A 71,167-nucleotide genomic window follows, 5' to 3' on the forward strand; every position below is an offset into this window, starting at 1 on the left:
TATTAACATAATGTATAGCATGTATAAAGCCATAATTTTATTGCAGACATATAGCAACCCATTTATCACTAATCAACTCCATCATTTTTTTTTTCAATTTGACAACGCTCAAATACTTAAGGTATTTGAATCAATTAATTTGCATGACAAATTGCTACTCAGACTCTCAGCATTAGGTACGCCCAAATGTATATTAGTTTTATTTTTCATCTGTATATAATTCCAACATATTTACTCTTTTTATTGTAGACATAATTGATATCATTGTATATGCAAGTTCCATCAGATTAGCTGAAAATGGCTTCACATACTTACAAAAATTTGGTAGAATTATATATAGATGATGATTTTTAGTCTTTAATTTTATCTAATATAAAAGATCGAGCATGCTTATTGTATTAAAAGTGTGTGAATTGCAACCGACAAATGGATAAATCTAGCACACGGATTTACAAGACAAATGAAAATTTTATCGAGACCGACAAGAGGAGCTTAATAGTTTTTTTTTCGTCGATTATATTTTTTATTACCTTTGTAGAGGATATTAAAAAAAAGGAAGAAGAATAAGAATACTAATGATGTTATTGATAGTAAGAGAAAAAAATGTGGGGAAAGTTGTGTGTGATGAAGATGATATTGTTGGGTAGTTTTAGTGAAGTACATGCAGCATATAATTTCTTTACATTCTTAATTTTCTACATTGTAAATTTAAAATCTTATTTGGTTGAATATATATTTTAATTGTGTATATGTGACATTTTTGTTGGGTGACAAAAAGTTATACGACCTATTAACTCAATCCGAATCCGACACGAAATTATCGGGTTGTTTAATTTAGTTTTTTTTTTGGTAAAATATTAATCTGAATCCGACACTTTTCACGTATGCCAATGCAAAACTTTGAGGACATATATCTTTAGTTTTGTATTTGTAAAAATTATAAAAAGTAGATATAAATAAAATACATGTTATGATGAATCTAACAAGATCCCACATGACTATATTTTTATCCGCGTATAAATCACAAATGATGGTCAAAGTGAAATTTGTGAATAGTGTAAAATGTCAAAGTGTGTAAATTAAAATGAAACGGAGGGAGTAGTAAATAAGAAGTGGGTTAAAAAAAATTCTTGAGATTGATTTGTTTGGCTTATGCATATGTTCAAGCTTGATAAACGGGTTAATAAATGAATCGGATAAATAAAATCAACTAATAATAAACAAAACAATTTACGTGTCTTGCACGGGTTCAAGTCATATCTACATAAAGCCTCCCGTGCATTTTTGCACGGGTTAAAAGCTAGTATATATATAAAACTAGAAAAATTTGCCTATGTGTCAAGCTATTACTCATTTTGCCACATGTCATCATTATACTTATTCTCATTTTTTTAGTGCCACGTGTAAAATGGATCAATTACAATCTTATAAATTTGGTAAGTTTCACTCACCAAATGGAAGTACTTTACAATCATATTAGTTTGTGTATAATTCCGGCATAGTTGCTAACTAATAATAAACAATGTTAGTATTGATATAATTTACCATTTTACATTATCATTTATGTAACTTACCCGTAGTCGTAGATTTTGATTTATAATGTAGACAATTTATTTTGGAGTTGCGGGATTGATAATTTTCACAACTTTTTATATTGCTTAATTATTACTCCAGTAGAGTACATTATTATTAGATATTATTGTAGTATACAATAATTATCTTTACGTGTCATTTATCTATATTAATAATAAGTTCGAGTTGGATTAATTTCAAGTTCACCTGATTTCTATTTCGGGTCACTTACCCCTAATCCAAACTTGACTTGATTCTGATTTCAGGTCAAAAATTAGAATTTGAACCCGATCTTTTCGATTTCAGGTTGACCCGAAACCAACCCAAAATGACCTGATTTTAAATTTAATCATTGCAATAATTCAACCTATTGAGTGAGTCTTGAATTCAAATACCAACTTAATCAAATTTAGAATATTCAAGAAACGAGTTTGGTCTAATACAAGTTAGATAAACATAGGTTGGCTGCCTTGAATTTGACCCCACTTCAAAGTCAGATTATTCGGATTTTTTTTGAGGTTCAAAAATTCAACCTGAACCTAACCCATTATTTTTTCTGGTCGGATTGGGCTGACCCATCTTTTTTTTTTCAGGTTGAAAATTTTAACCCAAATCCGAAATTTTCAGTTAGATTCGAGACGGGTTATCATATTGGATCACTTTAATTTTGACAACCCTAATGAAAACATTATATCATGAAATATAAATTTACAATTTATAATCTTTCAATTTTAAATGTAGTCATTCCAATAATTTTGGAATTAAAAAAAACTATTTGAGAACTAAAAAAAATCCATGTGCATTATGCACGGGTCCAGATAATCTTAATATAAATTATTTCTCAAATAGTCAAGATGTAAATTATTTTGCAAGTCAATAGTAACAAATTTTAAAAGCCATATAATCTTTTATTTCTCATTTATATCTTTCTTAAATTATTTCAATATTTAGTTGTGCATGATCACTTCATGATTCTAATGTAAATATCACAAAATATTCAATTTCTAAATTGAAATATTTTGGGTTTTCATATTTTTTCTTAGATATATGTTATTAATATTAATTATCAGCACATATTTTGCTGACCCGCAAATGAAAATCATGCTATCTAGGGGGAATAGATATTTTTTTAATATGTAACAATATTGATATAAACAATTAGATTCATTGTAAGAAAATTTATGTGAGCTTAAAGCGAGTTTGAACAAGTTTGACCACTAAATGTTACTCAAAGTTAATTAAATTAACCTAAGCAATGTATGTGCTATTAACTTAGTACCATTTAATCATTTATATGGATTATAATAATAATACTGATTATTATAGATAATTTATATTTCAGTATAGTGCATCGCACGGGTTGTAAGCCAATTTTAGACTATTCTTAATACAATATTATATCATTTTAGATAACAACCCATTTAGTTATTTTGTTTAAGGTTAAACCCATTTTAATTTATACGATTCTCATTACAAGATCATAATATCGTGTAGATATTTCTATATTCATTTCTTAGGTATATATTAGAAGAAAAATTTATACATTACAATATATATTTCATTTATATATTATAACATGAAATTTTTTATATAATAATTATGATTAAATGGGTTAAACAGGTAATTCGTTTATCAAATAGGTCGGGTCACGGTTGAGTATTTCAACCTGTTTATTAAATTTTAGTAAACCCGAACGCAAATCCAACCAAACCTGAACTGATTGCCAGCCCAACTTGGTTGCCTACTCTACTTTTATGTTTATACTATTTCATTACATATTTATATAAATATATATACCATGATTTCAAGGGACGTATTATATAATTTTAAATATATATTGTCATATCAAGAGTTATTAGCAAAAAGGGTTTGATGAACATTAATAACTGATATTTCTATATTCATTTCTTAGTATATATTAGAAGAAAAATTTATACATTACAATATATATAATTTATTATTACATATACATGAAATTTATTGTCTATTTGATAAGATGAGTTACATGTTATTTTTTTAATAAACTAAATTGAAAAATGTATTTTTCTTTAATTTTTTTGTTAATTTACATTTACTATACAGTGTAATTATAATGTCACTACTTTATGTAGGGTTTGCAAAAGCTAACTCAATACGAAATACGACTGAACCTAACCCAAAATAAGCAGGTTAGGGTTGGAACTTTGACCGATTTTCTAACCCATTGATTAAACAGGTAGGTTGAGGTTGACATTTTCGACTCGAAATTGACATGCTTTGACTTTTTAACTTACATATATGTAGAAAATTCTCGAAAAATATATTGATAAATCTAAAATTTGGTTAAAAAAGTAAATATTGCTAAAATTGGTCACAATTATTATAAGAAATATTAAACATGCATACTTTCAACAGTGAACTCTTCTATACTTTTAAGAAAATAATTAATTTTTGTATAATACTAATTAAGATTAAATGGGTTCAACGGGTAATTCGCTTATCAAATAGGTCGGGTCAGGGTTGAGTATTTCAACCTGTTTATTAATGTGTAGTAAACCCGAAAGCAAATCCAATCAAACTTGAACTGATTGCCAGCCCAACTTGCATTGCTGGTTGCCTGCTCTACTTTTATGTTTATACTATTTCATTACATATTTATATAAATATAAATACACCATGATTTCAAGGGACGTATTATATAATTTTAAATATATATTGTCATATCAAGATTATTAGCAAAAAGGGTTTGAAAAACATTAATAGCTGATAAAGAACGTTAAAACTCAAATGTTACCACAAATGTATAGTACAAAGACGTGGTTCAAAATGTTTTTAAAATACTCTTATTATTATTGTCATTTAATAATTCATTTGTGATGTTCATTCACTTCGTTGAGATAAAAGGGTTTTTTCGTGTTTCCTCTTCAATAAATGCTACATGTAAACTTGCAGTGTTTTACCATGTATAACATAATATTTACACATTCTTATTTGATATAAAAATTAAATCAAAAAAATAAACTTTCCGTGCATTTTTGCACGGGTGGAAAACTAGTTTATAAATGAAGTTACTTTTATGAGCGAATGTGAGGAAGATGGATCACCAGTAGAGAAAGGACGATTTGTGTCGGACTTGAGACCCCTATTTGTGTCGGACATAGGTCCAATGGCACAAATCTCGACGCAAATGACTAATAATTGATCTGCGTCAGACAGGGGAACGACGCAGATCTTTCGGCTATTTGCATCGCATCCTTACAAAAATGCGACGCAAATGAGTAACCCCACTTTATTATTTGTTCACAAAAGTAACCCCATTTTATTATATGAGTAACCCCATTTTTATCATATGAGTAACCCAATTAATTCATATTATTAATGTCATTTAATCTATGAGTAACCTCATTTTATCTTATGAGTAATCCAATTAATTCATATTTGTAACCTCGTTTATTTATACAATTAACTTCAATAAATCATACGAGTAACCTCATTTAATCGTACGAGTAACTCCAAAGGTTCACAAAAGTAACCGTATTTGCTTATAAGAGTAACCACATTTCTTTTATAGGAGTGACACCCTTTTATTGTTAAAAGTAACCACATACTCATACAAGTAACTCCATTTGGTCATAAAAGTAACTCCATTGGTTCATAAGAGTAACTCCATAAGTGTTTGTGTATAAGGGTCAACTTCAAACGGTCATATCTCACAGCACACTTAATATTTTGGGAAGATTCAAGTTGGAGATAAAAATTCGACTCGATAGCTTTTTAACACCTAGTCAAAAACTCGATTCCGATGAGAAAGAAGTGAGATATGACCATTTGCAAATGAGCTGACGAACTGATCACATACCGCACGTGGCCACACCTGTAATTTCGCGTGTGGCCGGCCACACAACACGACGCGCTGAAACTTATTATAACTTATTAAGTAGAATATTAATTCTCTTATTGTCTTTTTTGTCTTGGGTTTAAAACTTTTTCAATGTTAAAATAATTAGATTAAGGTGAATAAAAAATTACCTAAATTCCTACGAGCTTAGATCCTATTTTTTTCGACTGAATTAATGGAAGTTTAGTTTAGTTTCATTATAATTCAGGTTCATCCGATTTAATTCAGTTCGGTCCAAAAGGAGAGAGCGTAGATGGACACACTCACACAGATGATGTGATACAATAGGAGACGGTATGGAGGAGTAATAGGCGGACAAATAATTGATTAACAGAATTAGAAAGCAAGAGAAGATCTCCATTGAAGTTGAAATGCGAGGAGAACGAGTGATTTTGAGAGGTATTATTAACAACAGAGCTTTCACTTCATCATCTTCATCTTCATCTTCATCTTCATCTTCAATCCACTCATCACATTCACTTCAAATTGGGAGACCCAAATATCTGGGTTTTGACCTTCCGGATGTCCGGCCTTCTGGCGCCCCCTCTCAACCCCCAAAACCTCACTGTAATTTCTCTCTCTCTTCTCAATTGGTTGATTATTAGAGTAGGTTTTCAATTTTGTCTAAAAAGCTACAAAGAATTTAAATTTGGATATTAATGTGTAAATTGTGTACTGGGTAGTTTTTGTTGCTGAAAATTACTCTTTAGTAGTTACAAATTATGGGTTTTACGAAGAATGTTTTGATTGATTTCATATTGTTGATTGGAAACTTCTACGTGGAATTCTGTTAAATTGGAAAGACAGCTATTTGCATTATTTCATTTGCAACAGTGTTTTATTACCTTGTTTTTTGTCCTTGTTTGTTTGCTTAAATCTCTAGTTCTTTCTAATTTAAGATATATCAGCCACATGTTACTAATATCTGGAAACAATTTAATCTTTTGGCAAGCTTTTGATTATTCTATGTATGAGCCTGCTTGAGTGCCTATTGAAATATGAAGTTCGAATTTCGGTTTTCTTTTTCTTGTCTGGAGACCACAATATGTTCATAGTAGAGTGTAATTTGTAGATTGGTGGAACTTGAATTTGTGAGAAGCACAAGTATATATCCCCTTGCTTAGCAATTAGGTAGTGTATTGTTCAACTTGAATTGGCTTACTTCAAAGAGTTTACATAAGCTATAAAAACAAGCTCCAAATTCCAATGTGTTCCACTAACTTTAGATGAGTCAAAATTAGTAGAATAGAAGTATATAACACAACCTTATTACCTTAGTGTCAAAGAATCAACAAAATCATACCTTAACTGTTGATATAGGGAAATTACACTTACTAAACCCCCCTGCTTGCTTGCATGCATATTTCACTATTATGTGGGCACTTAATTTCATAGAAAGCTTGGAGTTCTATGGCAGAGAGTCAGTCAAGTAAGAGTACTTTTTTATTTTTCACAGAACTTGATACCGCATACCTGAACAAATAGGGCATTGGATAAGTCAATTGCATAGTGCTGTTTGTTTGCTTGTTCTTCAAAAAGTATGACCTGTGTGAATTATGCCTTTGGATCAGTTGATGGGCCGAGTGCCGAAATCATTGATGGGAAGTCTATTGCTGCTATAATAAAGTCACAAGTAGCTAATGAAATTTCGAGGATGAAGGACGCTGTGGGGAAGCGTCCTGGTTTGGCTGTTGTCTTGGTAGGTGAAAGAAATGATTCACACTCATTTGTCCGTACCAAGATGAAAGCTTGTGATGAAGTTGGAATCTTTTCGTCTGTGGTAGAGCTCTGTGCTGATTGTACTAAGGATGAAGCCCTTTGTGTGGTTTCTAATTTAAATGAGGATCCATCTGTTCATGGTGTTATTGTGCAACTCCCTCTTCCTCAAGTAACTCCCAAAACCAACTCAATTTTGTTGATCCTCTTCGTATATTTTGTATTCAATGAGATTATGTATGTGATATCTATGTTACACAATTCTAGAAGCATGCTAAGTCAAAGGACTTAACCTGTTTATATATTTATTAATATTGTACAAACATAGAAGTCAAGCTCACAATGTCAAGTAATAGTGTCCTACTTTTTTGTTTGGGTGCCTACTGCCTAGTCTGGGTGGGAAATGGAAGCTCATTTCTTGGACTTAATATTTATGTTTATATCACATCAGGAGTTTATATAAAATATAATAAAATTGTTCCACCACTTTCATTTTTACACTCTGATTGCTGACCTGAGATTGAAAAGATATACATGCTGGTCAGGCAGTTATATTTGCGCAGATTGTTTGAATGAGCAAGTGTCCTCTTTCTCTTTTACATGGGAAATATTAGGTTCTAAGATATCAATTGCTCATTAGTTTTTGGTGCCTCTTCTCAAGATATCAATAATCAAATGCTCCTTAGTCCTTGGTGCCTCAATTGGTCAATAGTCCTTGGTGCAACTTAATTTTTTGGGTAATTTTTTCATTTCATTCTTTCCGTATAACTAGTGAAATGTTCTGCTCAGCATTTGGAGGAGGAGATGATTCTGAATGTTGTTGATCCTGGGAAGGATGTTGATGGTTTTCACCCCTTGAATATGGGCTGTCTTGCGATGAAGGGAAGAGAGCCCTTTTTTGTTCCTTGTGCAGCCAAAGGCTGTATTGATTTGCTGTTGAGATCTGGTGTTGAAATTGTGGGAAAGAATGCGGTCGTGATAGGGCGAAGCAAGCTAGTTGGATTGCCTGTTTCATTGTTGCTGCAGGTACTTATCCCATGTGACTGCACATCTTAAGTATCTCTTGTGTTGACAGAAAATTTTCCTCTGAGTAATGCTAAATTTGTTTGTTTGAAAGAGGCACCACGCTACTGTGAGTGTTGTGCATTCATTCACCAAGAACCCACAAGATCTAACTCGTGAGGCAGATATAATCATCACAGATGCAGGTGTACCAAACATGGTTCGAGGCAATTGGTTGAAACCTGGTGCTGTTGTAATTGATGCAGGAACCAATGCAGTGAAGGTAAAAAAAAATTCACTTTAGCCTACAAGCAATTGAATACAAGTGCACCCTTTTGTTTCTTGAAAAAAAAAATGGCAGCCTTGTAACTTATTAGCTACATTTCTGGTATAAAATCATATCTGTGCCTTTTGTAACTTCCCTTTCCTGATTCCTGAGGTGAAAGTTGAATTTGATTTTCTTCTGCCAAAGTCATGTTCCACCAGAGGACAGTAGTCAGGTCTACAAGTCAGGTCGTATTTGATTACATCGTTTGATACACCGAATATTCTGCACTTTGCAGGACCCAAATAGGAAAAACGGGTTCCACTTAACTGGTGATGTATGCTTTGATGAAGCCGTTATGGTGGCATCTGCAATTACTCCTGTTCCGGGAGGATTGGGACCTGTAACAATCTCCATGCTGCTCTCTAATACTCTCGATTCTGCTAAACGCGCTTATGGATTTGTCTAAGGTCTTAGGTATGTTCGCCATACAACAACAGTTGCTTGCTCCCCCTGTAAAGCCTGCTAACTATGTTGTTTATAGTAGAATGTACAACACTGAACATGCTTCTTGTTTTTGTGACACTTGGATATGGAAGAGTAAGCTATCTGAGTCAATCAACTAATTCTTAGCTTAAGCTCCGAATGTATGTGTATGCGTCAACATCATCTACCTAAAAGCATGTCTTAGATCAGAAATAGCAGTTTACTTTTTTTACCACTTCTCTGTGTTCTAGGGTTAGGACCCACCTTGATTTTATATTACTTCATCCGTTTCGTTTTAAATGCAACGAATGAATATTTTACATCTCATAAATAATACCCCTTTGTTGCATTTAAAACGAAATGGAGGAAGTAGAAAAAAATATATTTCCCTAATCATTATCTATGAAACAAAGATATATTGACATTCTTACTCTTGTTAGCGCCCTCTTTATTCTCCATCCCCAATACGAATATCAAACATTTTAGCTGGGACTTGGGAGTCCAGGACTGAGAAAGTGGTATTCGTATGGTTCTCTTAACTGGCAATAGAGAATGGACGTGATCAGCTTCTCTGTTTGGCTAGCGAAGGCATTTATATAGTGATGCTTGTAAGTTGTAATGGTCTTTAAGCCGCTCTTGTGGTAATTCATGGTGTTTATGTACTTGTGCAGCCTGTAAAGGTAGTTTCCATCACAGCCAAAGGCCATATCAGTGTTTAATTGCAAATACATGCAGAGCTGGAATTGAAGTGGATGCTAAGAGAATCCAATATAAAGACTTAAGACCTTCAGAAGAACTTAGCTATATAGTCATCCGATACTAAGCCTGACAAAATATCCTTATGCAAAGATATAGCAGATGCATTTCAACGCAACGAAATACGCAAGGTAAAAGATTTGGTTGTTAACAGCACCTTCATTCAGCTAGGAGGAATCACACCATACTAGCTGCCCTTTTTTCCCGTTCTTGTAGACGTTCTTTCATTTCCAAGAAGTCGACAATTGTGAACTGAAATGCCCGGTTCATTGCTAACACCTACTATGATGTTTGGGTGCAGTTAACAAAGTACAACTTTTGATGTTTCATATGCTCCTATGTGTTCATCCTATTTTTGTTGTTGTTCGTTCATACAATCAGATTCTTTCATCAATGGATTCCATAAATTAGTAGCTTCTTGGTACCCACAATAACGAAGGAAACTCACCAGATTCGTTTGCCTATTTGGATAAAGCATGAGAGAAGAGAAATAAATGGAATTGGAAGGATTCGTTTGCCTTTCTCTTTTGATAAATATAATTCTTCCATTGCTAGAAAACTTTGTAAAGAAAAATACATGCCCACTCTACTCTGCCATTCCTTTCGATTCCCTCCCTTGTCAAACTCTCCATGCTTCCAAATTTGCAATCAGTAGATTAGCTCGTGACTGTTCAATATTACATTGAAATTGAGACTGTTTTTGTCCTGGCAATTATAATTGAAATTAAGACGGACATTGATTGAGTGACTCTAAGGGTTGTCAACCCTCTTATTATTGAGTTTTCATTGGTTAGGAATACATTAAACATTATTTTTATATATCTTCTCTCCTCATTTATTACATACATATCAATATTTTATTCTAATGTGTCTAAGAGGGTTGGTAACCCTAAGGGTTATTCAAACATTTACCAATTAAGACTGTATTTGTCGTAGCAATCATAATTGGGATTGTCGTCAATTTTTCCAATTAATAAAGGTTATGTAAAGTCAAAAGCATTTTTTTAAGTGGTCCATTGAAATATCAAAATAGCTGTAATTATGTTAGACCTATTGGAGATTTTTGTGTTTGGGACCCTAAAAAGTAGGGGGGGGGGACAACTTGGAATTTTGGGCCGACGTTCCATGAACCCAATATCAATCAGGAAATGTAAGGCTCCGTTTGGTAGAGCGTAAAACATTTTCAGTGTAAAATGATTTTCATGGAAAACAATTTACAATGAAAAACACAATTTCAAAATTAGTTTTCCGTTGTTTGGTTCGATGTAAGAAAAATGATGAAATGAAAGGAAAATGAAAAGGAAAGTAAGGAGGTAGTGAGAAGAGTGTACAAGAGAGATAAGGAAAATAGTTTTCCCTTCGTTTTGAAAGGAAAATGGTTTTCCATCATTGGGAGAGTAATTTTACCCCAAGGGAAAATGGTTTTACACTCTTTTGCCAACAAAACAATGTAAAACTGAAAATAGAGAAAAACAGTTTTCCAGAAAAACGTTTTACACTCTAACGGAGCCTAAATTTGAGTTTACATCTCCTGTGTTTCGGACATTACAACGCCTATCCATCGGATGGACAATTTATTATTTATAGAGCATTAAAATAATATTTATTATGTTGAATTGGATTCTATTGTTACAAATTTTAACAAGTCTTTGTTAATAGTGGGTACTGGATAGTCGATTCGATGATAGGTGGATAGACAAAGTTTTTTCTCTAGGTTCTCTCTCCATGTTGTTTTGGCATTTAGTAATTATTGTATTTACCAATTCTGTTGCGTCTTGTTTCTTAAGAATCTAGGGCTGATAGTGGCGTTCGCATATTACTATTAGCATATCACTTTACAGCAAAGGCCTTGGTTCTTTTTGGGTCTATTTATTCCACATTATGTCCTATTGTCCTTCCATCCACTTTTCCTCCATTATCTTTATCTATGCATGTTCGTTGCCTCCTAACTTAATTAATAATTTAAGGAAAAGTCAATTTTTTTAATCCTAAGATTTCAACATTATGCATCTCTTTTGAAAATTCTCAATAACAAAATATACTTATTCATACCCCTAATGTATATATAATATATATGCACTTATTCACAAAATTGAGCTTTTTTTCAAATATCAACAAAGTTTAAACAAGTTACAAGTGAATAGAAACGAGCTTTAGGCATACATAATCTCTAACTACTGAACCAATATTGAAAATTTATACATATTCGAAGGTATATGATCTTAAAATATCGATTAGCATAATGATGCATCAATGTATGATTACTGATTAGCTAAGGTAAGAAGAAGTAATATAATAAAGTAACTGAAAAATATTGTATAACAAAAGAAAATTAACCACCTATACCATTAGAATCATTTTAGAAAGTCGTACTCTTAGGGTGCGTTCTATTCAACTTATTGGACCTGAACTTATTGGAACTTATCTGAACTGAACTTATTGAACCTGAACTGAACTTATTGGAACTTATTGGACCTGATTGGACCTGATTCAACTTATTGGACCTGATTGAACCTGATTGGAATTTATTGGACCTGATTTACCTTATTAGACCTTATTGGAACTTATTGACCTTGATTGAAACTTATTAGACCTTATTGGACCTGATTGAAACTTATTAGACCTTATTGGACCTGATTGAAATTTATTTGACCTTATTAGACAAAAACATTGACCATGAATAACATAAATATTACCACTAACGTAAATACTACCCCTCAAAATTTTTTATGGAATAATATTATTATAATTCGTCCTTTAAAAAATAATGATTATTAATTATCTCTTATGATAATTAATTTAACAAAAAAATTACTATTTATATATTTGCCTATACATAACTTTCATCACTAATATATCTAATAGTGTTGTTTTAATTTTATAAAACACTAGTAGAAAATCAAAAAATTAATTTTATAAAATACTAGTAGTTACTAATTTAAGCTGAGCAAAAGGCAGTGAACTTTCATTGTAAAGGCTTGATTATGGGCCTGATTCTCCTTTTCCTAATCAATGAAAATAAGCTGAACATTTATTGCTAACAACAACTCCTTCATTCATTTCTTCAGCTTTCTTCACCTTTCATTTATTTGAATGTTACTAGAAGAAAGAGAAAAAAGTCACAGTAGCTTCAACTCGGGCGAAAATTGCAGATGAAATATGGTTGGCTGTTGATGAAGAAAACGTATTGATTAAAGAGGATGATGTAGAAGATGAAGAAATATACTCCGATAAAGAAAGATACTCCAGTGATGATAATGAAGCAATCAGTTGATAACATTTATATCTTTCATAGTTATTTAAAGACGAATTGCGAAATATTGTAATTATTATTATTATTATTATTATTATTATTGTTAACCTTAATTATTTGACCATGATTATAATATTATTCAATAGCAATATGAATAATCAAATAATAGACAATAATACAAGTATAATACTATACATTGTGGTACTTTAATAAAAAATTCTAATAATAACATAATCAGCTAATAGTAATATGAATAATAAAATAATAGACATAATACAAATAAATAATAAATAATAGACATAATACAAATAAATAATAAAATAATAGACACTAATACAAGTATAATACTATATAATCATTGTGGTACTTTAATTAAAATTCTAATAATAACATAATCCGCTAATAGTGATATAAAATTATGAATAATAAAATAGTGGACAATAATACAAATGTTTATTAAACATTGACTATTTGAACCTTATTGGACCTTATTAGACCTGATTGGAACTTATTGGACCTTATTAGACCTGATTGGAACTTATTGCACCTGATTGGAACTTATTGCACCTGATTGGAACTTATTGGACCTTATTAGACCTTATTGGAACTTATTGCACTTATTAGACCTTATTGCAACTTATCTGAACTTATCTGAACTTATCTGAACTTATTGGACCTGAAACTTAATTTTTTAAGTTGAACAGAACGCACCCTTATAGTTGAGATTATTCTTAAATGAAACATAATTAAAATAATTCCAAGTAAACCACCTATAATAAAGATAATTCTCGTGTATCTTTAATATAATTTTTATTAAATACCTATAAATCACCTAATCTAACAAAATGTTCCTTGAGATTTATCACACAATCCATCCTATAAAACTCCATATTTTGGACAAATTTTCAATTCAATTACTCTTTTACATGTAGCTCCTTTCAATTTAACTAATTTCAGCTCATTTCAGTTTCTCGAAAGAACGACGCCTTAGGCTATGTTTACTTCACTTGAAATTTTCTGATCTGAACTTATCTGATCTAATCTTATTTTTTCTGATCTGATCTGATTTACAAGATCTTATTTTTAGATTTTTCTCAATATATAAGAAAAAATATAGTCATGTGGGATCTTGTTTGATTCGTCTTAATGAGTACTTTATTAATATTCAATTATTATAATTTTTACTAATATATAATGAAAGATCTTTAATAGTAATAATAATTTTTAAATATAAGCATGATCTAATTTGAATTGATTTGATCTGAACTTATTTTTTCTAATCTGATCTAATTAGATCTGAAATAAGCAAAAATAAGGTGAACTGAAGTCTGAATGTAGCCTTAGTATATTACCACATGCTCCAAAAGACCAAACTAGATGCTTCAATCCACAACCAAGATGAGAACATTATCCCCACTCCCACTTCTAATCTCTCACAGTCTCAACCCCCCCTAATTTAGTATCAAACTTTATCACGTGTACTCTCTCAACTCGCTAACGTGTCTTCAAATCATCTTCCTTATATACCCTTCCTCCATTATTAAACCTCTTTCTCAAACTTTTTCCACTTTCCCCAAACATGACGAATCAAACCCTCCTTTTCCACCTCCTCACTTTCTCTCTCCTCCTCTCCACCACCACCACCGCCACCACCGCCACCTTCATCGGCGCCAACTACGGCAGAGTCGCCGACAATCTCCCACCACCTTCCTCCGTCGCAAAATTCCTAACTTCCCAAACTACCCTCACCTCTGTAAAACTCTTCGACTGTGACCCACAAATCCTCCAAGCTTTCGCTAACACAGGTATATCTCTCACCGTCAACATCCCAAACTCTGACGTCATCCCCCTATCCGACCCCACCAACGCCCAATCATGGGTTGCCACGCATATCCTCCCTTACCACCCTCAAACTATTATCCGTTACATCGCCGTTGGTAACGAGATTCATTTCTCAGGCGACAAACAACTTATCTCTAACGCCGTTAACTCCATGAAATCACTTCATCAAGCTCTTAAATCCGCTAATTTAACCGACATTAAGGTTACTACTCCTCACTCACTTGCTATCTTACCACCATTAATGTCTCCTAGTTCCGGACACTTTCACAAAGATTACAACCGCGTGTTTTTCAAACCATTGTTGGAATTCCACCGACAAACTAAATCATCTTTTATGGTTAACCCTTATCCTTACTTTGGGTTTAATTCTTCTATGATTGAATTTGCTATCTTTAAGAAAAACGACGGCGTTTTAGATAAAGGTACTGGGAAAATGTATTATAATATGTTTGATTATTTGATGGATGGAGTTTATTCAGCTATGAAAAGATTGGGTTATGATGATGTTGATATTTCTGTTGGTGAAACTGGTTGGCCTTCAGCTGGTGATGTTAGTGAACCATATGCTAAATTGGATAATGCGGTGTCGTATAATTATAATTTGGTTAAACATTTGAAATCTGGGAAAGGTACACCATTGATGCCTAATCGGAGCTTTGATACGTATATTTTTGCTTTGTTTAATGAGAATCTTAAGCCGAGTACTAGTGAGAAGAATTATGGTTTGTTTAGACCGGATTTTACTGCGGTTTATGACGTTGGTCTTTTGAAGGAACCTACTCAGGTATGTTCATTTCTGTCCTTTTTCTTCTTTGGAGTCTGGAGATGCTTGCTTTTATTACTCAACTACTTCCTTCGTTTGAATTTAGTTGTTATATTTTGACCATAGACACTATTCACGTCATAATTGTTACTATCTTTTACTTTATATACATAAGAAAACATAATCATGTTGGATCTTGTTTGATTAGTCCTAATTTGTATTTTTCAAATATATAATTTTTGTAATTTTCTCATATATGTAACTCAAAATATTGGTGTTTGAAGTTGCATCTCATAAACTATCAAAAAGCAAATGTAGTAATTAAATTGGGACAGAAAGAATATAATAAAACAATCGAGCGCCTATCTATCGAACGTTTAAAAGAGGGATTTTTCCTTACCATATCCTAATCTCAAAGTATTTACTCGCTAATCTAGTTCGAGTTAACGTGCGAGTGTTGGTATAACATAATCCTTCATTTTATGATGGATTTCTGGTGGAGGCTAAAAAAAGTGTTTGTTCCTATAAAAAATGTTACTTATATTAAGTTGTGATCACGATGTAATATTTTGACTCCAACGACTTTAGTATTAGTAACGTTTTTGTTGGTGTTTGAGTAAGATCTTGTTTGATAGGAATGCAACTTGATAGATGAATGGGAATTTCTTAAAATAAAATTGTTAAAAAACCAATCCAATCAAAAATTTAAGCTGATGGTTGAATTGAATCCGTAACCTTTTGTCACGGTGGTTCTTGATATCATGTCAAAGAACTAACTCAATCAAAAATTTAGGTTGATGATTAAGATCTCAGAAATAGATCTATGCTTTAATTTTAATAATGATAAATTCGGCTTAAAAGATTTTAACTTTTGATTATATCAAAATGTTTAGAGTTATATGTGATTGTTCAATGAAACCTTTTCTATTCTTTGAATGATTGCTTGAAGTATGTGGCTTTGCTTCAAAGTTTGAAATAGGGGTAATATTGTCATTTCACTTCGTGCATTGGAAATGTTTTCCCTGGTTTCTGTACCTCTGGGACCCACAACGGTAATCTCAACGGTAATTTCAGTAATTTAATGATTTTCTAGGCTGAGGGGCCCGCAACAGTGCCAGTATCCCCATCACCGTCGGATTCAAAACAAAAGTGGTGCGTGGCAAAACCAGATGCTAGTGATGAGACATTACAAGGTAATCTAGATTATGTTTGCAGCTTAGGAATAGATTGTAAAGCTATACAAGATGGTGGACCCTGTTTTGATCCCAACACCGTTAGATCTCACGCATCATACGCGATGAACGCTTATTATCACATCAACGGTCAGCTAGATTCTGCTTGCTACTTTGATGGCACCGGAGTTGTTGTCTCCAGTAACCCTAGTATGATTTCTTTCCCTCTTCTCGATTTCTTATTCTATACTTCATCAGTTATGAAATAAGCATGGCATTTTAAGAGAAGTGTTTTTCTTATTTCAAAAGAGACGAAAGTATTTATGTTTTGTTGCGAAATCTGATTTTGATTTTTTTTAATGAAGGTTATCAAGCATGTGAGTACGTGGCGTAACAGCATTGGTCGGAGTTTCGTGTAATAATGTTATAACTATGTGTAGGAGTAATGTATCATTATTATTGTGATAGTGTAGGATTATTTATCATAAGATGTCAGAGAATCCAGCTTTAGATATGGTTGGCTCTGTTGTTGTTGTTGTTGTTGTTGGTAAAGAGTATCACTGCAATATTCTTGCAGATGGTTAAGTTTTAATGTACAAAAACAAATTTAACATGCTCAAGATCTGTTCTTTTGTTTGTTCAGAACTACTACTAGTCTACTACTATACTTTGTCTTGCCAATGTTGTACTTGTTGATTTTGTGGGTTTTGGATTGATTCACAATAAGATATTTACAAAAGACTATCTGTCAAGTCTCATGGCAAAATCCTTTAACATCGATTATAAGAGTTCAGCACTGAGCCCTATTTACAGCCCGAGTTCAAATCATTTGTGCGATTAGCATTGAACCTATTACATTTTGAAATTAAGATGTTCATAGCAAATAACATCGAATATGACTTCTTGGAAGGAATATCGGATATATAGCTGCCTACCAATCTATCATCATAACCCTCTTGCTCAACGGCAAGATCTCCACCCAATGCTAGGGCTCTTCTAACATCGAGAATCTAAGTGAATCACAATAAGAAGACTATTGTTTCGTTTCCTCATTAAAAAAGGCTATAATTAAGATGTTCACTTAAGTACACTTTTCGTACACAATAAAACCTTGTTCTTTTAGGCACAGTTTCAGTTCAGATCAATTCAATCTAAAAAAATAGCGTTTAACTGTCTAAGTATGTAATATGTGCTCACATTGTTTCAGCGCCACCATAATCGTAAGTAACTTCCTTATTAAAATCATCCAAACAAATAGCAAAATCTAAGCAATTTCGAGCCATTTCACATATCTTTTGTTCGTCTATCGTTGGTCTTATCACAACCGTTCACAAATCATGCTCAGGCCTAACTCGAACCACCACTCAAAGTTGGAATGTTGGGAGAGATTAAATTGTTTTCTATCCATTGAACGAAGATGGATTTGTAATTGTATAGCGTTATCTAAAAACATACCTTGCGGACTTAGAAATAGCTTGATTGTTTATATTGTTATGGATTAACATTAGATGATATCTACACCAATAGTCAAGTGGTGCCAATGATGTGGCAAACATACCAAATTTAGCAATTACAAACATAAACTCCATGCATCATTGAATGATATGTTATTTTCTACTGAAACGTATACTTTCTCCGTAACAAAATAAATGTTACACTTTTTAAATATGGTTATAACAAACTAGATGTTATAGTTCCTTTTTAGGCAACGATCTCTCTCTATCTCTCTACTATCACATGAGTCTCCTTTTTTCTTCTCTTTCTATCTCTCTCCTCTTCAAAAATTACCTAGAAAAGTGTGTTTTGAAAAATGTAACATCTATTTTGTTACGGAGGAAGTATGTATTATAAACTTCGTAAACAATTATATTGCATCACTCCGTTTAGAATATAGTTCTCCCTTATGCGGGATTCCATGTTAAGTAGGATTTCATGAGGATGGATTTGTTTGGATATTCTTAGACCTGATCAAATCAGCCCGATCCGACCCGATTTTTGGGCGGGTTTTGGGTAGATTTTTTTTTGGCCAACGGTCGGGCCCAATCGGACTTGATTTTTTTTTTGTTTTGGGCACAAAAGTTTGGTCCGAAATTCGGTCCTGCCTGATCAATGAGTAATTTTTTTTAGGCGTGGCCCGACCCATGATCAATGAATGTATAGTTTTAGATGGACTACAAGTCTACAAGCCTAAACAATCAAATCCTACGTCCTATTAGAAGTCTAAATTAAAACAATCAAAATCCAAAGGATATGTATTAAAACATACACGCTAAAGACTCATCTAGGCATCCAAATTGCAATTGAATTGGTGAAGAGATATCATAAAAAGATCGATCGAGCAAAATAGAATGCAAATCGATCTCTCAAACACGACCAAGGACAATGTATTTAAGAGATTAAAGTACACAACCTAAACATGTCATTCCCCAATTTAAAAATTAAATACGAAAGTAGAAAGAACTTACATATATAAAAGAACATAAACAATTTAATAATTGGAGAATTTAATTTAACATAAACGAATAGAAATAATTAAGTACAGTAAATTTATCATAAAATCTCAAAGAAAGCTCGAAACTTTGAACAAAAGTACTAAAGAAATAAAAAGAAGAGTATATATTACATCAATTATAACTCCAAACACGATAATCCTTCAATTAGTTTCTCAATGTAATTCTGTTAACTAGTTCAAATCGACCTAAGATAAGTAATTAACATGCATATTACACTATATTTGATGCTAGGAAGGTGCGGCAAAGAGGGCAACTTATGTGTTCCCTTAGCCATTTATCAATACAAAGGATATGAAACTTATGCCCACATCGCTCAGAAACCCTAACATTATCAGCAGAATTGTTATTGTTATTCTCATCATCATCTTCGTCATCCGATTTTTCGACGTCGAAACTCTCCAAACATATGACACAATCAGTGCAATTCCGAGTAACTTGCTGGATTTTATCCATGTCTAACACTACTACGTCATGCTGAATTGGCACGGCAATCGAGGAAGATGTTTCAGTAGAACTACGGTGGAAAGGTTGTTCATGGTGGTCATAGGAACATAAACATACAACAGAAAGTACTAATAAAAATAAGAATATGGTGGACACAAAATAAAAACTAAGAAAAATTTGACTCAATTCCATACTATGTATGATTAATTTAATTTTGTCTACTATGTATAAAAACATGATATGATTTATGAGGATAAATGAACGAGGGATATCTGAAGTATATTTATAATTTTTTTGGAAGGTTTTTAGAGTTCGAGTAGGATTAGGCATTGTTTGATTCAATATTTCTTTATTTCTTGATAAGAGAAGACTTGAGCCACAAGAATTATAATTAGCAAATAGTTGCTCTCTTTTTATTGATTAGCATTAATCAATGTTCGAAATTATGTAGAATTAGAATCAAGATCTTCTTCTTGATGGCAAACAAGTGTAACAGAGATTGATTGAGTGACCTTAAGGATTGTCAACCCTCTTATTATTGAATTTTCATTGGTTAAGAATACGTTAAAACATTATTTTTATATCTCTTTTCTTCTCATTTATTACATACATATCAATAATTTATTCTAATGTGTTTAAGAGGCCAAAGAGGGTTGACAATCCTAAGGGTTACTCAAACATTTTCCCAAGTGTAACACTTTCTTTTACGCGGTTGACAATGATTATTGATATCTCTAATTTAGTTATAAATAGAAGTTGCATAAATTTTTAATTTGATGTTTTCAAAATACACTTTGGAACCAAGATACAAATTTCCGAATAATGATGAATTTAACGTTCTACTTTTGGCTAGTCTTTAAAGTGCACAACCTAAACTTTCATGCCTCAATTCAAAAATTAAGTATGAAAGTAGATAAAACTTATACCGATAAAAAAAATAATAAGAATTGGAGAATTTGATTCAAGATAAACTAATCAAAAGTATTGTTAAGTAAGGTAAATTTATTATGAAATTGCAAAAAAAAAAAGCTCAACCTTGAACAAAAATACTAAAGAAATAAAAGGGATAAGAGTATATATTAGGTCAATTATAATTCCAAACACGCTAATTTAAGTAATTCTTTCTTGACATCGAACCTCAATCATAAGAGATATAGAAAAAGGGTGAAAGGAAAAAAAGAAGGAATAATAATATAACAACAAAAAGTAAATAATTACAATAATGATTTGACAGTATACTCCTATAATTCTTAACAAAGCTCTATTAACTAGTCAAAATTTAACCTAAGATAGGTAATCAACATGCATATACACTTAATTTGATTGCCTTCATCGTAAAATCGTGCGACAAAGAGGGCACCTTCTATGTCTCATCAGCCATCCATCAATACAAAAACTGTGAAACTTATGCCCACATAGCTCCAAAACCCTAACATCATCACTACTATTATTGTTATTCTCATTATCATCACTACTATTATTGTTATTCTCATTATCATCACCTTCGACGTTCGATTTTCCGGTGTCGAAACTCTCCAAACATATGACACAATCAATGCAATTCCGAGTAACTTGCTCAATTTTCTCCATGTCTAACACGAGTACGTTCGTATCATGTTCGAGGTTTGTCGACCCACGTTGGGACTCCCCTGGACCATTATTGACATGCCGTGGAATAGAAATTGGAATTGAGGGTGATGATTCTCTATAATCAGGGAGACAGAAAATTAGCAAACAATAACCTAATGCAAAGAAAAGGAGCATGAGGTTATAAATCAGATAAAAATCCATACTATGATTAATTTTGTCCGCTTAACATATGATTTATGAAAATAAGTCAACAAGGGATATATGACGCATATATATATATATAAGCAATCACAAATCTTTTTTTGAAGGTTTTTGGAGTGGTAAGATAAGGACTTGCTCAGTTTGTTATTTATCCTTTAGAGTCCTAATAAAACTATACAAGGTAGAGTTGTATCTAGAATTTTTTTCGCTTTACCAATTTTCTAAAAACAAAAAATTGTTTTTTATATTTGCTTTTACTCCAAATGTGCACACAAGTGACAAGTCATGTCAATTAACAAAAGTAAAATTAATTAGCTTGCAACAAGATTTGAACCCATGACCTTATGCAATTATATATGACACAATTACCATCTCAACCAACTTTTGATCATGTTTTAATTCAAATTATTATATTTATACATTTTAAATATTGAGTTTTCCTTAATACTCCCTCTGTTTTTTTATCATTCTCACTTTTCTGTGCGCGTCTTTCAATGCACATTTTAAAACTTAAATATCTTTCATTATATATTAGTAAAAATTATAACGATTGAATATTAATAAAGTACTAATTGAGACGAATCAAACAAGATCCCACATGACTATGTTTTTTCTTATAAATTGAGAACATTTGAGAAGATTCTCTCTATGCATGAATAGTGTCAAGATTCTAAGTGAGAAAGATAAAAAAAAAACAGAGGGATTATATATTAATGGGAATGAAAAAAAATGTATATCAAATTTGTAAAAACAGTACCAAACCCGGAGCAATGCTCAGGCCCAAATACCAGTTATTTTTTAAAATATGTACAACTAGGATTCAAGAGCTCCTACTTCATGGGCGATCTATGGAAGGCCAATTATTTTGTCGAACTTTTGTAAATATTCGTTGATCATATGCAGTACTAATCGTTAGAAATATGTATAGATATAATTGTAAGTAATTGGATAAACGAACTTTCAAGCAAGTACCTCTATTTTTTTTTTTTTATCATTCTCACTTTTCTAGTACGCATCTCACAATATAAATTTTTACACTTAAATATCTTTTATTATATATATTAATAAAAAAAAATATTAATTGAGATGAACCAAACAAGACTCGTGACTATATTTTTTTCTTATAAATTGAGAAGATTATCTCCAAATATGAATAGTGTCAGAATTCCGAGTGAAAAAAATAAAATAAAAATAGAAAAAGTATTAGATAAGTTTTCCTATAAGTTATTTATCGACTCACTAACTAAAAACTAAAAACTAAAAACTGCAAGGCCTCCGTAATAACTAAGGACAACATACAATTGATTTAAAAAGCTCCTACTGTCAACTGTGTTTCATGAACTACAAATTGGTAATCAAGGCTACAAAAATTGGGAGTATCTTAATGAGTTATAGATTCAGTAGATCTGAAAAATGGAGTTGAATAATAGCAAAAAAAAAATGTTGTTCCCTTAACGTCCAAATCAATGTAATATTCATTGCATTGGTTTTAAGGAGAACATTGGATCTAGCTTCCCAAAAGCATTCGCACGAAATTACATAAATTCGTGCGATAAGGATGTGAAGCCACACAATTTCTGGTAATACTCCATCCGTCCCAAAATATAGTTTTTGTCTCTATTTTGGGAGTTAAATGTTAAAAATTTTGACCAAATATTCTTACTAATATATACAAAAAAACATATTCATGAGGAATCTTGTTAGATTCGTCTCAATGTGTAAATTCGTAATATTAACTTTTTATATTTTTTTCTAATAAGAAATAGAAGATATATTAGGTCAAAAGTAAGTCTTGGAGACTATGCAAAATAAAACAAAAACTATATTTTAGAACGGAGGGAGTATAAAATTGTCAGAGGCACAAAATTTCACTGAAATTCATACCCATTGATCAAATGCAAAGAATAATTTGATCTTAAATCGGATTTGATGATTGGCACAAGTTTGGCACCACATAACAATTTCTTGCTTTGTTCCCAGCCCTACTAGCTTTAGTATAGGGCTCATTGTCCAAGCATGGCCTGTGCCATTCACTTGCCATCTACCACTATAAAGAAGGTGGTATAAAGAATAAAAGAATTGATATCATATACATTAACATAAGATTCTAATTTTAAATAAGTGGATATAAATTTATTACTATTATTAAGCTTCTTTATTTCTTTTCACCAAGTAGTACTTGATCACGAGATAGGAAGCTAGAGTAGTTGGCTAGCGCTCGACTTCCCGCTGGTAAGGTAGGGGTCAAACCTCATTAAACTCTTTTAGTATGGAGTACTTCAGAAGAGTGGAAACTCAAATTTGTACAAGACCACTAATCATAGTAAAAAAAAAAAAACATAGTATAGATTCCCCTCATACCGTAAATCTTTTACCAGCCATTATTAATGAGGACTGCAAGTCTGCAATTCAGGAAATAAAGTTTGAACATACTAGCTGTGTAAGTAAAGATACATAGTAGTATACTTCCTCCGTTCCATAATAAGTGAAACACTTCTCTAAAAAAGCTCTCACATAAAAGAGAGAAGTGTTTAACTTATTATGGAACGGAAAAAGTATTCTAGACGAAAATAACAATTGTGACTAATTAGATAGGAACCAACCTGTATACTTCTATTATCAACTTATCAATTAATTTTATGAGTACAAAAAATTTTACGAATCACAGATTCCTGTCAAGTCTTAAATTGTTCAACAAGCTTAACCAAGCTATAGGTCTCAGCATCCGGCCTAGCCCCTCCAAGAATCATTCTCCTTAGAAGATTGGGATTATACACCTTCGCCCGAACATAAGCTTTAATTAAAGAATTGTACACAAATGTATACCTAGTATAGTTTGCTTTCTTAAGCTCTTCAAACAGATTCTCAGCATTCCCTATATCTCCATTCTCTGCAAAAATCTCAAGAATTGACAGTGTAGTCTCCAACCACGGGGTTGATTTTTTCACCTTGCTACTTGTAATTTGCTTCGACCCCATTTCAATTGTCTTCAATGCTTCCTTAGTCAATCCGGCTTTTAAGCAGCCTAAAGTGAGATGTCTATATGTTATCCCATTAGGTTTACATCCACTAATCTTCATCTCTCTAAATAGACCTGAGACCTTATCAATAAGTCCGTTCTTACAATAAACAGATATAATGGAGTTATACTGCTCGGTAGATTTCAAACCAATTTTGGACTTCATTTCTTCCCATAGTTCCTCAGCGCGATTCAGCTGTCCAATTCTACCAAATGCCTCAATTACCAGCATAAAACTCTTTGACCTAACATGAGGGAAACCTTGTACAATGCTCCAGATCCGATCTACCTCCTTTGACTTTCCCAAGTATCCATACATAATGATAAGAACATCATAAGTTGACCAATTACTGCCTGTTTTAGCCTTTTCAACAGCCTCCACATATGTCTCACACCCACAATACAACCTTGCAACTGCATGTGCAGTTGCTAGAATGCAATACGTAACTTCATTAGGTTCAACATTTGCCCGGTTCATATCCCCGACAACTTTCATTAGTCCTTCTATGCTATGATCATTAGCTTCTATCTTCAAGAGAATGTTGAAAGTTGAGACATGAGGGGAAACCTTATCAGCCCTCATTTGCGCAAGAATTTTGGGAATCATTTTTCTACGGCTAGGTGAAGAATGAAGAACGATGAGGCGGTTGAAGACCAAGTAAGAGATTGGATGTCCTAATTCTCTCATTTTCTTCATATACTCTAACGAAACCCTTATTACTCCTTTATCCAAGCACGCAATTACAAGATTATTGTAGAGCAAATCATTTTGAAACTCGACAGGAACATTAGTAAACAGTCTCTCACCATTTGATATACCATGAAGTTTAATGGTGAACTCCAGCAGATACGAATAATCCAACTCCTTTGGCTTATATGGCTTCTCTCTAATCACCCACTCCATGACCTATTAAACCCATAAGAAAACTCACATCAACCATAGTAATCACTGCTACAATACGTTTCTAATTAGCAGCAATAATCAAACACACAAAAATCGGCAACTCAGTACAAACGAGACTTATGCTCCTAAGCCAGACCTCTGCAGATATAAGTTCAACAACTGCTCTTTTTCCCTATAAACAACTCAGCTTCAGAAAAGAAGCAAACAGACAACATAACCAACAAGAAAACATCCTTCTCTCCTACAATCCTGAAATCATGGTATATAAAACCTAAGAATGAGTGACTTGACATCTATGTAGCCCGGAAACAGCTGTAATTCTGCAAATGGAAACCTATGTTTTACCATTTCCGGGCTTCACTAGCACGTACACACTTCATTTTATTATGGAACAATCACAAACACTTCTTTGATTACATATCTACTAGCAGAAATTCAATGCGTAATCTCAGCATTCACAAAATCACAATGTGTATTCCTGATTCCTGAATAATCTCAATTTTCAATCATTCAACTATTTCATTTTACCAAGTTCAATGTTAGCCAGATTAGTCAACATTTATATGTTTCGATGCATAATTCATTCAACCACTTTAACAATTGTAAATCACATAGCATAATACATACAACAACAAAACCAAACATTAAATCAAAATAACCCAATTAAAGATTCCAAGAAAAAGAATAGAAAATACCTCAAGAGCACGTTTATTCAGCATAAGCTTCCTTAAACGATTAATAGCATGAAAAATATCACCCCTATGAACAGCAAATCCTTCACCCATCCATCTCTGAAACACATACCCAATTGGTTCTCCTCTTGGTAGCTTCTCTATCCTTAAAGATAACACCTTTGGTGCTTCTCCGCCATTAAAGCTCGAGTTTTCCAAACCCATTTCAATTTGATCACTGATTTTGTGAGTACAGAATGTAAATGTTGTTGCTTTGTAGCTCGTTTTTAGAGGCACGCCAAGTGTTCGACGAAATGCCGCAAAGAGAGGGCGCCCTAAGGCAAGGGCTATTTCTCTCATAGTTTTTTGATGTGAGTTTAACCCAGTTCATTGGAGAAGAAGATTAATGGAATTTCTACAGAAATTTGATCCAACAACAGCTGTATTCTTCTCCTTCTTTCTTTGTTTCGCGCACTCTGTAACGCCAGAAAACATGAAATGAAAATGAATCAGTGAACTAAATTCTTGAGATAAAGGTAGAGTTTTTTATGTGGAGTACCTAGGTAAAGTTCCCATTTCTTGTGATTCTGTAAAAAAAAAAAAGGCATGGATCTAAGGATGAGAAGCCTAGCATGTAGCAAGGTCAAATTTCTTAGGTCCAGGACCAGGCCCAGGCCCAAAGGCTATCATATCCATATGAGTAGGTAACCTAGGTTTTTTTTTTACCGATAAGAAACTAGGTTGGTTTTGTAAGAGACTGTCTATTAAAATTTAAAAGTAGGCGCGACCCAAGTCTAATATTAAGAAGAGAATGGAGCATCTTTATTAATAGAGTGACTACTTTAATATATTTAAGACCATTTTAATCTATTTAGTGACCAGTTTAATCTATTCATCAATAACATTCTTACTCAATAAGTGATTGATTTAATCCATTTAGTAACTAGTTCAATCCTCCGTAAGACGGTCAAACTATTTTTATATATTGTTTGTTTTGATTCGAGATTCAAAGGAAAACAAAAGGAAAGAGAAGAGAATGGACGACTAGGATAATACAAGATACCTAGAAATAGTATTAGGTTAGGGAGAAATGGAATCGACTTATTAGGACTTAGGAGAATATAGGCTTGGATTGTCTAATTTAATATTAAAATTAGACGTCTATTACAATAATTTGTGATGATTTAATTGAATCGATTGATAACTATCTAGTATTGATGCTAAGGTTATAATAGAGGTTATAAGATTAAGACTTGGAATTACCATACAACTTCTTTTTAAAGATGTATAAGGGTAAGTTTGATTTTATGTCATTTTCTAAGGTGATAATGCGTAGTGTTTACCATAAACTCTAATAATAGTAAGTTGCACGGACACGGGACACTGACACGGACATGGGGACACGTAGACACGGGGAAACACAAATTCTAAAAGTGAAAAAACGCGGGGGAAACGTTAGAGAACACGATATTTTGCAGTTTTGATAGTAGTTTAGGCTATATTTTGAGAGATTTAGGGATATTGAAAGGAAAAAGTAAGGTTGAGAGGGAAAACATTTCTTCTAGTAACAAAAAACTACGTCGGTGTCGTTTCAATTCACTATTTATCTTCAAAAGAAAATTCAGAGTGTCTGAAAGTGTCAGAAACGTTTAAAGTGTCAGATTTGCGACACGTTAACCTGTAGAGAGTGTCCGTGCATCAGAATTACTATCCTCTATCTATAATGAGAAAGGAAAGGGAGATTACATCATTTTTTTTCCATATATTTCTATGTCAAACTCTCTGGATTAAAGTTTATAAACCTTTTTGGATGGATAACTGACCAATAAGGTGTATGAGTGTATCCTGATTCCTGAGCATTTGAAATTATCCTCTTGTGATATTTTGTTGGCAATTTCCATCAACTTATTTATAAAAGAATAATTTGAATACATGTAAAGTAAGTAACGATTACATATTTCTATACTAAAATGAATCTGTGTGACCGAATTGCCAAAATTCGGTTTTTGAAAGAAAAGTATGACCATAAAACAAATAGCGTTATTTAACAAATTAATACTATGAAAGATCCAATTTTATATAACAATAAATTTCGCTTGATATAACTTTTAATTGATGGTTGTAATTTATAAGGTTCCGAACCATATATGTGACTCTTATTCCTTGTGACTTGAGAGTAGTTGAGGTTAGGATTTCCTAATTTCCTTTCTTGTACTATCTTAAAAAAAAGATTGTAACTCATTTTTATCATTGAGATGTCAGAAAAAAATTATAAGGCTTCCACACAATCCAATTGTATTGTTAAGCTGTAAATTTAGTCCCTCGTTAAGAGTTCAATCAACAAAAAGATGATTCTTTTATATTTTTGCTAATAATAGTAGTAGTCAAGTTAAAGGGGAAAAGCAACATGTTTTTGTTGATCACTCAAACAATAGAAGTTTCATAGAGCCAGGCCAATAATTGAGAACCAGATACAGGATTTGATCTCTTCACCGAGATAAAGATAGAATAATCAGAAACAATAAAGTATTTAACCAAACTTTTTTGACCTTTCTATTGTATTATTACAAAAAGGATTTTCGAAGAAAAGAGATATTTTTACCTAGAACAAGCAGAATAACACAACTTTTAGCCAAATCTTTCTTTCAATTAAACAAACTGTAGTAGTATTACAGAGTCACAATACACAATCACTCAGGCCATGAAACATCTACAAATTTAGATGAACTAAATTTCAAAATGCCATGACCCTTTTATTCAGCTGAGAACACAGTCATATTAGACAGTAATTAAAGCAAGCCACACATAGTATTCATTCATGATACAGGACTGCAAGTGCGAGTTTAATCACAAGTGCATGGATCACAGCTGCAGTCGTCTCCACAGCCGCACTCGGTCCTCGAGTACATCCTGCAAAACAAATATGCATTATGTTCATCATATTATTCTTGCAAACACCGTATTTTTCTTGGGCAAAATCTATTCTTTTGAGAAGAGCATCACTATCTGATAAAATATAGATCTATTCTTGGGGACTCAACCATCAGCTTAAGCTTTTAGTTGAGAGTGCGTGATAGAATATAGATCTAGATCTATTCCTGGAGCCTCAACCATCCGCTTAAGCTTTTGGTTGAGTTGGTCTTTTGACACTATCTGAAATACACAACTTATCATAATCATGTGGGTAATCAAATTATACAAAGCAGCAAAACCTATGTAATTTTGTTAGTCTGTTTTATGCAGTCTTAATATATGTCTACTTATAAAGCAATCAAGTTAGAGCCTTAGAGAGTTAGAGGACCTTATGTTTCCAATTAAATTTTAATCAGCAAAAATCAGTCTCAATCAAAACATATAAGGTGAAAATGAACAGTCTTAAACTGATATATACTGATTAAAAACTTCATTTAGCTGATTATTCAAGCATATTGTTGCCAATTAAAACAGATCTGTAGTGATTCAAACTGCTATATGGTGATTCTCCCGTGTTTATTAGTGAATTTTATTGATCAAACCTCATTTATATTGATCAAAACTGATGTTTTCTGAATATGATTCTTTCAAGTTGAATTGAAGAGGCACATAAGTAGTAACTAATATTATCATCACTATAAACTTGTGGCATAATGAACTTGTAAAATTTCAATCATCACAAGTAAATAATATTACCTGTTGCAGTTGCAGTCGTCGCCGCAGCTGCAGTTGTCGCCACAGGAACAGGTTCTTGGGGCCATCTTCTTTGTCAAAAGGTGCAGATAATTAAGTTTTGGAAGAGAGGTTTGTAAGAGAATGATTTAAGAGTACTGGAGTTTGTAGGTAGATGATCCAGAATGATGAATAGTCATACCTATTTATAGAATGTATGAGGCATCATAGGAAGTTTTCAATCATACACGTTTAAGAATCTTGGCTACTTTTCTTACCATGTCAATTGAATCACAACATTTCACACATCACTTTCTGCACCAACAAAAAAAGGGCGGCAGAGCTGAAAAATTCTTACAAGATTAGACTTTCTTGTCGTACACGTTGCTCGCCATATATGTTTCTTAGCATATGGTAGTACTACTTTCTAGGTTCGTATATATGTGCAACACTGTGTAATGATAAACATCTAACTGGTAGATACATTTAACAAAATTTGTATAAATAATAAAACCTAATTTTGTATATAAAAAATACGGTTTTTTTCACCAGGTACCCCTGAGGTTTCACGAAATGCATCAGGTACTCCTGAGGTCTTTGTAAAGTAGTAAGGTAAGGAGAAAACAACTAAAACAATATTTGTTATATACACAAATATTATTTGTTGCACAAAAAATTGTGTTAAATATTTTACCGGTTAGATGTTTATTATTGCTCATGCAACACTTGCTTTTACACTGTCACTAATGCACGCTTTTGACTATTAATATCTCTGTAGTGTAACGACAGCTACTTGTTCCTCAATCTTGCACCCTTAAAATTGAAGGCAAACACCGGGATTGTCCTTAACTTCTCTCTCTAAACAAAACCCTCTGCCTTCTCTCTACACCACAAACAACTTATAACCCTAGAACTCGCCGGAGATCCGGCGCCGCGCTGGGCTCCGGCGGATCTCCGGCGAGTTTGATTTTTTTGCTCGTTTTTGGTTTTGTTTGTTTTCGACGCGTTTTACATCTTCCTTCAATCGGGTTTTCAGGGTTTTCGGCCCTTTATTTCACCGCCTTTTCCATCTTATTTTCCTGGTTGTTCGCGGTGTCGGCTTTCTTCGCCGGCCTTTTTCGTTCGTCGGTGCGTCTCCGTCGCTGTTTCGCACCACCACTTTTCGTTTAGTCGGTCGCCCCAGTCCTTAGTCGTTCCCCCCCCCGTCTGTGCGTTTTCCCCCTCTCCCCTGTTTTCGTTCGTTGGTCGTCCCAGTCCTTAGGCGTTCCTCGAATCTGTGCGGTTCCTCCCCCTCCCCCTGTCCGGTGAATTTCCACTTCCCGGTTCCCCCTGTTTGTGGTCTGTTGCTTCTGCCCAGCCACGGTTTTGGCTCGGCTCAGTGGTTTTTAAATCCAACTTCCTTGGTCGAGGTCTTTAGGTTTTCCGCTCCCCGAACCCCCTTTTACGAAGGTTTAGTCTAAGTTCCCCTTCCCCGTCCCCCTGGTTAGGTTTAGGTGTGGTCGAGTATCCCTTCCCCGTCCCCCGCTAGTGTTAGTTGGAGTCAGTGTCTTTAGTATGCCAAGGAAGTCGTTGGTGCAAGTTCTTAACGGTGTGGTTTGCCGGAGCTCTATGTGTCGGTTGGCAGTTTATGTTTTCTTTATTTTTCTGTTGGTATGTTTCAGCTCTGTTGTTTGTCGATCTTCTGGTTTCGGGATTGTCACTTTGGATCTTAGGATCCATCACTGGGGCGTAGTTCATCAAAAGAACTCGCCCCAATTTCTCGTGATGACCTCATGTGTCATCACACCTAAAAAACGCATCTTGTGGGAGGCCCCCCAACTTGTTTTGGGGCACGTCAAGACCTCCACCTCGTTTTTCGGGTTTCAGTCTGATGTGACTGATTTTCGAAGACCTTCGCAGCAGGGTCCGAAGTCATTCTCGAAAGTGACTTCTTTGTTCAGCGAATCAGGAGAATCCCAGGAGGCTCATCAAGGACCTTGGGATTTCGTGCCTAGTGGACAGGATCTACTAGCAGTTGTACGGCAATCTCTCTATGAAGATCGTCAGAGTTGCGTCTTTCAACAGATTTTCAATCACATCCATCTTCACTCCCCATCGCACAAGACAAAAGTTATTCGGCCTGGACTTTTTCTAATTAATGTTTATGTTACTTTGTTTTTACGCGTTATGCTAGTTTTTCATACTGCCTGTTGTTTCTTCTTTCTATTTAGTTTGGTTGTATTGTCATTAGGTTGTACTCCCGATTTTCATTAATGCAAATTTCCTTGATGTCAAAAAAAAAAAAAAAAAAAAAAAAAAAAATCTTGCACCCTTACCCAATACCCACATCCAACCCTCATGAGAAATGGAAATAAGTCTTGAGAGGTGCTAGTCAATCGTTTTCAACCACAAATCTACTTCAGTCCCTCGATCTCATTAAAAGTGGCAGTATTCACCATATTTTTCCAAGTTTCTTGTTGCATAGAGTATGTTTTCACACCTATTATATTTATATCTAGAAGTTTCTAAGTTTTGATCAAAGTGGTCCCAAATGTTTTTAGTTTCTTTTCACTCTTCATTTCAAGATAAGTTATGAAAATTGGATGACTTGTGAACTAAAGCAATTAAGAGGATAAAACTACATAAATTGACTTTAACAAGTTTTAAAAGTTCTACACATCTTGAAGAAAGCTCATTAGCTCAAGATATATTAAAAAATAATCAAAGTCCTGTCTTTGACACCTCTGATGCAGTTATGTTCTATGTTACACTAGTACAAGCTAAATCTACAAGATATGTCTATAGATAGACTTCAATGAAAACAATACTATTATATCGAGAGATATGTTCAAAACTGATCAAAGTCAAAACATATTGAATGATTCTAACTCACTGTCATAAAACAGCATGAAGCATGCTGTTTTGCAAGTTGACCTTAATTTCTGGATATAGGTTTTGAAATATGAAATATGCCCGCGTCTTATAATATAGTACTTGCTTTCCATTTTAGTTGTCCCAAAATAATGTTATTCTTGTTTCTAATTTTTTATTCCATATTTTTCGTTGATGTGTCTAAAAAAATCATGCAACTATCATTTAGTTGTTACTTGAAAATAGCTTTTTTCTTTGTTTATTGAACTTAAAGGTAAAAAATATATCCTGTTTTCACACCTCTGTGACAAATATGTTACTTGGTAAAAAATAAACAAAATTCGCAATTAATATCATAGCAAAACAATTTCCACCAAAGCTAAGAGATTTTGGGGAAAATATCAAACCACACAATTTCACTAATGTCTCGTCTACCAATCAAATAGACTGTATACTCCCTCCGCTTTTTTTTATTTGCTACATTTTCCAAAAAAGGTTGCTTTTTTTATTTGCTACATTTCCTTATTAGAAGACTTGACCCACCAAAAAGTAATAATAGTATTATATTTGTTTCTCCTCTTTTTCCACCAAAAAGTAATATTTTTTCCCTTTTCCCACCCTATTTAATGTTAAAAGGGTCAAAAAGTACACTAAAAAGGAATGAAAATGACATCTCCTAAATTCTTATGTAAACTCAAATGTAGCAAATAAAAAAAAGGCGAAGGGAGTAGTATTTTCCGCTCTATCAGCATGAAAAAATAAAAAGCATTGAAGGAAGATCGAGTTTTCTTCACAGCCTTCTAAAAGAAGAAGATAGGTGCAAAACCCACACCATAACATTCTTCACCACTTGCTCTGAATCACTTTCCAGCACTATGTTACTGGAACCAAGCCTACCAGCAACCACCACACCAAAAAGCAGTGCAACACCTTAAGCGAATGTAGGATCTTAGTGTGCAGTACTTCAACAATATTATAAAACTAACCAACACAATGAATTTAGGATACTACAAGAAAAACCCAAATATTCGAAAGGTCTTCGAGAATAAGAAATTTTTGCTTATTAAGGAATATCAAATATTCAAACGTAAGAACACTTTCAAATGCCACAAAAACATTCTATATTCATGCATCAAAATTACAAAGGGATAATTAGTAATGTGTGGTACATATATATGTAGCTAGTTTTGGTTAAATCTCTCCAACTCCAGTTCCAACCTAAAAGATATCCCAAAAGAAATGAATACTAACACAAATAGTTTCGAGTGATTAGATAATCAGCCTCACTTATCCAGGTTAAAGAGATAAGTCATCAGCCCCATTCCACAAATACAGTTACGCCACAGCTTGGTCCTTCAATTATTTGAGGTGCTGAATGAATTCTAGGCTCTCTCGACTCTTGGGGCTTGAATATTGTCTTACCCTTCAATAACTCTTTTTTATCTAACTCTTTTTTATCTGGAAACACTATATGAAGGTCGAATTTCACTACAAATACATCATCAAATGCAACAGAAACTACAGATTTTGACAACGGTACATCAACACCATCACATAACTCTACAAACTCTGTTTTTCCCTTTCTAAAAAGCACGCTTTGATAGGACTTTCTCTCATAAACAGTTGAGTATTTGTGTCCATCATACTTAGCCCAAATCTTCCCACGAACTTGACAAGCACGACCATCTTTGGACTTAAAAGAAACATTTACCTTTGCCTGCACAGCATCCGAGAACATCATGTAATGTATGGCTGCAAAACCATCATTACCCCGAACAACTGAGCAAAGACGCCTATCATACCAACGTTCAGCACTACAGACGTTCCATGACATATCCCCTTTGCTAATCATACGACCTTGACCATCCTTTAGGTCAAGTGTCACAGCAAAGAATGCACCCATATAACAACGACGAGTATCTACCAACGATATCGTTTCATGAGGATGTAAGAAGGCAGAATTATCCTTTTGTCTATCAAATATATCATATTCGCCCATTACATCAAAGGACATTATTTTACCATAAAGAAGCAAAGGGCCATCAAGTTTGTTATTCTCATCAACATAAGGACATGCAGAGATGGAGAAAAGCTCCACAAGGGGTGAGAAGCGAGATAAGGGTAAACGAATGGGATCAATCCTGAATCATCAAAAGTTTGCGAACATTAACCTCCTTTCGAACAAACAATCCTTATATATATATATATAGATAGATGGACATGTTTTTGGGATTGAATGGAATAGGGTAAGAGAGCCACATACCTGTCAATGCTCATGTCTGACACTGGATGTTCAACATAATGGGGCTGTAACAAATGAAAAAACCACAATCAGGTCCAATGAAAAAGAAAGAAAAAAAAAACAGGAAGAGGTTGTAGTGGCAACAAAAAAGAGGCACCTACCCGAAGCCTCTTTTCTTGACACCAATGTCGTATTTCTTCATTTTCTGGGATGTTTTCGCTTCCACTTTCTGCACTGATTTTTCCACACTCCACAATGCTAGTTTCATTTCTCTCTAAGAATTCATCCATTTCCTCCCCAAACATACTACTGTTTTCGCTATCAGAGATGCCTACATTTTCTGCACAAAGTTTTGAGTCTCCTTCATCTTCAGGCTTAAAATCATAATCCCACATAACATTTTCAGGAACCACAAAATTAATATGCTCCATAGTCACATTCACTAGGATGCGCCATTTTTGCCCCACAATTTCCTTCTTATCCAGGGTAGTGTTGTCAGAAGGTCCAAATTCCAAACCATTTTCATCACTACTCTCAATTATCTCATCATTAATCTCCAACTTAGCATGAATTTGAAACGGGGAATAGGCTGGCACAGGGAAGCAAGACTTACAACACAGCTCAGTAGAAGCCAGCATAGTTGTATCAGAATGTCTGTTATCAAAAAGCACACGTGAAATAGACCGATTCCAGAACTTACTAGTAGCAGAAATTGTACCACTCACAAAAGCATGTAGGTCATCCTCTTCTTTGATTTTAACAACTCTACACTCCACAAAAGCAAAAACTGCATATCGGAATATGGTGTAGCACACATTGACGATTCCAACCCCTTGAATGTCTAGAGCTAAGCATTGTTCTTCATCGAAAACAACCTTGCTGCTGAAATCCAAAAATAAACTTTCATCCATGATTACAGTTTTTCGATTCCTGTCCTCAAGATACACTTTTAGAAAGAAATGTTTTGGTAGCACATGAGGGCGGTTAAGTTTTGATTTTCCCAGTATTATCTTCAAGAAATCATCAGGAGGACAGAAAGACACTACATCATCACTGCACTCTTGGTCTAAGAGTGATAATTCATGACCATTATCATCAATAAGTTTGACATGACAATAAAATTTAACATGATCAAACTTCTTGAACGTGTCACTGTGTATGCTAACAGAGGACAAATCAAACAAAGGTGTTGCTTTGTCAGCCCGATAAGAAACATATGGTTCAGTATCCTTCTCATCTTCTGAGGACTCAAACGAGAAGGAATTGGCTTCCTCCATAGTTGTCACTAATTTAAATGGGGTGTTGGAGTTTATCCTGCAATTTCAGAAGCAAGCCCAATGAATTCAAAGTACAAAATCTATCTTTTTAAGAGAACTAAAATTCAGATGATTTAGGATGGAATGCAGAAAAGTTTCTTTATTTATCTGCAATCATAATAATCACTCATCATTCATCAAATATATCATTTTGATTCAATAAAATTCGTCAGTTATCTTGCTTCTTCACAACAAATCAAACAAACTCAGAGGAAAAACTAGAGCAATTCCACACCAAAATCCGCAACAAAACAAGTACATTCATCTAAGGAACAAAACAGGAACCTGGAACGAGCTTCTGCAATTCGAGCTTTGGAATTAGCGTATGAGTGACGAATTTGCGTATGACTTATGAGAGGTTCTAGTGGTTCTAAAGGAATTGAATTTGCGTATTAGTTGCAGAGTTGGGCACCGGCACCGTCACCGTGAGCGTCTTTTGGAGTGTGACTCGTCTATAGGTTATAGTTATACTATAGGTGATCATGGGCCGGGCCGGGCCGGACCGCGGTCAAAAAAGTTTGTCCGGGACTAAATTTTGGGTCTTTTTTGTGTCCAAAGCCCGTTATTTCGGGCTTAAATTAGCAGGCTTTGGCGGGCCAAAACGGGCGGGGCCCAAAAAATAGACTAAAAAGTTGTTTTTGGCTTGCCTAAAGCCCGCCCAAAGCAAAAAAAATACGGCCGGGGCTGAAAAATTTCTTACCAAAACCCGGCCAAAAAACGGGTGGGTCGAAAAATTCTGCCCGAAACCCGGCCAAAATACTTATACCTATGTAGTTTAAGATTTTTTTATGCAACCTGAAAATTTAACATGAATTCACGATATTGTATATCAAGGATTTGTTAGGACTCTAAATATTATCATATAAATAGGATTATTACTCCTAGCCTATTCTTTTCATCTTATTTTCAGTTCAGTTACAATCAGTTGGATTCATGCTCTGTTTGGTATGTGTAAAATATTTTCCATGAAAATTGATTTTCCTTTTCCTCTCATTTTCTGTTGTTTGGTATGTTAAGTAGTGACAAGTTTTCTATCAAAGTAGCTATAGGTGAAAATTATTTTCCTTTAAAAAAAGGGGGAAACACATTTTTCTATCAAAGTTGTTTGGTATTATTATTATTATTATTATTATTATTATTATTATTATTATTATTATTATTATTATTATTATTATTATTATTATTATTATTATTATTATTATTATTATTATTATTATTATTATTATTATTATTATTATTATTATAATCTACTATCTACTAGAAGTTGTTGTGCTCTAAGCATATTAGCAAGACTTACAAATATTTCTCTACTTAGCCGAAGTTGTTCTTTACACAAGTTATGATGGTCTGTTAACAATCAAGATCATATGTATGAAATGATGCCACGATTCCTCCCCAGAATGCAAAGGCATTTGTTCAACTTGGGTTGTCAATCTTCTAAACTTATGCAATGTTATACGCGTCAAACTTTGTTGCACCAAATCTGCATCCATTCTACATAGGCACATATACATTTAATGCAATTTGATTTAGACAAACATATAAAATACGATAATAACTAAAAGTTCCACAATAAGTTTCACATGTAAAATACGATAATAACTATAAGTTCCACAATAAGTTCCATATATAAAAGTGAAAGTATTGGGTCAGACCGTCTGACCCAACATTTTCCGTCGGACGAAGCCGCGAGAACGGCGCCGCTGCTCCTTCTTCATCTTCTTCCTCCCCTGCCGCCGCCGCCGCCGGTGAAAACCCAAAACTGAGCACAACCCCCCAAAAAAAAGTAAGCCCACTATAAAAGCAAACCATTCATCATCATCCATTTTCATTCATCTTCCATCACACTCAAAATTCTTACACATACATACATACAATTTTTCCAGAAAATATAAATTTCATTTAGGAGAAAGAAAGGTGCAGCAGGAAGAAAGGGTGGAGGTCCTAGAAATTTGATCGAAGTTGATGAAATTTTGCCGCAAAGTATCGGTTTTTTTTTGGCAATAAGCAAGAGAAGAGAAGTTTTGAATTTGAAGAAACTGAGGGGTTTTTTTAGATGATTTATGTGAAATCTTCTTTTCAGAAATATTTAGAGGTAAGTTACTTTCATTTAGAGGTAAGTTACTTTCATTTAGACCTAAGTTACTTTCATTTAGACCTAAGTTACTTTTAGTTAGACCTAAGTTACTTTCATTTAGACATAAGTTATATATACTTTCATTTAGACCTAACTTACTTTCATTTAGACCTAAGTTACTTTCAGTTAGACCTAAGTTACTTTCAATTAGACCTAAGTTACTTTTATTTAGACCTAAGTTACTTTCATTTAGAGGTAACTTACTTTCATTTAGACCTAACTTACTTTCATTTAGACCTAAGTTACTTTCATTTAGAGGTAACTTACTTTCATTTAGACTAACTGAAAAAAATGAAGACTAACTGAAAACACATTAGGACTAACTGAAAAAAAATGAAGACTAACTGAAAAAAAATTAAGACTAACTGAAAAAAAATTGAAACCAACTGAATTGTTTTTGAAACCAACTGAAAAAAAAATTGAAACTATCTGAAAGTCGTCCGACCAAAGATTATGGTCGGACGAGTCCGACACAATACGTTCTCCATATAAAACCATCATAAACATAAAATAACTAAAAGTTCTTAATTTAAAAGCAATCCACCATAAAGTCACACAATTTTAATTAGATTATCCTTATTCGCAACCATCTCAGTCATGAAACATATTATTATCATCCATAGGCATATCTGGCCTATAGACATAATCATTTGAAAGTGTACAATGCTTCCTCAAGAAATGAAGTTTGCCATCATCATTATGCAAATAGACGAAAACATATTATATTATTAAAAATACGGTTTTTTCACCAGGTACCCTTATGGTTTATTAATATTCACCAGGTACCCTCGCGTTTTCCAATATTCACCAGGTACCCTTGAGGTTTGGTAAAAATTCCTGAAATGCCCTTGTCGTTAAGTTTCCGTCAACTTTGCTAGGTTTCCGTCCAAAGCATTCATATTAACCCAAATTAACTCAAACTAACCCTAATCATACTCTAATTAATCCGAATTAACTCTAATTAACCCTAAAATCCTAACCCAACCCCCACCCAACCCCAACCCCACCTGCCCCCCATGCAACCCAGCGCAGCCCCCCTCCCCTCCCTTTCCCCCTCCGTCGCACAACCCCATCCTTCTCCCCCTCCGTCGCGCAGCCCCCCTCCCTCTCCCCCTCCCTCGCGCAGCTCCCCTCATTCTCCCCCTCTGTCGTAGCCCTTCTCCCCCTCCCTTTCTCCCTCCGCCACGCAGCCCTCTTGGAAATTCTCAATGTCTATCGCATTTAAAGGCTTGAAAACACTGATTTCGGTGGTTGAGTCAGAGATTTCGTGGTTTTCTGAAGGTGAGGAAGCAATTGATGAGATTGAAAATGGAGGTTTGAAAAACAAAAATGGTGTAGTGGAGTTTGAGTTGAAGGAGGGGGGTTGCGTCGCGGAGGGGGAGAGGCTGCGCCACGGAGGAGGAGAAGGAGAGGGGGAGGGAGGGGGAAGGGGGATGTGTGGGTTCTATTAGGGGGGAGGAGGAGCCTGCATGGCTGCTGCAGGGGAGAGGGAGTGGCTCCGCGGCGGGTGGAGGAGGGGGGAGAGGCTGTGCGACGGGTGGGTGTGGGGGTGGGGGAGGGGGGCTGCTGGTGGGTGGGTGGGGGCTGGGGTGGTGGGTGGGTGGGGGAGTGGGTGGTGGGAGGGTTAGGGGTTAAGGGTTAGAAATTAAGGATAATTATGTTTTTTAAGGGTCATATTTAACGGAAAGATGACGGTAGGGTCATGTTTGATGATTTTTCAAAACCACAAGGAAACTTGGTGAATTTTGGAAAATGCGAGGGTACCCGGTGAATATTATGAAACCTCAGGGGTACCTGGTGAACAAACCGTTAAAAATATTATTATCATCAATTATATTATATTATATTATATTATATTATATTATATTATATTATATTATATTATATTATATTATATTATATTATATTATATTATATTATATTATATTATATTATATTATATTATATATATTATATTATATTATATTATATTATATTATATTATATTTTATATTATATATATTATATTATATTATATTATACTATACTATACTATACTATACTATACTATACTATACTATACTATACTATACTATACTATACTATACTATACTATACTATACTATACTACTATACTATACTATACTATACTATACTATACTTACTATACTATACTATACTATACTATACTATACTATACTATACTATACTATACTATATTATATTATATTATATTATATTATATATATTATATTATATTATATTATATTATATTATATTATATTATATTATATTATATTATATTATATTATATTATATTATATTATATTATATTATATTATATTATATTATATTATATTATATTATATATATTATATTATATTATATTATATTATATTATATTATATTATATTATACTATACTACCTCCGTTTCCTAAAGATCTTTCTTGTTACTGTTACTACAAATACCAATGAGAATTAACTTGTGTGGAGTGGGTAAAGTAGGAGATAATGGAGTTAAGATAAAGAAACAAATAAAAAGAGGTTAAACTAGGAGAGAGAAAGGGAGTAAAATTGAATTAATAATGTAATGGTGGACAATATGATAGGGACATGAGAGGTAAAAAGGGAAAAAAAAATTCCAAATAATGAACAAAGTAAAAGAGGGAAGATCTTTTGGAAACGCACTTAAACGGAAAGAGGGAAGATCTTTAAGAAACGGAGGGAATATTATATTATATTATATCATATTTTTTAAATTAATATTGTTATACAGTTATAGCGTGAGAGAGAATGAGAGGAGCGAGAGAGAAAGAGAGAGGAGAGAGGAATGATTGAATGAAATTTCAAGCCTTGGCCCTATCGCGATCCCGGCACGTATTTTTATTTTTTTAAAGCTGATTTTTTTAAAAAAAAAAATTAGGAATACAGCTGTAGCTAATGTACCCCGTCACGGACATTGAATCTTGGAAAGAATTGAACACACACAAAGTGACAAACTTGCATATGCTTTTCTTGGAATTATATTTACTTTGTGGAACATTTAATATATAGTTTGAAACTAAAATTATGGTTGATCCTTTTATGAACGGGTTGAATGAGTGCTGAAAACAGACACCTAGCCCGTTGAACACCTATAACTGAGATAAGTCCGCCAATGTCTTAATCTTCTCTTATATACCAAATCTTTATCTATCTCATCTCTCCATTATCTCTAATATATAAAAAATATATCTATCAATAATATAATAATAATAATAATAATTTTTTCATATAATATCCATACATACATATATTATAAAATTAAATTTTCTATAAAAATTATGTAAAAGCCAAAAAAGAAAATTATGCGCGATTCAGACTGAAAATCAAAATTTCAAAAAATGCGGACCAAAAAATTTTTTCGGTTTGGACCAAAAATCAAATATTCAAAAAACTTTGACCTACTTAGGACCCTAATATGTAGGTTCGCTTTTAGGCTCCAAATATCACAAACGAGTCTGTTCAATTTATTTAATGATGAAGAAACAACAGTTGAAAAGTGATATTTGAAGACACTTGAAAATATAAGACTCTTACCACAAAGTGGAGGTACATTAATTAATGATAAAAATGGCATGTTCCGTGATAAAAATTATTTTTTTGTCTTTAGGATAAATGGTAGTTATAAAGATGTTAATTTTTTTAGTTCAAAGACTTAACATTTATTTTGAGTATGGGTTTTGGTTAAAAATAGTTCAATCAATTTCGTAAATTGTGATGTTAGCGATTCTAAGGAAATTAGTCTTGAATACAAGTAAGTTCTTCTAGATCACCATGGTGTTGTTCCGGTAAAATGTTGTTGTTTTGATGGTAAGGTGGGTCGAAATGTGATATTGACGGTTTTGTATATGTTGATGTTTGGGAATATATTTGAAAAGCAATATACATAGGAATCTATATGTGCCCATTTTGCAGAAGCGGCATGATTCACCTTAATTGCCGATAAAGTTGATAATTCAATGGAGTCCGACGTTACTATTTCTTTAGGGACAAATGATTTGGGAACAAATATCATAAAGTATTTCACTAATTGGGACGCCGTTACATCTCAGAGTTGAGGAGTAGAGAGTTGGATGGTTCGAATGTGATATAAGTAGGTTAGCAAAATTAGGGATAACCAATGTTGTCGAGGCATCTATTATCTTTAACCATATCAACATATTGCTTATGGTAAAAGATGGAAGTTATCAACATATTGCTTATGGTAAAAGATGGAAGTAGGATGGAAAGACGTATCAAAATCCAAAATGACAATCGGAAGCAATTAGCCGATTTTGGAAAAAGTAAGTTTTGTTTTAATTGTTTGAAAGTTAATACTGTAAATTTTATTTTAACATATCTAATTTTTGTTCCTTTAATAATTGATAGTGGCTGTTTTTAAGAAAATTAAAAAGAGTCGGGGTGGGTGGAAAAGTGAAAATATTCGAGCTTTGACGAGGGAAGAATTGTTGATCGTCAATCGATATTACACAATCTCATAAGTACGGGCAGAAGCAAAGGTATTTAATTAAATTTATTTAAAATAAACTAAAGTTAAATATACAATAACCATTTTATTACTTTTTCTTAATTATATTATTTTTAGATGTTTGGAGATGTCTTGCACGTGCTTTGGACTATTTGGAGATTAAAGGAGGACATATTAGTAAGTGTATCATCGAGAACACGGACATCAATTTAATACTTCTGAACCAAATCTGTCTTTTTGCTATGATGAAAAGGTAGTTTCTGATTTAGTATTATTATTGTTAAATATGATTAATTGTTATATGGAGTATGGACTAACGTATTAGTTTTTTTTGTTCAGGCTATGTGTACCGTCTACCTGAGAAATTGTTGAGTGATCCCATTAACTTAAAGTCACGCGGCCCTATTGATGTGTAACTGACCTTTGTTTTATATATGATCAATTCTAATGTGTATTTGATCTTTGTTTGGTAGGACTTGGTATCAAAATTGTAAAAATGACAATACTTTCTTAAGTAATTGCAGGAGCTCAATTATCTCTAATATATAAAAATATAGCTATTAATAATATAATAATAATAATTTTTTATATAATATCCATACATAAAAATATTTTAAAATTAAATTTTCTATAAAAAGTATGTAAAAGCCGAAAAAGAAAATTATTCGCGATTTAGACTGAAAATCAAAATTTCAAAAATTACGGACCAAATATTTTTTCGGTCTGGACCAAAAATCAAATATTCAAAAACTTGGACCTACTTAGGACCCTAATATAGGTTCGCTTTTAGGCTCCAAAATATCATAAACAAGTCTGTTCAATTTATTTAATGATGAAGAAACAACAGTTGAATAGAGATATTTGAAGACACTTGAAAATATAAGACTTTTACCACAAAGTGGAGGTACAATAATTAATGATAAAAATGGCATGTTCCGTGATAAAAATTATTTTTTTGTCTTTAGGATAAATGTTAGTTATAAAGATGTTGATTTTTTTAGTTCAAAGACTTAACATTTATTTTGAGTATGTGTTTTGGTTAAAAATAGTTCATCAATCAATTTGGTAGATTGTGATGTTAGCGACTCTAAGGAAATTAGTCTTGAATACAACAAAGTTCTTCTGGATCACCATGGTGTTGTTCCGGTAAAATGTCGTTGTTTTGATGGTAAGTTGGGTCCAAATGTGATATTGACGGTTTTGTATATGTTGATGTTTGAGAATATATTTGAAAAACAATATGCATAGGAGTCTATATGTGCCCATTTTGCGGAAGCGGCATGATTCACCTTAATTGCCGATAAAGTTGCTAATTCAATGGATTCCGACTTTACTATTTCTTTAGGGACAAATGATTTGGGAACAAATATCATAAAGTACTTCACTAATTGGGACGCCGTTACATCTCAGAGTTGAGGAGTAGAGAGTTGGATGGTTCGAATGTGATAGAAGTAGGTTAGCAAAATTAGGGATAACCAATGTTGTCGAGGCATCTATTATCTTTAACCATATCAACATATTGCTTATGGAAAAAGATGGAAGTAGGATGGAAAGACGTATCAAAATCTAAAATGACAATCGGAAGCAATTAGCCGATTTTGGAAAAAGTAAGTTTTGTTTTAATTGTTTGAAAGTTAATACTGTAAATTTTATTTTAACATATCTAATTTTACAATCTCATAAGTACAGGCAGAAGGAAAGGTATTTAATTAAATTTATTTAAAATAAATAAAGTTAAATATACAATAACCATTTTATTACTTTTTATTAATTATATTATTTTTAGATGTTTGGAGATGTCTTGCACGTGCTTTGGACTCTTTGGAGATTAAAGGAGGGCATATTAGTAAGTGTATCATCGAGAACACGAACATTAATTTAATACTTCTGAACCAGATCTGTCTTTTTGCTATGATGGCAAAAGTAGTTTCTGATTTAGTATTATTATTGTTAAGTATGATTAATTGTTATATTGAATATGGACTAACGTATTAGTTTTTCTTTGTTCAGGCGATGTGTACCGTCTATCTGAGAAATTATTGAGGGATCCCATTAACTTATAGTCGCGGGGCCCTATTGATGTGTAACTGACCTTTGTTTTATATATGATCAATTCTAATGTGTATTTGATCTTTGTTTTGTAGGACTTGGTATCAAAATTGTAAAAATGACAATACTTTCTTAAGTAATTGCAGGAGCTCAATTATCTCTAATATATAAATATATAGCTATTAATAATATAATAATAATAATTTTTTATATAATATTCATACATAAAAATATTTTAAAATTAAATTTTCTATAAAAAGTATGTAAAAGCCAAAAAAGAAAATTATTCGCGATTTAGACTGAAAATCAAAATTTCAAAAAATTCGGACCAAATATTTTTTTGGTCTGGACCAAAAATCAAATATTCAAAAAACTTGGACCTACTTAGTACCCTAATATGTAGGTTCGCTTTTAGGCTCCAAAATATCATAAACGAGTCTGTTCAATTTATTTAAGGAAAAATTCCCTAGAATAAGTCAACCTTTGGCCGGTCTTCTATAATTAAGTCTAACTTTTCGAAACTCCTAATTAAGTTTAATTTGTAACCTCATTAACTTTACTTAGGTTGCATTAAGTTTTAACCTGCAACAGTAGGTAATTGCAAGTTTTAAGGTGACGTGGCAATGACCGTTGGGATATTTTAATTAAGACCTAATTTTTTTTTTTACCATTCTTTTCTTCCTATTCTCTTCTTATCCCATATAACGCTTCTCTCTCCTCTTTCCTCTGAAAATTTACCCCATCTCTTTCATCTCTTCTTTCGTTCATTCATCCTCCATCAAAATTCACCCTTTTTTTTCTGCAGCAAGATGTCAGCAAGGAAAGCTACTTCCTTTGGCTCTGGTTCGTCGTCAACCTCAAGGAGGGGAATCGTGAAGTTAAATGTAATTGTGGGAATTATGCTGTGATTAGAACTGTGAAGAACGGCCCAAACTCAGGTTCCAAATTTTATGGGTGCCCTCTATGGCCTGTAAGTTCAATTGCATTAGGTTGTTAGTTTTTTTTAGGATTTTTTGTCAAAGTTTAAGGATTTTTCTAAGCATTGGTATGTGTTGTTATTTGTTTGGTTTTTAGGATACAAAAGTGACATGTTCAAGTTGATTGATGGTACTAATGCAATTGAGGAACTTCAAATTCAATTGTTTGAGAAGGACACCACCATAGCAGAGATGGAGGTGGTTATGAAGTTTAATGATGATAAGATCAAGAAACTGCAAAGGAAGAAAGGGAGTTTGGAAGAAGAAGTTCGTGCATTGAGGGATGAACTAAGCCAATCTAGAGTTGACATTATGAAAGCTAAGACAGACAGGAAAAATTTACAGCTGGCCCTAATTGTTGTTTGTGTTTTGTTCATTAGTATGTACTGTGTTAAGTAGACAATATCATGGGAAACATTCCTTATGATGATGATGTATTGTATGAAATGATGATGTTATTTATGCTATGTTTGGATTGAATGATATGAGAAAATTTGAATTTTGGCTTCATTTCAATTGTTGCTAAAAATAGAGTACATCAACAACTCAAGTTTGTGCTCAAAAAACATAGGGTAAGCAGCCAAATACATAGGGCACCTTGCCAAGTAAATGTTTTCACAAAAAGGAACAACACCAAAACACCATACATAGGGTAATTACTGTTTAGTTTCACACAAAAACACATTAATCTACTGAGTTGGATTCATAACAGAAGAAGCTTGATTTGATTGTGGATCTTGAGTTACTCTTTCACCAATGACCTGTATTTTACAGAGGGAATAACAATGAGAATTTGAAGAGAAAAAAATGACTGAAAAGATGTGACATTATAAACTTACATGAGATATAGGATTTCCATCAGCACTAAATAAAACACCCACACCAACAGGAATCTGCACAAAAAAAAAGTTTGTTATTAGTGAGTTTATTGTTTGCTAATGACTGATCTAAAAGATTGCTAAAAAACATGTTCATACCTGATTTCTTCCCCTCCCCCTACCTCTCCCTCTCCCTCTTCCAGTTCCTATTGCACCCCTGCCAGCCCCTACAACACCTAAGACACCCCTGCCAGCAACTGGACCACCTAACACACCTCTGCCACCCCTGCCAGCAACTGCACCACCTAAGACACCCCTGCCAACCCCTGCAACAGCATGAACACCCCTGCCAACCACTTCACCACCAGGAGCACCCCTACCTCTTGCTCTCCCAGATCCACTTGAACTTCCCCTACCAGTTGCTTCACTTCTAGATCCCCTTCCCCCTAAAATCATCCTTCCTCCCCTGCCTAGCTGTGTTGGTTGAGCTGAAACTGAGTGATGTAGGGGTGTTGGTTGAGCACCATTGTTGGGTGTAGCAGTGCTGGTTTGGTCTCCTTCCTGGGCCTGCCCCTGGCCTTCTTAGGTGCAGGTTCAGATGGTTGTATTACACCTTTTTGTGGACAACCTCTTTTATTGTGGCCTTTGGTTTTGCACAAAGTGCATGTCATTTCCATGCCATGTCTGGATAGTGTCCCTGACCTCTTTGGATCCTCAAATGGGTCTCTTATTCTGCTTTTTCTAGGCCTACCAGGCCCCACTTTGATGGGAGGGGGATCTATCTTCATTTCTATTCTTGGCCAATGCCTCTCTCCTTCAATTGGAGGTATTGACCCAGCATATGATTTCAAATACACTTCAGTTTTGTAGCACTCATCTACATAAGCCTCTGCTTCATGGTTAAGGAAGAATATGCATGCCAAAGCATGGCAGCAGGGAATTCCCATCATATCCCACTTCTTGCAAGTACATGTCTTTGCATCTAAGTCCACAATCAGTTGGTCCAAATAGTATCTCACATTAAAAATGTGTTCTGTTGATGGGAGAACATCACAGTTTGATGCCTTTGCTTTCTCTTTGTCTAATATAGACTGAATCCTAGGGCACAATCCAGAATTCTGCTTCTCCATTTCCTTTCTCTTGTTGACCAATCTTTGCATGAGTGCAACTCTTATGTCCTCCATCATGTAAATCAAATGCTTAGTCCTAGCATTGATTATATATCCATTAAAAGTTTCAGCCATGTTATTAGTGATGGCATCACTTTTAATGGATGTGTTCATGAAGGCTCGACAAAAAACCTTTGGATTATAGGCCTTGAAAGCATGGGCAGCATCAGCATTTACCTCCTCAAGCTCAGCCATACATCATTATAGTCAGCTAGACTATATGCTTTGGCTATCTTCCAGAACATGAGTTTCATCTCATCTCCCCTAAAGTTTTTATGCCAGTGGGCAAAAACATGACGAGCACAATGTCTGTGCTCTGCCTTAGGGAGAACGATGCCACTGCATTTAGGATAGCCTGAAATATGCAAATATGTGTGTTACATAAATAATTGAGTGACCTATATATTCTGCAGTAGGTGTATATATGCATATATATGTGTGTGTATGTTCAACTAACATAATTATGTAGGTGTATATGTGTATAGATGCAAACATGAATATAGAAGAAACATATGTGAACATAACTGAATATTATGCAACAGTAGGTTAATATTATGCAACATAAAAGTGATGCCATCACTAATAACATGGTGCTCATGATAGCAATGATAGTTGTAAGATTAAACAACAGTAGGTTAATCATCATCTAACAAGTGTTTATTAAACAACAGTAGGAAGAAATGATAGTTCTAAGATGAAATTAATACCTGGTGCTCATCTGAAATGATAGCAATTCCAGTGCCATCTCCCAGTTGCAAACAAGTTTGTAGGTGGAGGAAAAACCACTCCCATGACAGTTGTTTTCCCCTTCAACTGCTGCCACAGCAATTGGGAACATTTGCTCATTAGCATCCCTCCCTACAGCTGCAATAATCTGACCCCCCAAGAAGGTCTTTAAGAAAGCAGCATCTACACATATCACCTTCCTGCAACCTTCCCTCCACCCTTTTTGAAGTCCTTCAAAACAGCAGAACAACCTTTGAAATACTGGAGGGTTAGCTTGTTTGGATCCATCAGTTACCAACTCCACAACTGTACCAGGGCTTGAAGACTTCAAGGCTGCCATGTACCTTCCTACCTTCAGGTAATAGTCTTGCATAGATCCATGCAACATCTTGTGTGCTGCATACTTAACTTTATATGCAAATGTTTTTGTAACCAATACCTTGTATGCCCTTTTTACAGTTTCAATGATGTCCTTGGCAGGCCAATGTGGCCTTGCCTTGAATACTTCTAACATTTCCCTAGCTACCCAAGTTGTCTTTAACTGCCTGTTTTTTTTCATGTTTCTATGGCAGTGGTGCACCCCAACTACTTTCCTGACCATGAAAGTGGCTTTGTGTGAATGCCAAGATGCATACAAGTAGAATGGACAACTTTTATCACAAGTGACTCCAACCTCCTGCCTCCTAGCTTTGTTGCTTATTGTGACAATGACATTTCTTCCTTGCATGATTGCATACTTAGCCACAGATTCTTGAAATCATCTCTTGTTGTAAACCTCTGGCCTACTTTCCATCAAACTTAGTGAAATCGGTTTCTGGACCAACTAGCATCCCTCTTCTTGACCTCCTGCCACCCTCATTCTCATCACCACTGTCTGGGGGTGTTTCACAGTCATCCTAACTATCATAATACTCACTTTCATACCCTGTGCCTACATCTACTCTAGGTGGATCTCTCACTGGTGGTGTTTGTGTATTTAAATTCCCCTCAGCAGCTTCTTTTTGCAATTGTTGGGCAATGTGCAACAAGTTACTTGTGCAAGTTCTCACCCTTTCTCTAGCTTGTGCAAACTCCTCATCACTATTATCAGATTCCCCAACCAAACCTTGGTCACCAGCTAAGTCTTCAACCTCATCATCATCAGCATCTAACTCTTCCTCAGTCAGTTCATCATCAAATTCATCATCACTTGCACCACTTTATCCCCAACTAGGTTTTTTTCAGCAATATACAGAGGGTCATCCTCATCCTCACTAGACTGACTTATCAGGTCACTGTACCTAAGAGGGCTTTCTGGTCCGGGATCAATCCATTCATAATTTTTCAGAAAATCATCTTCAATTGGTTGTTTTTGTGCAGTAAAGAAATGGTCTTTTCTTTGCCTTTAGCTTTGTGAATAGGGTTTGTTGGAGCTGCTTGTTTGCCTACATCAGTTTCTATGGAGGTGTTTTGTGTTTTTTTAAGGTTTGAATCTGTGGCTGAGGTGTCCACAAAAGGGTTGCTTTGACTTTGTGGCAGTCTGGCTTTTTGAGGAGCTGGTTTTTTCAATAGCAGGTGGTTCTATTGGGCCAATAACACAATTCAGCCTTGGCTTGACCTAGTTGGTACATCAGTTTTTGGGCCTCTTCTAGGTGTTAATTTCTGGGTCCTATTGGGTGGTGGGCTATTTGATGTCACTTTTAGCTTTGTAGGACTAGGCATTCCTACATGTTTCACATAAACATCAAGGCTCCTGTTTTTAATAGCTAATTGACCCATTTCAAACACCCCTGCATCATTCTCAACACACCTCAATCCTTCCATCAATGTCTTACCATCAAGCTTGTAGTACACCTTATCAACTTCACTGTAATTACCAGACTTACAAGCTAATTCATGAACTCCCCAGAAACACATTTCATCTGGGTTCACCTGAAAGGTCCTACCTTGACCCCCTAAATACACCAATTCCCCATTTTTCACAACCTGGAACTTCCCACCATGCCAATACCTCAATGTCACATTTTCAAATTGATTATTTGTCATTGTGCCCTAAAAAATTGTATTTCAATTTCAGATGATTAACAATAAAATTTCACAAACTACAAAAAAATGAGACCACCCACACATATTTATCACAATCCGCAAACAAAATTTACACAAAACAAGCATCCCTCCCGTAATTTTCCCACATTTCACAAACCCTCAAAGAAATTATGAAAATTTTGAACTTTGCACTATAAATCAACAATTTTTTTAACTTCCCGCAACAACAATTAAAGGATGATAAGCTACAACAATTTTTACAACTTCACTTTGTCTCTTTGAAATTATGAAAAAAAAAGGTGAAAAAAAAGCTTACCTGCATGTCGCTGGACCTTCCTGCTGAAGAGACAAATAAAGGAAGATGAATGTTGGTGTTCTTCAATTCTTTCGCATTTCACTGGAACAGAGTAGTAGTAGAGGGAAGAAGATGATGATGAAGAGAAGTTGAAGAGAGAGAAATGAGAGAGTTCCTTCTGAAAGTGAGGAGAGAGAATTCTTTCTTTCTCTTCTTTTTTCATTTCTTTTCTCATTAAAAAAGTCAAAATGTCAACCTTATGTTTTTTTTACCAGTTAAACAGGTTAAGAGTAAAATAACCTAAGTAAAGTTAATGAGGTTACAAATTAAACTTAATTAGGAGTTTCGAAAAGTTAGACTTAATTATAGAAGACCGGCCAAAGGTTGACTTATTCTAGGGAATTTTTCCTTTATTTAATGATGAAGAAACACTAGTTGAATAGAGATATTTGAAGACACTTGAAAATATAAGACTATTACTACAAAGGGGAGGTACACTAATTAATGATAAAAATGTCATGTTCTGTGATAAAAATTATTTTTTTGTCTTTAGGATAAATGGTAGTTATAAAGAGGTTCATTTTTTAGTTCAAAGACTTAACATTTATTTTGAGTATGAGTTTTGCTTAAAAATAGTTCAATCAATTTGGTAGGTTGTGATGTTAGCAATGGTAAGGAAATTAGTCTTGAATACAACAAAGTTATTCTGGATCACCATGGTGTTGTTCGCGTCGCCTATCGCAGCCCAGCCTGGACAAAATTCCTATTCAAATTCGTATTTTTCAAAAGTGTAATTCTTCTCATCTCTTCTTCCTTTTGTTCATCTCTCTCTAACCTACCACATTTTTCCTCCTTACACCCTTCTCCCCTAACACCACACCACCACATCGAAAAAAAATCCTTTTTCCTCTCTTTCAATCCTCCTTTCTCTAACCCAAAATTCAGATTTTCTATCCGAAAAATTCAAACCCTAGAATTTGGGGCTTTTCATCTTATGCATCAATTGAAGAAATTGCAGGTTGTGATTTCAATATTGGAACTTGATGAAGGATTATACAACAATAATTTCAATTACATTGTCCGCTAAAGAGGATTTGAAAGATTTATTTTCACTTTATGGGTATAATTTTGCATTTCTTATATTTTTTCTTAAATTAATTACTCTTGCTTTTCATTAGTCTTAGCGTTGTGATAAAATATGCTTTATTTCAGCAAATTCGAGCAACACTACAGAATATAAATACCCATATCAGAAACGGGGACCGTCAACACACTTGTTTCATCGCGGATGATAACCCCTCTCCTTCACCCCCGCCTGCTCCTAATTACGGCCCCCTCCAGGGTTTCTTATGGCTAACCTAGGCCGCTTTCAGCAGGGGATTCCGATATCACTATTCAGATCGATGGCTACTGGATTGCAAAGACCGGGAAGGGGGCGCAGCGTGGGTAGTCAAACGTCAACAACAAAGTCTCTATAGGCGGGTATTTTTCTTTATGCATCATCTGCCCTCCAGACAGAGACAGTGGCGTGTCTACAAGCGACCAAATGGGTTCGATCAACGTCCTTCTCGCAAGTCCTAATTCTCACAGATTCTGTGTTGTTAGTCAGGTTCTTGGTTTCCCAAAGAAACACAGACATTACAATCGGTCACACATTGTCAGAAATTCGGGAGGAGGCTACTCCAGTCCCTTGGTGCCGCATGATGAAGGTAAGCAGATACCAAGTACAACAAGCACATACCATAGCAGGGACCTGTCGACGGAATGGTTTTACTTTAATTTAGGTTGTTTTGTACGTTTAATAGATATCAAAAAAAAAGTGTGGTTTATATTGTTGTTGATATGGAGTGGATCTTTAATTGTATTTGTTGATGAATTGAGTGGTTAAAATGTTAAATTGATCTCACTTGGGAATTGGTGGTTGTGTTGTTTTTTGTGGAGGGAATTAGTAGTGATGTCCACAATAAAATTAAAAGAAAGGGTAATGGTACTAGTAGTTCAAGGAATGTGCCTCGAATCAATTCTTTGGGATTGAAAAATCTTAGCAATGATGCAAAACGTCGATGGGATAGATTGACTAGAAAAAGATCGACATATTCAAGAAACCAAATTTGTGTGTCGGTCCACCTTGAATGAGTTGGGTTTATTGAACCCCGTTCAACAATTGATGGACAAAGTTGGTATATATGGTTTCATTCAGAAAAAAGCTCACCCTTATGAGCGTTATACACTTGAGTTTCTTTCCACACTGGAGAAGGGAGAGGACGAACATGGCCCATTTATCACCTTCAATGAGAGTGTCCAAATAAACTCTTGGTTTCCTACGAGGATCACCAAGTCTTGCTTGCTTCACTTGAGCAGGACAAGGAGCGTGCCTCCTTGGACAACGTGGCTGCTGCTTATTTTTGGAACTCTACCCCATGTTTGAACCAGAGAAAGAGCATCACAACTTGATCCTATGCAAGACTTTAATGGCTACTCGACAAGCTTCACTAGATCAAGAGCAAAGTGAAAATTTGTTCCAAACACGTTGCCTCGTCAATGGTAAGACCTTTTCGGTTATTTTTTATAGTGGTTCATGTATTAACGTGTATGCTATTTCTATGGTGAATGATGCACGATTACCTACTCAACCACATCCTAAACCATGCAAGTTGAATTGGTTGGATGCGGCTACTGGTGTGTGGGTTAATAAACAAGCCCTTGTCTCTTTTCAAATTGGAGGATACATGGAAAGATTGTGGAGTGATGTGGTACCAATGACAGCTTGTTCTTTACTTCTTGAACGTCCATAACAGTGGGATAGAAGTGTGATTCACTATGGGAGGGACAACATATGTTCGGTTCTTATGAATGGGGAAATAAATTGGCTTGAAATCACAACCACCTAATCATGTTCCTATGGTCAGTAAGGAGAGTGTTGGGGATGCTTTGCCTATGTCCTTAGATGCTGCTCCTGAGGGTGCTCATACTTAGCTTGTTTATGTTCATGTAGGAATGAAGTGCCAGAGGTGCCTACAACAAAGGAGAGGCGCAATAACTTGCTGCAAATGCACCATGCTACTAGCTTGGATGTTGGAGACTATGTTTGGCTTTCTTTGGCTGCACAAAAACTCCACATTAATCACAACCATGATGAACCAATGAAGAAGAGTCATTTGAAGTTGTTCACAAGCTTGGATATGAAACGTATAAGGTGCTGCTAGGAAATGGAACTTATGCTACATTGGGTGCAAAAGACCTTGTTCCTTACTTTGACAAAACTTGAGGTCAAGTTTCTTTGGAGAAGGGGAGTATGATGCATGGCAAGTGCAAACAGTACTTCATCACTTATGTTTAATTGCTTTCTTAGGTTGTTGCATGGTTTTACTTTACTCTTAAAGTGAAGGTTTTTACATGTAAGCAAATATGTTAGGGCCTGTTTGGTTCATAAAACTGGAATGGAATGGTATGGAGATACATACCAGGGTGGTATGGATTCATATACCCATATTCATTCTAAATTGTTTGGTTCAATCTTGTAATGGATCATATGTCCATTCAAAGTGTTTGGTCTAATCTTGGAATGGTTTCTAAGTCTAGTTTAAATTTTTATTTTTTTATTTTTAACTGTAAGAATATTATGAAGTATGAATTTAGCACTAAAAATATACAGTAATTTGCATACATATATAAGAAAAAAAAATAGTCATGCTTGAACTAATACCCAGAAAAGAACAAAAATATCCAAAAAAAAAAAGACCCAGAAAAAAAAAGACCCAGAAGAAAAGAAAATGAAAAAAAAATACCCAGAAGAAAAGAAAATGAAAAAAATACCCACAAGAAAAGAAAAAGAAAAAAACCCAGAAAATAAGAAAAGAAAAGAAAGTAGAAGACGAAGTAGTATCAGATTAAAGCAATAAACAAAGAAGAGTTTTGACGAAGCAGCATCATTCAACCAACACGGAAGGAAGCATGAGAGAACAATATGCCACTAACTAGAAAATTAGATAAATTTTCCAAAAAAAAAAATTTCAAAAACAAATAAAAAATCCTATTATTTACAGTTGAAAAAAAAATGAAAACACCCATTATAATGGCAGTCACGGAATAAGAACGACGTCGAAGTAGAAAACGACACTGAAGGAGATGAACAATGCTAGAGTAGAAGAAATAGGTAGTTGAAATTTCTCTTCCTCTACTTTAGGGTTTGATACTTGTAGGAATGGAGTTAGAAACTTTGGGGGGTTGGTGGGTATGAGATTCAGGGGATTTGGGGTGGAATTAGAATCCAAGGAGTACGAGGTTCCATACCAAATCACCTCAACCAAACACTTGTATGATTTTTAATAGTATGACATCCATTCCAATCCATCCAAATAAGCTCAACCAAACACCCCCTTATTTAATTATGTTAATTAAGTTAGTCGAGTCTTATTAAGGGTGCGTTCTCTTCAACTTATTGGCCCTGAACTTATCTGAACTGAACTTATTGAACCTGAACTGAACTTATTGGAACTTATTAAACCTGATTGAACCTGATTCAACCAGATTGAAACTTATTGGAACTTATTGACCTGATTGAAACTTATTAGACCTTATTGGCCTAATTGAAACTTATTAGACCTTATTGGACCTGATTGAAACTTGTTAGACCTTAATGGACCTGATTGAAACTTATTTGACCTTATTAGACAGAAAAATTGATCATTAATAACATAAATATTACCCCTAACGTAAATACTACCTCTCAAAATTTATTATGAAGTAATAATTATTAAAATTCGTCCTTTAAAAAAATAATGATTATTAATTATCTCTTATGATAATTAATTTTTAAAAAAAATTTACTGTTTATATATTTTCCTATACATAACTTTCACCACTAATATATCTAATAATCTTGTTTTGATTTTATAAAGCACTAGTAGAAAATCAAAAGTTGATTAGCATTTATTGCTAACAATTTAAAATTGGCACATATGAAAAATTCTCACTCCACTTTCATTTATGTGAAGGTAGTAGAATGCATTAACTCCTTATCTCTCACTTGTTACTTGTACCCAATTACATATTATGCATTATTATAAAAGAGGGAGAAAATAAAAAAAAATAAAAAGAAAGAGAGAAAAAATCAGCTAATATTATTTAATAATAATATAATCAGCTAATAGTAATATGAATAATCAAATAATAGACAATAATACAAGTATAATACTATATATTGTGGTACTTTAATAAAAAAATTCTAATAATAACATAATCAGCTAATAGTAATATGAATAATAAAATAATAGACAATAGTTTAAATATTTAATAAAATAATAGACACTAACACAAGTATAATACTATATAATCATTGTGGTACTTTAATTAAAATTCTAATAATAACATAACCAGCTAATAGTGATATGAAATTATGAATGATAAAAATAAAATAATGGACAATAATACAAATGTTTATTGAACATTGACTATTTGGACCTTATTAGACCTGATTGGAACTTATTGCACTTAATTGGAACTTTTTGGACCTTATTAGACCTTATTGGAACTTATTGCCCTTATTGCAACTTATCTGAACTTATTGGACCTGAAACTTAATTTTTTAAGTTGAGGAGAACGCACCCTAAGTTCAGCAAATAAGTGGTCCGAAAATATCTTGAGATAATTCGGCCAAGCTAGGGTGTTTTAATGTCTTTGTGTTCCAAAAATGCAAGTTGGCATCGAGTTGTAATAGTTTTCTTATTTCATTTAGGCGTGTAAGCAGATTTAGGGTTGATTTGTTGTTTTCTTAAGCTCTCCTTTATTCTCTCATAAAATCAAGGAATTAAGATGCAAAGTGCTAACACATTAATTCACTATACAATATACATTCTAAAAAAGTCGTGTAGGTGGGCTAACACATAAACAAAAACAATCAATAACAAACAATTTCATCCAATATCTCATTAAAAATCAAATCTTCCAAATCTAAGCCAAGACCTTCAGTATCCATTTGAAGATTAACCCAACCATTCTTATCATTTGATAAGTCATGGGACATTGCAAGATCAAGTGATGGGTCTAACTCTGGCTTCCAATTTAGCAACTTCTCGACAAATTCCCAAACATCTACAACAATATGGTTTTTCTCGTTTGTCTTAGGACAAATATGGCACCAATATGACAATGCTTTGGGGTAATATACGTTGGATCTCTCATCAATATCAATTAACGCCTCGTTGATCAAATCAAACAAGATTTTACGGTGAGATTCGGACACGAAAACTGCTACATCTTTGTTTGATGATTTAGGCTCAAAAGGGCAACAAACCTCAATCCCATCAAAAAGTGCAGGATCAAGTGGTTGATTTTGTGAATGCCATGTTTCACGTTGGTATGCTGCTGCTGTGGTGATGCCTATTATATCAAGAACATATTTCACATACTGTAATTCTTCGTTATAGTTGTCCACCAAAAACTGATCATCCAAGTGTTGAGTGTACTCTATATTTTCAGATAATGTATGTGTTCTCATTGAGACCAATGATGATTCTGCAAAACAACAATGGATAATTAGTACTATATCATAACATTGTAAATTTGTAACTGGTTAATTTCACTCAAACAACATACTATAGTATTAGATTTTCTATATAGTACTTTCATTGTTTAAGAAAAATTTACCTTCCATGATTAAACAGTCCATATTTTCGATCTCATTCGTTTGAGAACGAACCTCTAGGACTGAAGTTGAAGTAACCCCATCATTTGCTTCATCGCTAGTTGTTTCAAAACTCCGCCTTTGCTCAACAATGAAGCTATTTTCCTTTTCATCTGATTGTGATTCACTGAAACTCAGAAATTTTCTAGGAGAATCAAGCCTTAATCCCGGTCCTTCCCCACGAATAGTGTTATTCCATCTTTCAAGACTAGCTCGAGATGGATCATCACTCATAGTGAATGAATTAGACTCACTCTCAGAGAAATCGAGTCTCTCTTTGGAAGATCGTCTACCATGAAGATCATTCAATAACACATATTCCTTCTCATTCATTAACCTAAAGCTCTTAGATAGATGCTTCTTAATAGCTTTTGTACTTGTACTATCAAACAAATAACCATATTTTTCCAAGGACTCTGTAAGAGATGATGATCTTATGAAACCTTGTGACTTGGCCTTTTGAAGGCCGCGTCCATTGCTAGATATAGGCCAAACTTCGTTGTGCTTATGCTCGACTTTGCTAGGTGGTGTTGTCCCGAAGTTAGAAGGACTCCGTGAAGGAAATGTACCAGACTTAACCAACCTTGGCTTTCTTCTTGGAGGACTGTCCTGTAAAAACTTAACGAATAAGTCTTGATCTACTCTAAATAACTCTAAAACACCCACAAAATCATCTTCCTTCTTCGAATCCTTGTGTTTAAGGTTTGTTCCGTGTTTCATATTGCTCGAATCTTCAACTTTAGTAATGCTTTTGATCAATTTTGGATTTGCCTTAAGAAGAGACATCAAGGTTGGAGCACTATCATCAACATTGTACTTCTCATGGCTTTGAAACTCAGATTCTTGAATAAGAAAATCTGGATTTGTTGAGTTGTCTTTCTCCTTCATAAGCGCTCTAATTCTAGCTTTGATAGACCTCTTGCTTGTTGAGCCATTTCTAGTAGAACTCGAATTGACCTGATCACGACCAATTTACTCGTTAATCACTTTTGTGGATCATGTAACAACAAAGGATAGAAGTTCTTGAAATTGTGTCCACAAAAATCTAGAAACTATACTTCCTACTATCCAAAATTAATATCCACAATACTTATTACAGGATGTATGTTTAACAAATTTCGTCACATTTTCTAAATACAAATTAAACTCGCTTGCGAGTAAATAAGTAAACGGATATATGGTAGAAACTGAGAAACATTACAACTATTAAAAGTGTTTATTTAGTTGGGACAACTTGATAACTATTTATAGACTCAGTGAGTATTAAAATCTCTATATTTCAATAAGTATAATTATCTCCACTAATTAACCAAGTTATCTAATGCCACTTTTTTTTTATTAGGAAAGATAATTGGTCCAAAAACTAACTCCTACTAGACTACTCGCCTGCAGGGCAGGCCAGCTCAGAGGCTGGGTACAAAGCTAAACAGCCCATAATTAAATGCCCAACATATTGTTGGGCTGAGAATTCGAATTCTCGACAATGTCTGGAATTCAGGGTGGTACTCCACTAAACTACCACATCTCCCTCTAATGCCAATTTAAGAATTCCTTCTTCCTTTAATTTCAAAATTAAATTAACTCCACAAGAAGAAAAATTCTTACAGAAGCAGAGTACTTTATGATGGAATCCTCCTGCAATTCTAGAGTTTTGCTGGTTAAATGCTCTTCTTCTGGCTTTATTCCTTTACCTACATAAAATAAAATTGGATATTCAAAATTCATTAAAAACATATAAAAAAAGAACAAAAATGGAAAAATAAAAGGTGGGATTTTTTTTTTTCCTTTTCATTAATTTGCTGGACTTACTTTTTGTTGATTTTTCATGCTTATTGTAAGGAAGCTTTTTTCTGAAGTTATCCCATGGATGATAATCAAGCATTCGAAATACAGTCCATATACATCCTGGATGATCATCTTCAACTCTTACATATGAGTGTTTTCGCCATAAATGTTTTCCCATCTTTAATAATTACACCTGAAAATTCACAAAATCCCATATATAATTATATGGAAAATGATAAATACAACGCTAACGGTTGCACCTAAGAACCTAAAAGAGGAAATTTTAAGTAATATACTAATATTCAAACATTAATTACATCGATTGACGTGTAATTGTGACATAAATTCACAACTTAATATCGTTTTAGTAAATGTATTTAATACTTATATACAACCTTAAGGATTGTATGTATGATTATCCTTATTATATTTATCAAACCCCATCGAATTTGATATTTTCAAAACAGAGCATAAAGAATGAAGTTTGCATAAAAATTGCAGGGTTTATGAGCTGTTAAAATATAAACTTTGCCCAGAAAAAATCATTTTAACAGTAATTAACACATAGTTCTAATTAATAAAGCTATATATTAAGAAAAGATTAATTTACCTGAGAAGAAGAGATCACAGAGAACTAGAGAAGCTAATTTTTTGTGAAGGGTTGAGATAAGCAGTAGTTAAGGGAGGATTAATGGTGATTAAATGAAAAAACAAAAAAATGGGTTGGTAACAAAAGAAGAAATAGTGAGAGTATTAAATATGTTAATATACGTTGCTTCAACGTAAACAAGGTTGACCTGAGAAAAGAAGATGAAGAAGTTGAAGAAGAAGATAGACTGGTCTTGTTTGTCTGCTTTAATTTTGGAAGAATTTTACCAGCGAAGACCTGTTAGATTATCATCTGGGTTTGGAAATGTAATCCTTTTTACGCGCCAAGTAAGTCTTTTTCCTTGTTTTTTTGTCCCTTTTTCTGTTTCCAACTGTAATTTGGAATTGAGATTGGAATTTTTGAGAGTTGAGATGTACTACTCTTTTTTGCTTTATGTAAAATTAATAAATCACTTTCATGAGAGCCTTGAGAGGGATGTAGGATGTATATAATACACTCAATATTATATTTTAAATGATATATAAGCATTTTTAGTACAACCGTTGTGCTATGTGAAAATACAACTCTTTCACAACTCCAGAAAAATATAAACAGGGTTCCTTTGGTAATTAATGAAAAAGAAATAGACTTTTCAGTCTATTTTTTTGGCCCGTCTGATTTTGGCTCGAAAAGTCCGCTAATTTTGGCAAAATATCTTTAGTTGAAAGCAGTGCATTAATCATATACCTGACAGACTATTTTTTTGCCCATTTGTTTATTTGGAGCTCTACTTATTATGTGATTATGCTCATTTGGAGGTTTCTAATGAACAATGAGCAAAGAAATAGCCTTGGATGTACCATAAACATGATATATCCGAGTGTATGATACAAAATTTTAAAAATTTAGTTATTCTGTGTAAGATTTACAACGATGGTAGGAGATTGGTTTTAGTACACCATATTGGGTGTACATTGCGTGCGAATGCTACACTCACATATATTATAGGATTGTGAAGTCTTATTCGCTTAAATTTCTTTCAAATGGTTGTGTCACTTGTATGTGGCATTTTAGGTTTAAGTGAATCCAATAGTAGTTTATCTTAGGTTCACTTTTAAATTTTACTTAAGTATTAACGTGGGGTTTGGTTGACGGTTGTAGTTTGTAGACCGTAGTCAATTCTGAGTTTCATCCAACAAGCAAACTACTTGTCATGATTGTTAGTAATCTTGTTAGGTAATTTAATGTTGCCCCACGAAGAAATCGATTTGTTGATGAATGGTGAATTTTCTTAATTTTCCTTGAAACGTTTTGTTGTGTATATACGTTGGCAACTACTTTACCCCCATATAGAAATATTTGATGTGAATAATTTTGGTTATGAAATTGGGACAAACATTCTATCAAGTTATTCAATTATAAATGATTGAAGTACTAAAGTGTTGTCTTCCGTCAAAAAGAAAAAATGATTAATCATTGTCAATCAACAAACTCAATTTAGACATAAAGTTATATATTTTCAGGATTTTTAATCTAAATTATTATAGTATAAAACTATATGTTCATAACCTGATAGGAGGAATAGAGTTTAATTTTCGGTGTCATTTGTTTTCACGTTTAGAAATTTTTATTATTTGCCTTTGTACATGGTCCAACCCCGAAACCAAAGTACTTAATAGGAGGGGGAAATAGTAGAGCTAATCATGAGCCAGGCCAGGCCGTGGCAAAAAAAAAAAATTGCCCATTGGTCGGGTCGGGCCGGGCCGGATATTTGTGCCCAAAGCCCGTTATTTTTCGGGCCAAAAAATAGACTAAAAAATCGTTTTTGGCTTGTCCAAAGTCCGCCCAAAGTCAAAAAAATTCGAGTCGAGCCCGACCACGAGTCGAAAAATCTTGTCCATAACCCGGTCCAAAATCGGGCCGGGAATGATAAGCTCTAGGAAATAGTAAGGAAAATCCTTCAAAGTTATTTGGTGAAATATGAATCCCTAACCTTGAGGTCATGATGTGAAATTCGCACGAATAAATCAAGTCAAGCTTGTTATACGTTTATAAGTTTTAATTGCCATCTACCCTTTATGTGTATACATTAGTTGGAAAGCCAATTTGTTCAACTACTTTAGCAAAAAAAAGCTTCAACTGCCTAGCAATATTGTGAATATGATTAAGAATTGTCTATTGATTTAACTACGAGCCAAATAGTAGGTATACTGTAACTGTTGCACTCTACTCAATGGAATCCATAGTGATCAAGTCCAACATAATTATAAAGTGTGGTAGTATGAACTTTTATCACCAATAAATTAGTAATGTACAATATGTAGCGTTTAATTTTTATGGTAAAAGTCTATTATCGGATTGTTGAACTGCTCACTCCAGCTGACCAACCAAACCCAACATAAGTTTTGTACATCTTTGATTTCTATAAAGATTAGGAACCTCAACAACCATAAATGCCCCCACATTTCACATATAAATCAAATTAAATGGCTGAGTTTCTGCTATCCCAAAAAAATAAAAAAAACCATAAGAAGCTGGTTTCTGAATTCTCAGGCTCCAAAAGTTTCCTTATAATATTGCAGACAGTAACGATACACAAAATAATATTGCAATCCTTTTTCCTTGGTAGATTTGCTTTTTAAGAGGCAAAACAAAGTCCAAGTTTTTTCACCAAAAAAAAAAGTCCAAGGTTTGATCTTTCGACAAATAAACGAGGGTTCTAAATTTCTATGTATCTTTTATGATGCGGGTTTTTGCTAGATTTGTGTTAATGTTCATTTTTATAATAACAAATTTAAAGATTTTAGATGTAAATAAAAATGTTAAGGATCAAATTGATCATTGTGACCAAAAAACCACAAATATAAACAATCAAAAGAGTACCCAATATGGCAATATGCTTAACTGTTTACTAGAGAATCACTGCCAAAAATATGTTGAAAAATGTTAGAGTTTGTCTTGTAAGAGACCGTCTATTTCTAAATTAAAATTAGACAATAGTAAGCCTAATATTTAAAACAGAATTAGCTCAATAATGAGTAGGTTAATTTCTTTGAGTGACTAGTTTAATCCATTTAGTGACTAGATCTACTTTTATATTAAAATTAGACTGTCTCTTTTAATAATTTTTGAAAATGTTATATGTATGATCTACCACCAGAATTTTATATAAAAAAAATCTAGTTGTTAATTGTCATTGTTGAAGCTGTGATGTATAGCGCACACCACATGTGAGTGTCCTACATTGATTAAATAAGAGAGATGGGTTCACTTTATAATGCAAATGGGTTACTCCCCTTATTGTCATATGGTTGACCTCTTTTGCTGTGAAGTGGACTCTCTCTCCTGTTGTGTCCCCATATTTAACATGGTATCAGAGCAGGCCCATATCGGGACCGTTAATACTCTGGGCCAATTGAAAAGGGACCTCACATGTGAGGAGGAGTGTTAAGCTATGATGTATAGCGCACACCACATGTGATGCCCTACATTGATTAATAAGAGAGATGGGTCACTTTATAATGCAAAGGGGTTACTCCCCTTATTGTCATATGGTTTTAAGGTGGAACCTCCTTTGTGTTGTGAAATGGACTCTCTCTCCTTGTGATGGGTGCGGCCCAGACCCATATTTAACAATATGGATGATTGCTATATGAGTATATGTTATACAAAAAAGTTTTAATTCAGTTCTATTATAATATGCATGATTGCAGATGCCAATTAATATAGTTAGTAAAGTCTTATGCTGAAACTAGGATCAAATTCCTTCTAGATCACTATGTTTAATTACTCAACTACACGAAAAAAAAATTACTAGTAATTTATGCATGACCAAATATATGGGAGCAAATTGAATGTGGGCCTGCGGCTCAGTCGCCTACTTGGCCTGTGGCTTTTGTGTGCCGTTGACTTCCATGTCCGTAGCCATATAAGATTGGCTTACAAAGAGTCACCATTATGTAGGTTAGATTAGGTAGACTTTGGACTAGGTAATAGAAGTTTTATCAGTTTATATAGGAAAAGTTTGGTCTTAATCATCAAAAATCATTTTCAATTAGTTTAAATCAGACTCAATTAGTAAAAGATTTAGACCTATTTTTTTGGACTTATTTTCAGTTCACTTTAGTTAATTTCAGTTTAGTTCAATTTATCTCTGCAATCTAGTTTCTCTCAGTTCAGTTCAATTCAGTTAATTTTAGTTCAGATAAGTTTAGCTCAGTTTCGCTCATTTCAAAAGAACGGAGCCTCAGTATGTTGCATACAAAGAAATAAAAGTACACGAGATTCAATAGGAATCAGTATTAATTAGAAGAATGATCTTTTTTACGGATTTTTCACCAGTTACCCCTGAGTTTTCTCAATATTCACTTGGTACACTCGAGTTTTCCAAAATTCATCACCAGGTGTCCCTATGTTTTTGAAATTAAAAATCATCAGAATACCCTTAATGACTAATGATTGTCAACTTCTTTAGTCACTAAGGCTAAATCAACCACTAACTAACCTAATTAACACTAATTAATCCTAATTAATTCCTATTAACTCTAATTAAATCCTAATTAACCTACAGCTCCGTTGTGGTTGCAGTCGGTGTTCTGATTGTTTTTCACCAGCATTGTGGTTAAAATCGGTGTTGGTGCAACTCCGCCTTTAAGGCGTTGTTGTAGTTACAATTAGTGTTACTTCAGCTCCACTATTTACAAAAGGAATGACTCATGTGTTAGGCATGTGACTTTTGCTAATCGGAAAATTGTGGTCAATGCAAGAGAAAACCGGTTTGGTAATAGTCAACAGTGGTTTTGTAAAGCTAAGGTATTTTGGACACTTTTGCTTAGTTAAGATAGTTTATTACAAAGTACCTAAAGTTGTGGTAGTTTGGGACAAAAAATCCTTAGAAGAATTAATAACCAACAAAAATCCGTTTTGATAATCAATAAAAAAAACTTTTTATCAATAAGAATCTCAATTAAAAATATTTTCAATTTAGTAAAAATTCAAAGCGTTAAGAATGAGGCAGTAATCTTTTATTGTTAAGTATGATAAATTATTTTCTAAGAAGGGGTTTATGATAAATTATTTTCTAAAAAGGGGTTTCTAATTTGTAATTTTCTTACTCTTAATAGAAGAAAAAAAGGGAGAAATAATCTTAGGCCTAAGCTCAAAAGTCAAACCTCAAATCAAACTTGCATTAATTGATTAATAATGCTGAATTTGGACGTCAGAATGTATCTGAAATTCACAACCCACTTTGAGCAATTACAAGCTAAATTGAATAAGTATACAAAAGAAAAATTACAAACTAACATCACTCGCAAAAACGACATAAGCCTTGAGTACATACATTTTTTTTTCCTATTATCAAGAGTTTCCACAGCCTTTGGCGAATGGACTAATCTTTCGCGGGAGTTTGCATGAGTACCTCAAAAGGTAGCATCCATTCTAGCTAGGTTTTTTTCCATACCCAAAGGCTCAAACCTGAGACCTTAGTTAAAGAGAGTAAATCTTTAACCACTCACGCCAACCTCAATTGGTTGAATAGATACATATACATATAGTATTATTACAACAAAATCTACACAAGTTAGGTGGTATATATAACATAAGGCTGATTAACAGAACCAATCCATAAATTACCATGAATTTCAGTGACATCACTAGCATCCGTTATTTCAAATGTGTCTAAAATTTCTAATATGTTTCCAAATTCATCAACCTTAATTGGTTTAGATGGAGTTTTTGCAATCCAAAATTCTCCATTAGAATTTCTATTTATATTATCTGGTAACCCAATAAGTTGAAGAAAAAGCTCAGAAGTTCCAAATTTAGGCCCTTTAAGCCAATACTTTAGTATACGAAAAGAACTTGTTTCAGCAACAAGAAGAAAATCCTTGTTCTTGCTTAATGCTACCCCGTTTGCAAAATATAGATCTCTTAGCAAGACTGTCAAGACTTTAGTCTTTGTATCATATTTTATCAATCTTCCACTCCTTTCAAATGTAGCTATAGCCTTCGGATATTCCCTATAACATGCATCATATTAGGTAAAAGCTAAGGTAGTAATGTAAGTAGCTAGATCAAATAGACCAACAATATAATGTGCATGATATATATTCATACAGTGCCGCCGTCTCATAAAATTAAGGGCCCTGTGCTAAAATAAATTATAAAGATTAAATTTTTTGGTGAATAGAAGAGATGGAAGTGTTATAAATGGGACTTTTTGGAGAATAAGAGAAGAAAAACGCAAATAGGAAATTAATCTCTTTATATTTATAATAAGATTGAGGTTTTTTTTCTTTCTTTGGACGGGCAACTAATAGAATTAGGCCCTTATATTTCGGGGGTCCTGTGCAGTTGCTCACCCTGCATGTGGCCTTAACCGCCTATGTATTAATTGTTAATTATTCTATTCCTTCCATTCTTAAAAGTGAAAATTATTTTTTCATTAAAATATTATTATATGGTCTCTCAAAATAATAATAAAAGTATTATGTTGAATCTTATAGAATCGATTAGATGAGTATTTTCAAAATATGAACTTTTTTATATTTTTATACTATTATATTTACTTTCTAAAGCACTCGAATTTATGCAAAATCCTTTCATGAACCATTTAAGAAAGAACAAGTATGAAGTTAACATAATAAATTGGGAAGTTGCATATATACCATCGATGGTAGGTGGAACTCGTATCAGTAAAATAGATTGCACCACTTTCAGTGTCGATATCTAAGGCATTTAAAAATCTGAATGGGATTCCCTCAGCACTAGTAGCAAGTGAAGTTACTTCACCACCATTACGATCTACCTTCACCAAGCCATAACTTGAATCAGCAATATATAATTCACATGTTGCCAGATTGAACTTTAGCCCTAATGGTCTGCCACAATATTGCTCAACTGGTGAATTGTTAACCCCGTCGCATGTATTTGACCTGTACGTGAGTCGGAAGCATGGATTAGATGAGGGTGTGCAAAGAATCAAACAGTACATAATCCCAAAAATATAAGGGGTTCTAAGATGTATTATTCTAAAAAAATGTAATATTTGAGAAAATTACCCTTGTTTTCGACCTTTAATAAATTTCTTAATGATACATCTATGAATAAACTTTTTTCATCTTGAATATTTTATTCTTCCATCTTTAATTTTTTTATAAGTTAGGGGCCTAATTTTCATGTTAGATCGAAAGCCCCAAAATCATCAATATTGTCCTACTCGGAAGCATACAATCTATTGGAAAAAGGGATACAAAAGAAACAAAATATCAAAATTTATTCCTTTATTCTACAATAACTCTCATACCATTTTTTGTCGGGTATAAAAGAATTAATATACCTACAACTTTACTTCCTATAGAGAGGGTGACCAATAATAGTCCAATACCATTCAACATTTACTAAGTATTAAGTATCACTTAATTTAGTGGTACGGTACAAACTTTAAGATTGTGAAATTAAATTTTATTAAAGGCACTTTAAGAGTGAGATTTCCTTACCTTTCCCCCCACCCCAACTTCCAAAAGGCTTTGCCTGTATAGCTAGCTAGTTCGTTCAGTTTTAACTTATGCGAGGTTCGTTCTAATCTAGTAGGGCACTTCTATTTATCAGTTTTTTAAAAAATAAATACCTTTGTACAATTGTACACTTATACGCTCATCATTGTATTCAAAGCTTGCTGAAAATTTACATTCGTCTAAGGCTAAGAGACGATGGAAGTCTAAAACGAGGCTAACCTATTTCAGTTGGTTATACTCCCTCTGTCCCATAATATAGTGCTTACTTTATTTTTAATGGGTCAAATTTTAAAATCTTTGACCGAATATTCTCATTTGTATATATAAAAAACATATTCATGTGAGATCTTGTTAGATTCGTCTCAATGTGTAGTTTCATAATATCAACTTTTTATATTTTTTATTAATACAAATTGAATATATTAAAGGTCAAAATTACGTCTTAAAGACCGTATAAAAAAGAAACAAACAATATAGTATGGGACGGAGAGAATATTATGCCCTTAAAAATAGGTAGAAACACTGGCAAACTAAAAGAACACACACATTGCACATACCTGTTTGAACTAGTTATTGCAAAAACAATCCAATTACCAGCTCCATCCCACTTGAGTATCCGACCATCAGAGACTCCAACATATGGACCTCTACCTTCGCAATCGAAAGCTATGGCCTCCGGTCCAACGACATCGAATCCAAGAGGAAGACGATGATATACTCTCGTAGGAGGTTGTGATCCAACAAACCAGTGTCCAAAAAATGGAAAGTTAGCTTGAGCTAGCAATATGTATTTAGAGAAAGAAAGTATTATAGATAAGATGACTATAAATGTACGTTGCATCTTCATAGTGCATGTACTAGTTTTAGAGACAAAGTTATTAAGGAAGCATAGCATTGAATTGGTGTTTTTATTAACAAAAGAGTGCATTTATAGGAACTCAACGGCTTATAATTCAGCTCTTTACTTAACTTTAGGCGGCTATACCAAGTTGGTCTGACGCACATTATATACTTCGGATATATATTAATTTATGGTGAGAGTCTTACAGATGATCGAATCAAATACATTAAATTTTTAGGATATAGAGTACTATAAGTCATTTATTCAGACAACTTCGCTTAGAATTTTGGACACTGTTTTATATTGGTTGAAAGTTGAAAGTTGGGAGTTGGAACTGATCTTTGAACTTGGTAGAATTTGAGTCCTTAAAACAGTGGAAATTACTGTAGTTCAGAAGACAGCTTTAATTAATTCCATGAATTATGAAAATTAAGATCAGAATCAAGATCTAGTTTGATCGAAATGCAAATCTATGAAGATCAAAAAATACAGAAAAGCGATATGCAGTCATCCTAACTCCTAAGGGCGGTATATAAGAAGCTAAAAATGAAAATAAGTTGTATTAATTGATCATTTATTACATCGGTTGATGCAAAAAAAATTCATAAATTCACAACTTATTTCCATTTTAAGTAGTGTATTTATGTCTTATATGCAACCCTAAGGACTGCATATAGCATAACCCTAAAAAATATGATAATTTTGCAAGAGTTTGGAGATTGTTTCATTGTTATGAAGCTTCATATTACTTTAGAGTAATAGGTACATTTCTAGATTTATTAGGTGTGTTATTTTGTGCTCAAGGAGAAATTTTCATTATTTGTATTTCTGGGTAGTTTGGTTTAGGAATGGTTTTTTTAGGGATGGTTTATCACAATATCATCTTATTACAATGAAGAACCTCTACTACCTAATAAGTATCTGTCTAAGTCAATCTGTAAGTAGTATTAGTGTAATAAAATAAGCTAAGGGATGTATTTTTTTTAGTGGAAGTAAGGGGCGTACTTCTATCTAAGTCAATTGGTCAATGCTTTTAGAAAAGTCAACTGGTGGAATGGTTTTTTTTTCTTCCTACAATTTATAGTTATATCAAGTAGACCTAAAGGCCCAACAACTACAATATAGCCCTGCGAGAAAGCATTAAGAAATTAACAGAGATTTTTTTTTATTATTGCAATAAGGTTTAATAAGATTGCTTGTACAAGCAGGGAGAAATTTAGAGATCCCACTTTATAAGAGATAAGAATTAAATCCTTCTCACAACTTATAAAAATGTAAGAAGGGCCTTTAATCAGCTAGGTCAACCTTGATTCTTGTGAAATGAAGAGAGAATGCATGATCGTATCTAATAAGTATTTGTCTAGTGCGTGTCATGTAAAGTCAATATTAAATCTCAAACATAAGAAGGATTTATAGTACTTTCTCCATTCCAAGGTAAATAATGAATCGTAAGGAAGAGGCATGAGGATTAAGGAGATAAAAGAGATATCTCTATTATATAAGGGAAGGGGGAGCAATGGTGTCCTCTTTGGAAATGCCTATTTTGCCCCCCCTTCCCTTTCTAAATTACAATAAGTTTGTTAAACTCAAAATCGGCACTCAAGGAAAACTACCGAAAATTAATTTACAACACTCACTCACAAATCACTTAAAGAATAAACTTTACAAATCACTCATACAATTGAGAAAATCATGTTATAAAATATCACGTTATAAAAAATCACGCAAATCACTCAAATAATCAGGAAACTTTATTAAAACTTAAAATTAACATACAAACTAAAACTCATAACCTAGAACGTCAATAAATACAAAAATATTTACAAAAATTTGCTTACAAACCGCTATTCTCAAGAACCATTCACAACTAATGATGGGACATGATAAAAAAATAGAGGTGTATTTATAGTGAAATTAGAATTTAGAAATTAGACAAGGAAAAAATTATTTACTTTTTTATAGTGTTTCCTATATATAATAAAAAATTTACATATATTTGGACCTATCTTTTTCTATTTTATAATCGCGATTAATTATCAAGGTAAAAAGGTTTATGTAAAATATCATTCAAGAATTAAAGTACAACATATCTCTATTATATAAGAGAAGGGGGAGCTATGGTGTCCCCAAATGAAGAGACTATGTTACCCCCTTCCGATTCTAAATCACAAATTCACTTACAAATCAAATGAGGCTTCAAACAAAAATACCAAAAATATATTTATAATAATCACTCACAAACTACTACCTATGAAAAAATTGACTTGAAATCAAAGTGTCCACTTTCTTTACAATTTATGAAGTACTGTACTTAATTCAAAAATCAACTAAAAAATTATAGTATTAGAAATCATAAATAAATTCCATAAAATTTCTATTTTGTTCATAGAATTTAACTTTGAAAAGTAAAAAAAAAAAACAAAAAGAATGGTGAGAGACTTAAGTGACAGAAACTAAACCAATCAAATTTTGCAACTAAAAACAATTATAATTCGTATGTCTAATGTTCAAATTTTGACTCTTATGCCGAGAAAAATCGAGTTTCTGTTTTGAAAAAAAAATTCAAACACGCATCGCGTGCAAAAAATTCTAGTAGATAAATAAAAAGAGAGACTCACGTGATTACGAGATAGATAGAGAAAAGAATAAAGTAACTTTTTTTTTATTTTGAAATGACCTAAAATGGTAAGTATTTCATTTATTTTAGAATGTGAGAAGCATAGTGTCGTTTCATGTATCTAGCTAAAGGTTTGTTCGTCATCATTTTTTGTTTGCGATTCACAATTTATCTAAAAACTTCAAAGGAGAATATGTTTTCAGTATTCTATTAACAGTTTTTAAAATCGATATATTTTAATATATATATGAGTAATTTTAAGTTCATTATACATCTTCTATCACATGCCTTTTACATTCATAAAACTAAAAATTGAAAACTAACTCTGATCCCAAACGAGCCCTAAGG

The 71,167-nt window shown here is 33.5% G+C and overlaps 9 protein-coding genes across 10 annotated transcripts; 2 read left to right on the top strand and 7 right to left on the bottom strand.

The window, feature by feature from the left end:
- The first annotated feature begins 5,597 nt into the window (after positions 1-5,597).
- LOC104900111 (bifunctional protein FolD 2) lies at positions 5,598-10,090 on the top strand. 2 transcript variants are annotated; one of them, XM_010687457.3, is made up of 6 exons: positions 5,608-6,016; positions 7,021-7,337; positions 7,955-8,191; positions 8,283-8,450; positions 8,731-8,909; positions 9,590-10,090. In XM_010687457.3, the coding sequence occupies exons 1-5, from the start codon at positions 5,821-5,823 to the stop codon at positions 8,899-8,901; spliced, it is 1,089 nt and encodes a 362-aa protein (XP_010685759.1). In that variant the 5' UTR covers positions 5,608-5,820; the 3' UTR covers positions 8,902-8,909; positions 9,590-10,090. The 2 variants fall into 2 exon arrangements, with proteins under 2 accessions (XP_048504307.1, XP_010685759.1); XM_048648350.1 differs by lacking the exon at positions 8,731-8,909 and having other exon boundaries at positions 5,598-6,016.
- Positions 10,091-14,330: 4,240 nt separating this feature from the next.
- LOC104900112 (glucan endo-1,3-beta-glucosidase) lies at positions 14,331-17,349 on the top strand. The gene is made up of 3 exons (XM_010687459.4): positions 14,331-15,553; positions 16,626-16,914; positions 17,070-17,349. Exons 1-3 carry the CDS (start codon positions 14,507-14,509, stop codon positions 17,096-17,098), a joined length of 1,365 nt encoding a protein of 454 aa, XP_010685761.2. The 5' UTR covers positions 14,331-14,506; the 3' UTR covers positions 17,099-17,349.
- A 6,697-nt stretch (positions 17,350-24,046) lies between these two features.
- Positions 24,047-26,652, bottom strand: LOC104900113 (pentatricopeptide repeat-containing protein At1g07590, mitochondrial). The gene is made up of 2 exons (XM_010687460.4): positions 26,071-26,652; positions 24,047-25,378 (listed from the first exon to the last, which is right to left on the bottom strand). Exons 1-2 carry the CDS (start codon positions 26,404-26,406, stop codon positions 24,128-24,130), a joined length of 1,587 nt encoding a protein of 528 aa, XP_010685762.2. The 5' UTR covers positions 26,407-26,652; the 3' UTR covers positions 24,047-24,127.
- Positions 26,653-33,638: 6,986 nt separating this feature from the next.
- Positions 33,639-36,527, bottom strand: LOC104900115 (hypothetical protein). Its single transcript, XM_010687461.4, has 4 exons — positions 36,385-36,527; positions 34,945-36,097; positions 34,805-34,848; positions 33,639-34,682 (listed from the first exon to the last, which is right to left on the bottom strand). The coding sequence occupies exons 2-4, from the start codon at positions 36,058-36,060 to the stop codon at positions 33,854-33,856; spliced, it is 1,989 nt and encodes a 662-aa protein (XP_010685763.2). The 5' UTR covers positions 36,061-36,097; positions 36,385-36,527; the 3' UTR covers positions 33,639-33,853.
- A 9,914-nt stretch (positions 36,528-46,441) lies between these two features.
- Positions 46,442-47,026, bottom strand: LOC130589580 (uncharacterized). Its single transcript, XM_057390891.1, has 3 exons — positions 46,730-47,026; positions 46,592-46,645; positions 46,442-46,513 (listed from the first exon to the last, which is right to left on the bottom strand). The coding sequence occupies exons 1-3, from the start codon at positions 47,024-47,026 to the stop codon at positions 46,442-46,444; spliced, it is 423 nt and encodes a 140-aa protein (XP_057246874.1).
- A 14-nt stretch (positions 47,027-47,040) lies between these two features.
- Positions 47,041-47,934, bottom strand: LOC130589581 (uncharacterized). The gene has a single exon (XM_057390892.1). The coding sequence runs from the start codon at positions 47,932-47,934 to the stop codon at positions 47,041-47,043; it is 894 nt and encodes a 297-aa protein (XP_057246875.1).
- A 2,050-nt stretch (positions 47,935-49,984) lies between these two features.
- Positions 49,985-50,962, bottom strand: LOC130589604 (uncharacterized). The gene is made up of 2 exons (XM_057390960.1): positions 50,807-50,962; positions 49,985-50,496 (listed from the first exon to the last, which is right to left on the bottom strand). The coding sequence occupies exons 1-2, from the start codon at positions 50,810-50,812 to the stop codon at positions 50,047-50,049; spliced, it is 456 nt and encodes a 151-aa protein (XP_057246943.1). The 5' UTR covers positions 50,813-50,962; the 3' UTR covers positions 49,985-50,046.
- Positions 50,963-56,610: 5,648 nt separating this feature from the next.
- On the bottom strand, positions 56,611-60,239 carry LOC104900116 (protein TRM32). Its single transcript, XM_010687462.4, has 5 exons — positions 59,866-60,239; positions 59,280-59,448; positions 59,076-59,161; positions 57,434-58,427; positions 56,611-57,301 (listed from the first exon to the last, which is right to left on the bottom strand). Exons 2-5 carry the CDS (start codon positions 59,431-59,433, stop codon positions 56,685-56,687), a joined length of 1,851 nt encoding a protein of 616 aa, XP_010685764.2. The 5' UTR covers positions 59,434-59,448; positions 59,866-60,239; the 3' UTR covers positions 56,611-56,684.
- Positions 60,240-65,093: 4,854 nt separating this feature from the next.
- Positions 65,094-68,243, bottom strand: LOC104900450 (protein STRICTOSIDINE SYNTHASE-LIKE 10). Its single transcript, XM_010687866.3, has 3 exons — positions 67,919-68,243; positions 66,513-66,779; positions 65,094-65,864 (listed from the first exon to the last, which is right to left on the bottom strand). Exons 1-3 carry the CDS (start codon positions 68,206-68,208, stop codon positions 65,426-65,428), a joined length of 996 nt encoding a protein of 331 aa, XP_010686168.2. The 5' UTR covers positions 68,209-68,243; the 3' UTR covers positions 65,094-65,425.
- Between the last annotated feature and the right edge of the window lie 2,924 nt (positions 68,244-71,167).

This window comes from Beta vulgaris, chromosome 7 (genome assembly GCF_026745355.1).
Source record: "Beta vulgaris subsp. vulgaris cultivar EL10 chromosome 7, EL10.2, whole genome shotgun sequence".
Classification (NCBI taxonomy): Eukaryota; Viridiplantae; Streptophyta; class Magnoliopsida; order Caryophyllales; family Amaranthaceae; genus Beta; species Beta vulgaris.

Bases quoted from the DNA above. Each gene is read 5' to 3' on its own strand.
- LOC104900111 (XM_010687457.3), top strand. From the start codon at position 5,821: ATGCGAGGAGAACGAGTGATTTTGAGAGGTATTATTAACAACAGAGCT. The intron at 6,017-7,020 runs GTAATTTCTCTC...CCTTTGGATCAG, and splicing joins TCAACCCCCAAAACCTCACT to TTGATGGGCCGAGTGCCGAA. The intron at 7,338-7,954 runs GTAACTCCCAAA...TGTTCTGCTCAG, and splicing joins TGCAACTCCCTCTTCCTCAA to CATTTGGAGGAGGAGATGAT.
- LOC104900112 (XM_010687459.4), top strand. From the start codon at position 14,507: ATGACGAATCAAACCCTCCTTTTCCACCTCCTCACTTTCTCTCTCCTC. The intron at 15,554-16,625 runs GTATGTTCATTT...ATGATTTTCTAG, and splicing joins TTTTGAAGGAACCTACTCAG to GCTGAGGGGCCCGCAACAGT. The intron at 16,915-17,069 runs GTATGATTTCTT...TTTTTAATGAAG, and splicing joins TGTTGTCTCCAGTAACCCTA to GTTATCAAGCATGTGAGTAC.
- LOC104900113 (XM_010687460.4), bottom strand. From the start codon at position 26,406: ATGAGAGAAATAGCCCTTGCCTTAGGGCGCCCTCTCTTTGCGGCATTT. The intron at 25,379-26,070 runs GTATTTTCTATT...TGGGTTTAATAG, and splicing joins TGAATAAACGTGCTCTTGAG to GTCATGGAGTGGGTGATTAG.
- LOC104900115 (XM_010687461.4), bottom strand. From the start codon at position 36,060: ATGGAGGAAGCCAATTCCTTCTCGTTTGAGTCCTCAGAAGATGAGAAG. The intron at 34,849-34,944 runs GTAGGTGCCTCT...CATTTGTTACAG, and splicing joins GTCAAGAAAAGAGGCTTCGG to CCCCATTATGTTGAACATCC. The intron at 34,683-34,804 runs GTATGTGGCTCT...TTGATGATTCAG, and splicing joins TCAGACATGAGCATTGACAG to GATTGATCCCATTCGTTTAC.
- LOC130589580 (XM_057390891.1), bottom strand. From the start codon at position 47,026: ATGATTTTAGGGGGAAGGGGATCTAGAAGTGAAGCAACTGGTAGGGGA. The intron at 46,646-46,729 runs GTATGAACATGT...TTTTTTGTGCAG, and splicing joins GGGGGAGGGGAAGAAATCAG to ATTCCTGTTGGTGTGGGTGT. The intron at 46,514-46,591 runs GTAAGTTTATAA...TGTAAAATACAG, and splicing joins ATGGAAATCCTATATCTCAT to GTCATTGGTGAAAGAGTAAC.
- LOC130589581 (XM_057390892.1), bottom strand. From the start codon at position 47,934: ATGGCTGAGCTTGAGGAGGTAAATGCTGATGCTGCCCATGCTTTCAAG.
- LOC104900116 (XM_010687462.4), bottom strand. From the start codon at position 59,433: ATGGGAAAACATTTATGGCGAAAACACTCATATGTAAGAGTTGAAGAT. The intron at 59,162-59,279 runs GTAAGTCCAGCA...TATTTTATGTAG, and splicing joins GCATGAAAAATCAACAAAAA to GTAAAGGAATAAAGCCAGAA. The intron at 57,302-57,433 runs GTAAATTTTTCT...GTTGTTTTGCAG, and splicing joins GGACTGTTTAATCATGGAAG to AATCATCATTGGTCTCAATG.
- LOC104900450 (XM_010687866.3), bottom strand. From the start codon at position 68,208: ATGAAGATGCAACGTACATTTATAGTCATCTTATCTATAATACTTTCT. The intron at 66,780-67,918 runs GTATGTGCAATG...ACTCACGTACAG, and splicing joins GCAATAACTAGTTCAAACAG to GTCAAATACATGCGACGGGG. The intron at 65,865-66,512 runs GTATATATGCAA...TGCATGTTATAG, and splicing joins AGTTCCACCTACCATCGATG to GGAATATCCGAAGGCTATAG.